The 72089-nt window shown below is 42.1% G+C and overlaps 1 protein-coding gene across 2 annotated transcripts; it reads right to left on the bottom strand.

Moving 5' to 3' along the window:
• Window positions 1-36050: 36050 nt before the first annotated feature.
• Zbtb10 (zinc finger and BTB domain containing 10) lies at window positions 36051-69512 on the bottom strand. Of its 2 annotated transcripts, none has more exons than XM_041667639.1 (6): window positions 68483-69512; window positions 54731-55613; window positions 44165-44263; window positions 39817-40020; window positions 39484-39656; window positions 36051-39242 (listed from the first exon to the last, which is right to left on the bottom strand). In XM_041667639.1, the coding sequence occupies exons 1-6, from the start codon at window positions 69437-69439 to the stop codon at window positions 38937-38939; spliced, it is 2622 nt and encodes an 873-aa protein (XP_041523573.1). In that variant the 5' UTR covers window positions 69440-69512; the 3' UTR covers window positions 36051-38936. The 2 variants fall into 2 exon arrangements, with proteins under 2 accessions (XP_041523573.1, XP_041523574.1); XM_041667640.1 differs by having other exon boundaries at window positions 39844-40020.
• Window positions 69513-72089: the final 2577 nt, after the last annotated feature.

The following is a 72089-nucleotide window of genomic DNA, read 5'->3' as shown; positions in this document are numbered from 1 at the left end:
TCATTTTGCAGTAATACACAATTTGTTTTATGACTAGGTATCAATGCATCAGATACATAAGCTTGCCAGAGAAAAGCTCACTTATATAACCGGCCCACATTTGGCTTGAATTCAGAACGTTTGTTTCTAAGGGAGTCTTCCAGAAAAGCCTTCTGATTATCCCGTTCTTCACTCCCCTTTGACTCCAGCTAGGCAAACAATAAAGGAGTAAAGGAAACATTTGGGGTAAACAGTTGAGAACATGTTGGAATTAATCTTTCTTAGTTGGAACTCAAACAATGTATCATCTTGCATGTAGATTTATCTACCAGAAAGTCTAGATTATTTTGTCATTTAAAGACAAACATCTGCCTGGTATAGTGGCGCATGCAGGAAAAATCCCAGCGGGAGACAGAGAGGCAGGGGGATCTCTGTGAGTTTGAGGCTAGCTTGATCAACATAGCAGTTCCAAGCTAACCAGAGCTGCATAGTAAGACTGTCTTAAAGGAAAGGGAGGGAAGAAAAAAGGAAGGGAGGAAGATAGGAAGGAAAAAGGGAGGGAATGAAGGAAGGGAGGGAGGAAAGAAAGGAGGGAAGGGAGGAAGGAAGGGAAAGGAGGGAAGGGAGGAAGATAGGAAGGAAGATAGGAAGGAAGTAAGATAGGAAAGAAGGAAGAAAAATAGGAAGAAAGGAAGGAAGGGAGGGAGGGAGGGAGGAAGGAAGGAAAGAAGGGAAAGAAAGAGGTGCCAGTTGTTATCATGCCTACAACCCTTGCCCTCAGGAGGCTGAGGCAGAAGGATGATGATCATCCTGAACCACACAGGGAGTTCCTGGTCAGCCTGAACTACAGAATAATATTCTGTCCCCAAATAACAAGGGACAACAAAAAGAAATAGAAGGAACAAGATTGTTAAGGAACAGGCTAGAATGAAGTGGGAACAGGAAGGAAGTACCCCTGTGTTGCAGGTTGAAAATAAAGTCCACAGCAACGGGGACATTCTCTTAGTTTTATGTCCACATACACGCAGGTGTTCCAGACTTCTCTATAAAGTAGTTCTATGTCTATCAGTGTGGAGAATGCCACAGAGCTCTTGCCCGCGAAGCATAGAGTTAATGAGCTTCAAAAGGCAAGTGCCAGACAGTCATGGTTATCATGAGCATCGGTGAAGCATGGGCCACTTCTTTATTATTGGTGTTGTCTCCTGGCAATTTTGGCAGCACAAAGTCTCCTAAACAAGTTAATCTTCAACTCTTTGGCACAGTTCGCTTTGAAATTTCAAGAAATATTTCTTGAAATAAAAAATGACGCAACTACTGGTAGAGATTCTTTTTAAGTTTCAGTCTTGCAGAGACACACTAGACAGCTCGGTGCAGAAACCGCACGCACTGCTCTTTTCTCTGACAAAATGAAAGTCTTGGGCCAGCAGGTAGAGGTTCAGCTGGTAGAGGTTCAAGTCACTGGCCCCTACATGGGTGGAAGAAGAGACCGACTTCTTCAGGTTGTCAGCCTAGATAATTTAGGAAGGCCGAGCTTCAAAATAGAGAGCAAAACAAGGTCTAGTTATGTAGTTTCAATCCTCCGTTCTGCATCAATAGCAGTATTAGTAAACAAAACAAAAAGTCTATATATTTCAGAAACACGCATACGAATCTGACATTGTTCAGGAAGACTTCCCCTTGCTTCTCAGCTCTCTAGCATGTCCCTGGCATGCTCCTGATTTAGTTTTCTAGCAGTTTCTTAACGTCGCTGTGTGTGGGGCACAGTGTGTGTATGTGCTGGTGGGTGCGTGCATGTGTGTGGGTGTGTGCATGGATATGTTGCACGTCTGTGTGCTGGTACACGTGAGGGTAAGAGCTAGATATCAAAATGAAGTGTTTGCCTTCAGCACGTCCTGTAGGGTGCCGCCCTCAGAGAGCGAAGTCCTGAATGGATGTGTGCTGTTGCCGTGGGCGTGGAGGGTTGTGTGGTACCTTACCTTGGTACCAACCCGGGGGGATATCTGTAAGGACGGGGGTGTGCTACTGTCCCCGAACCACATAAACAAAGAATCAGGACAGACAAAAGCAAAGCAATACTGAGGGGAATCAACAATCAAATGAGGGTTTCCTACCCTCACAGGTCTGAGGTACCCACATTTGGTTCCAAAGCATGCAGGCCACAGAAAGACATAGCAGGTTCGGGTGTTACATCTTCTAATTTTTATAGTAGTTCCCATTGTATTTGGCAAGAATGTGAACTCCTAGCGGAGGAAAGAAACAGCAGATGGGCTGGGAGCACCAATACTTCCAAGTACATGAGAGACCAGCTCCCTGGGGGTCGATTAACCCATCCAGAGTAGTGGCAGAGAGAAAACCAGGAAGGACATGGCTCTGCAGTCCTGAGAGACCATCACCTCTGCAGTCTGAGAGACCATAACCTCTGTAGTCCTGAGAGTCCATCACCTCTGCAGTCTGAGAGATCATCACCTCTGCAGGCCTGAGAGACCATCACCTCTACAGGAGAGACCATCACCTCTGCAGGAGAGACCATCACCTCTACAGGAGAGACCATCACCTCTGCAGGATTAAGAGACCATCACCTCTGCAGGCCGAGAGACCATCACCTCTACAGGAGAGACCATCACCTCTGCAGGCCTGAGAGACCATCACCTCTGCAGGATTGAGAGACCATCACCTCTGCAGGCCTGAGAGATCATCACCTCTGCAGTCCTGGGAGATCATCACCTCTGCAGGCCTGAGAGACCATCACCTCTGCAGGCTGAGAGACCATCACCTCTACAGGAGAGACCATCACTTCTGCAGGCCTGAGAGACCATCACCTCTGCAGGATTGAGAGACCATCACCTCTGCAGGCCTGAGAGATCATCACCTCTGCAGTCCTGGGAGATCATCACCTCTACAGGCCTGAGAGATCATCACCTCTGCAGTCCTGGGAGATCATCACCTCTGCAGTCCTGGGAGATCATCACCTCTACAGGCCTGAGAGATCATCACCTCTGCAGGCTGAGAGACCATCACCTCTACAGGAGAGACCATCACCTCTGCAGGCCTGAGAGACCATCACCTCTGCAGGATTGAGAGACCATCACCTCTGCAGGCCTGAGAGATCATCACCTCTGCAGTCCTGGGAGATCATCACCTCTGCAGTCCTGGGAGATCATCACCTCTACAGGCCTGAGAGATCATCACCTCTGCAGTCCTGGGAGATCATTACCTCTGCAGTCCTGGGAGATCATCACCTCTGCAGTCTGAGAGATCATCACCTCTGCAGTCCTGGGAGATCATCACCTCTGCAGGCCTGGGAGATCATCACCTCTGCAGTCTGAGAGATCATCACCTCTGCAGTCCTGGGAGATCATCACCTCTACAGTCCTGGGAGAACATCACCTCTACAGGCCTGAGAGAACATCACCTCTACAGTCCTGGGAGAACATCACCTCTACAGGCCTGAGAGAACATCACCAGCGGCATTGATGGTGCAACAGTGCTCCGTGCAAGCTGTGAGGGAGAAGTCTGCAACCTGCGGTCCACATCGAATGCTTTTCATCTCTTAGAGCCCATTTCTAGATGTCCTCCCCAAACAAACAAAAGGCACCTCACCTCTCTGGCAGGACTAGAAGCCAGAGTCATCTGCTTGGGACCTCAAGCCACCCAGCAAGCTTTCTGATGCCCACCATTTTGACTGGGAAACAGGGACAAGATCCCCCCTTCCTTTGCTTCTTAAAATGCTTAGGTTTTCCTCAAGAAATTGGTCATCAGGGCTGGAGAGATGGCTCAGCAGTTAGGAGCATTGCCTGCTCTTCCAAAGGTCCTGAGTTCAATTCCCAGCAACCACATGGTGGCTCACAACCATCTGTAATGAGGTCTGGTGCCCTCTTCTGGCCTGCAGACATACATGCAGACAGAATATTGTATACATAATAAACAAATATTAAAAAAAAAGAAATTGGTCATCAAAAGAACACATAATCCAATTTAAAAAAAAATGGAGCACAGACCTAAACAGAGAACTCTCAACAGAGAAATCTGAAATGGCTGAAAGACACTTAAGGAAATGATCAACATCCTTAGTCATCAGAGAAATGCAAATCAAAACAACTCTGAGATTCCATCTTACACCTGTAAGAATGACCAAGATCAAAAACACTGATGACAAATTATGCTGGAGAGGTTGTGGGGACAAGGGAACACTTCTGCATTGCTGGTGGAAATGCAAGCTGATACAGCCCCTTTGGATGTCAGTGTAGCGGTTTCTCAGAAAATTAGGAAACAACCTTCCTCAAGACCCAGTAATACCACTTTGGGGTATATATATACCAAAGGATGCTCAATTTTGCCTCAAGGACATGTGCTCCACTATGTTCATAGCATCTTTGTTTGTCATAGCCAGAACCTGGAAACAACATAAATGCCCCTCAACCAAAGAATGGATAAGGAAAATGTGATACATTTACACAATGGAGTACTACACAGCAGAAAAAAATAATGACATCTTGAATTTTGCAGGAAAATGGATGGAGCTAGAAAACATTATTTTGAGTGAGGTAACCCAGACACAGAAAGACAATTATTACATATACTCACTCATATGTGGTTTTTAAACATAAAGCAAAAAAAAAAAAAACCAGCCTACAAACCACAATCCCAGAGAACTTAGACAACAATGAGGACGCTAAGAGAGACTTACATAGATCTAATCTAAATGGGAAATAGAAAAAGACAAGATCTCCTGAGTAAATTGGGAGCATGGGGACCTTGGGGGAGGTTTGAAGTGGGGAGGGGAGAGGCAGAGAGGGGATCAGAGAAAAATGTAGAGCTCAATAAAAATCAATAAAAAAAATGTTTAGGTTTTCAGAGGCTCTGACAACAGAGACCCTCCAGGAAGGGGAGAATGGGCGTTTTCACTGGATACCAGTTTCTGATATGCAAAATGAGAAGGCCATGGAGAAGCAGCCACAGCAATGTAATCATGCAAAACACCTGAAATGGAGAGTTTAAAAAGGCATAAGATGCTAGATCATGTGTTATATGGGTTTTCTAAACATGATGAATTTTTTGTTGTTGTTGTTGTTGTTGTTGTTTCCAAAGATGCCACTTTCAAGAACAAGGGACTAATTGCAAAGCCGGAAGTCCAGAGTTCTAGAGTATGGAGCTGTCATCTTCGTGAAAACAGCTCCGAGGGCCCAGGCACAGAGCGGCTTTGAGCCTTAGCCACTTTGCTGTCTGGATGTAAAGCCCTGAGTGACTCACGTGTCCACACCCAGAGCTGTGTGCACAAACTCAGCGTGGCAGGGGCCAACTCTAACGGGCTCCGTGCATTGTCCTGCTGGTGAGAGAGCTGGAGGGATTTCCATAGGTCTTCAAGTGGCTTTAGAGCGAGAGTCTGTTAGACAGAAAGGGGCAAAGAGGAAACGGTATTGCAAAATTAATCAGAACTGATCATGTACCAGGCTTCTGTGTGTCTGTATATTCTCCATTCCCTTGTTACCCCAGCCTGATTCTCAGGACCAAACTGTGCAGGGTGTTGCAACCATGTCTACAAACAACAAAATAAACTCAACCAAAGGAACTCCCCATCACCCTACTTCAATGGCAGGTCAGTTTATGGTAAGACTGGTGAAGAGACAGGCTCCAGGGTCTCCCGGGGCAATGGTCCTCAGATGGCATGCAGCACGCACTGTGGGCTTGGTACGGGAAAGACAGCTGTGCTCACCTCCACACCAGGGGATGCAACAGGTTTGGGAGAGAGCCAAGAACTTCAGACACCCTGATCCGCCCGGGGAATCACTGGCTAAGGTAATTAGATATAGCTAACATTTCCCCAAGACTTCGTATTTATTTTTACATTTTTAATTTGGTGTTATTGTTTGTGTGCACACTTGTGCACCTGTGTGCAGACACATGTGCAATGGCACACAGGAAAGTCAGACAACAACTTCTGTGACTTAGTTCTCTCCTTCCGCTGTAGGCTCCAAGAACTGAACTCAGGTCATCAGGCTTGTGAGGCAAACACATTCATCTGCTGAGCCATCTCTCCTGCCCAGGACGACTTCTATGTTTATATAAATATTGTAACACACCAGGACAGGGTTTCTCAATCGTCCTAATGCCGAGACCCTTTAATACAGTTCTTCATGTTATGGTGACCCCCCCACCATAAAATTATTTTTGTTGCTATTACATAATTGTAATTTTGCTACTTTTAAGAGTCATAATGTAAATAGTTTGGAGATCCGGGTTTGCCAAAGGGGTCACAACTCACAGGTTGAGAATCACTTCACTAGGGTGTAATGCATGGATACAATGTTCAATACATGGATACAATGGATACTAGTTGGCATCTAATTAAAAACGAAAGATATTTGGCTTGACTTGTTCAGATACTGCAACCAACTCAGATAATGTGCAACTAAAAAAGAAATCCAACTTAGAGCTGGAAGACCAGCCTTGTGGTATTTCTGTCAGTGGAGAGAAGCATTCAACCGCTGTGCCTCCCCCGCACAGACTTGGCAGAGGCACCCCATCACTGTTAGAAAGGGTGTGTAGGGGGCCTGCAGGGGTGATGTTTGATTCCCAGTACTAGTGTTCATGAGTCAGGTTGTCTTGATGACACAGCACAGGTTAAGCTCCCCTTGAGCTCAAGACTCAGAGGGGGGCTGGAGAGATGGCTCAGAGGTTAAGAGCATTGCCTGCTCTTCCAAAGGTCCTGAGTTCAATTCCCAGCACCCACATTGTGGCTCAAAACCATCTGTAATGGGGTCTTCTGGCCTGCAGGAATACACATAGATAGAATATTGTATACGTAATAAATAAATATTTTTAAAAAAAAAAAAGACTCAGAGGTCCACCATTGTGGGTCCAATACGGACTCTCCCTGGTGCTAAGAGCTAAATCCAGCACGGCGGTGCCCATGGAGAGCCAGACATTGGGTTTGCTGTTGATCAACATGACTTGCTTTGTGTTTGCCCTCCAACAAATCTTACTTGGTGTGGGCGATGGCTAAGGTTAGCCCGCTGAGAAGTGAGTGATTAGTGCCGAGCCCTAAATGGAACATCTACATCACCCTCTCCAGTGCTCAAGGAACATCAAGGAAGGAGTGGGGGAAGAACATAACAGCTCTCTTTAGGATAAGGAGGACTGTTGAATCCATAAACCCACAGCCCAAGACCCATACGGGTCTGAGGCCATCAATACTTCACCATGACTGGGGAGGAATTCACAAGGTTCCATCCCTCCCCAAGGAGCAAGAGGCAGTTAATGGTTGCTGAGGGAAGGGAGTTACATTGTCAGTGGTGTAGCCAATGGTAAGTTGTTCTTACTCAAGTAAATAATCACCCGCCCATGGTCATTCAGGAAACCCTGATTAAATGGAAACCCACACATACACACACAAAGACACAGACACATACATAGGACAGACACAGACACACATACACAGACACACAGACACATACATATATACACACACAGACACACACATACACACACGCACATACAAAGACATGGGAGAAGGAGAGGACATGTTGGAAAGGGATTAGGTGGGAAGAGGAAGTGAATTAGGAAGATAATGGAGTAAACGATAAGATTATATTAGATATGTAATGATAAAAGAACAATCAGTTACTTAAATGCATATGGGAGCTGGCCATGGTGGCTCACGCCTTTAATCACAGTGCTCAGGTGGGCAGAGCTCTATGAGTCTGAGACCAGCTGGTCTGCAGAATGTGTTTCACGACAGCTAGAACTGTGTAGAGACTCTGTTTCAAAAGACCAAAATAAATAAATAAACAAATGTATCTAGGCATTTTGTGAGCATGTTTGTCTATGCACCACATGTGTGCCTAGTGCCCAAAGAGGCCAGAAGAGGGTGTTGGATCCCCCTGAGACTGGAGTTACAGATGGTTTCCATGTGGATGCTGGGAATTGAAACTGCGTCCTCTAAAACATGGGCTAGAGAGATGGCTCAGTGGTTAAGAGCACTGCCTGTTTTTCCAATGGTCCTGGGTTTAATTCCCAGCAACCACATGGTGGCTCACAACCACCTGCAATGAAATCCGGTGCCTTCTTGAGGAAGAGACCTGGTCAGTCATCCTCATCAACTAAGACCATGAAACCCAATATGGGCTGCCAAGCATGCTTCAGCATTGCCAGGGCATAAATTTCATTCATTTTTCCTCTAGAACATCCCTTGCTCTTAACCACTGAACCATCTCTCCAGTCCGAAGAATAAATCAATTTTAAAAAGAAACCTTAACTGGGACCTAGAGCACCAAGGCTCACCCAGGCCGGAAGGGCTGGAAGCCTTCCAGAAGAAGCACAGAACAGAAACAAAGCAAACTAGAGACTGACTCCCAGTTCTGGAACCTGAGAGACAAATGGGAAGATCTCAGGAAAGATGACAGGACCACCAATGTCAGGGTCATGAGGAGAACAGCAGGGTGAGCAGGGCTGGGGATGAAATCAGGTTGTACCTCATTCACCTTGAGTTTGGAAACTTGGCTTAACCACTCAGCCTCAACTTTCACCATTCTAGTTGTTGGACATGGGCACTGTTTCTATTTTACATTATTGTGTATCAAACTGTGATCAATATCTGTATCTATCTATGACACAATAGGAGAAATCCCTTAAAGGAAAATGTCAAGAGTTCACTCCCTGAAGAGTGAAGACGGTTGGGAGCTGGCAGTCTCTCGTGCGGTCCAGGAGAGATATGCTTTGCTTCTCAGATGTAATACACTTTATGTTTATTATTCAACAGTGAAAATGAGTCATGCAGACGAAATGCGTGAGAAGAACTCGTTGGAGAAAGCGACACAGGAGATGCAGGTTTCCAGGGACATCCACCGGCTTGAGAAGGCAATGATGTCACTGCAGAGCAAGGGCGGCCAGCAAAGGGTGTTTTCAAAGAAATAAATACACAGATCTTGTTCTGAATGCAAGAAATCACTGAAATGGACAAGAAATAATTGTCAATAAAAGCTATGTTATTTTGGTTCAAGGCCAGCCTGGTCTACAGAGCAAATTCCAGGATAACCTAGGGTACACAGAAAAACCGGTCTCCCCATCCCCCTCAAAAGCTTTGTTATTTTGGAAAAAAAAATTGTACAGTTAATTTAATAGAGAACAATGGCAATAAAAATAATAAAGACTAAAGGTCTGAATTTGATAGCCCTGGTCAACCTGCCTTCCCCAGTCTCAGCACTAAGCATTTCAGTGTGCTGATGACATAGGGAAGGACTCAATTCCTGGCATCCTCCCTTGTTGCTCTTACAGGAAAATATCAAATATTCATTCCATTGGTCTTTGTTTCTGAGATAATCAGGTCATACTATGTAGAACTCCATTTGTAGACCAGGCTAGCCTTGAACTCACAGAGACCTCCCTGCCTCTGCTCCGACTGTTGCTAGAATTAAATATGTGTGCCACCACACGTGGCTGGCCCCCACTCTTCTATTACGTGGCAATTCTGTAACTATAAAATAAACGGTAAAACAAAGTTGCCATTTCCACATCCTGAACAGATGTTTGTATTTTTTTGGTAACTTGACAGTTTATATGGCCTGCATCTATCTCTTCTATTCCTCTGTATATTTTTTTCATTGCTCAATTAAGAATCTTTATGCACCAAACATCAGTCAAAATTCTCAGGTACCATAAATTAGCAACTTTTTGTTGCTGTTGTTTTTCACGATGTCTCTTTTGTATTCAGAGGCTTAAGATGATTCACATTGTCTAAAACTATCCAGGCACACATTCTCGTAATCACAGAGACAATTCATTTAGAAGTATGTGCCCTTGCCATGCAGAGATAAAAAGACATAGAGAATATTAAATAACTCAGAAATGAAAAAGTCACCCATACATAGAATTTTTTTTCTTTTTGACACAGGGCCTCTCTATGTAGACGAGGCTGGCCTGAAACTCACAAAAATTCACCTACCTCTGCTTCTGAGTGCTGGAGCAAAGGCATGTACACTATGCTCAGCTTTAGTTAATGAACTGAGTGCTGGAGTAAAGGCGTGTACACTATGTCCAGCTTTAGTTAATGAACTGAGTGCTGGAGTAAAGGCGTGTACACTATGTCCAGCTTTAGTTAATGAACTGAATGCTGGGAGTAAAGGCGTGTACACTATGTCCAGCTTTAGTTAATGAACTGAATGCTGGGAGTAAAGGCGTGTACACTGTGCCCAGCTTTAGTTAATGAACTGAATGCTGGGAGTAAAGGCGTGTACACTATGCTCAGCTTTAGTTAATGAACTGAGTGCTGGAGCAAAGGCGTGTACACTATGCTCAGCTTTAGTTAATGAACTTAATATTTAATGTTTAAGCTTAGCAAGATCCATATGAATCTTCTCAATTCTTCATTTTTAAAACTTATTTCAAGTCAGGCAGTGGTGGCTCATGCCTTTGATCCCAGCACTTGGAAAGCAAAGGCGGGAGAATCTCTGTGAATTTCAGAACAGCTTGGTCTACAGAGTGAGTTCCAGGGCTACACAGAGAAACCCTGACTTAAAAAAAATAATAATAAAAAGTAATTGCAAACTTACTTGCAAAATTTCTTGTTTTTGATGCAGGACTGGCTTGTTTTGTAGTCCTGGCTGGCTTAAAACTCAGTATGTAGACCACGATGGCCTGGAACTCACAGAAATCCTCCTGCCTCTACCACTCCCAAGAATTGGAACTAAGGGCCCTCAAAGTGTGGATAGACTTTCACATTCTCTTGTCAGAGATCATGACATCTAAATGTTCAAACAAAATATCACAAACTGCCTTAGTTCATTCTGGCTGCTGAAAAAAAAAACAGCATAAATTGAGTAATTTAGAAACAACAGAAATTTGTTCTGGGGGCTGAGATGTCCAAAATCAAGAAAGCAGGAGTTCCTGGGGCTGTTTTTCTTGTTTGCTGGGATGAGGACAGCTTTTTTTTTTAATTAATTTATTTTTTATTGAAAATTTCCACCTCCTTCCCTCCTCCCACTTCCCTCCCCTCCCCCCACCCCTCCTCCCTCTCCCTCTCCAGTCCAAGGATCCGTCAGGGTTTCCTACCCTATAGGAAGTCCAAGGTCCTCCCTGTTCCCCCCAGGTCCAGGAAGATGAGCATCCAAACAGACTAGACTCCCACAGAGTCCATCCATGCAGTAGAATCAAAACCCAGCACCATTGTCCTTGGCTTCTCTGTCAGCCTCCACTGTCAGCCACGGTCCAGTTTGATCACATGCTTCATCAGATCCAGTCCAACTGGCCTTGGTGATCTCCCATTAGATCAGTCCCGCTGTCTCTCGCAGTCCTGACTTCCTTGCTCGTGTTCTCCCTCCTTCTGCTCCTCATTTGGACCTTGGGAGCTCAGTCCAGTGCTCCAATGTGGGTCTCTATCTCCATCCATTGCCAGATGAAGGTTCTATGGTGATATGCAAGATGTGGCTATAGGATAAAGCCAGTTCAGGCACCCTCTCCTCTGCTGCCCAAGGAACAAGCTGGGGACATCTCCTTGGACACCTGGGAACTCCTCCAGAGTCACGTCTCTTGCCAACATTAAAATGGCTCCCCTAATTAAGATATCTACTTCCCTGCTCCCTCATCCACCCCTCCTCCATCCCAACCATCCCATTCCCTCAAGTTCTCCCCACCCTCCCCTTCTCCCTTTTCTCTCCCCATCTTCCCATCTTCCCTTACCCCCACCCCACCCTCACCCCCGTGCTCCCTACCCCTGTCCGGCAATCTTGTCCACTTCCAATATCCAGGAGGCTAGCTATATGTTATTCTTTATTTAGCTTCTCTAGAATCACAAATTATAGGCTCAATGTCGTTTATTTATGGCTAGAATCCACTTATGAGTGAGTACATACCATATTCATCTTTTTTGGTCTGGGTTACCTCACTCAGGATAGTGTTTTCTATTTCCATCCATTTGCATGCAAAATTCAAGATGTCATTGCTTTTACCGCTGAGTAGAACTCTAAAGCGTATATATGCCACACCTTCTTTATCCATTCTTCTATTGAGGGGCACCTAGGTTGTTTCCAGGTTCTGGCTATTACAAATAGTGCTGCTATGAACATAGTTGAACAAACGTTTTTGTAGCATGATTGGACATCTCTTGGGTATATTCCCAAGAGTGGAATTGCTGGGTCCTGAGGTAGGTTGACTCCCAGTTTCCTGAGAAACAGCCACACTGATTTCCAAAGTGGTTGCACAAGTTTGCATTCCCACCAGCAATGGATGAGTGTACCCCTTACTCCACATCCTCTCCAGCAAAGGCTATCACTGGTGCTTTTGATTTTAGCCATTCTGACAGGTGTAAGATGGTATCTCAAAGTTGTTTTGATTTGCATTTCCCTGATCACTAAGGAGGTTGAGCATGACCTTAAATGTCTTTTGGCCATTTGAACTTCTTCTGTTGAGAATTCTCTGTTCAGTTCAGTACCCCATTTTTTAATTGGATTAATTAGAGTTTTAATGTCTAGTTTCTTGAGTTCTTTATATATTTTGGAGATCAGACCTTTGTCTCTTGCGGGGTTGGTGAAGATCTTCTCCCAGTCAGTGGGTTGCCTCTTTGTCTTAGTGACAGTGTCCTTAGCTTTACAGAAGCTTCTCAGTCTCAGGAGGTCCCATTTATTCAATGTTGCCCTTAATGTCTGTGATACTGGGGTTCTACGTAGGAAGTGTTTTCCTGTGCCCATGTGTTGTAGACTACTTGCAAATTTCTCTTCTATCAGATTTAGTGTGGTCAGTGTAATGGCGTAAACGAATGCAGACAGATTGTAAAAATATATATATAGCTTTAATGGCGAAATAGACTTACAGAACCACCGTTCCTGCGGAGACCAGGAAAGCAGAAGGACAGCTGGGAGCACGCTCGCCAAATTTATATGCAAACATTAGCCTGAGGCGAACACGCCCCCTTAGGGGCAGAACTTATCCCTACATCTCTCCTTTTTGTCTAAATAAGACAGAACTTAAACAAATACAACTCTATACAATAATAACAAATATTAAATATAACAAACAATATTGAGAACAAAAGTTTTGCTAAACATTCTATCTCAAGGAGTCTAAATAATGTAGAGAGTAACTATAATTATATAATCTTCAGCTCCGTCAAAGATCTGAGAAGGGAATAAATATTACTTAACAAACGAGATATATCCAAAATGTGCAACAATTGACAGAGACAACTGACTACCTGGGCAATCACCCAAAGTCTCGTTTGCAATGTTGAGTCAACCAACTTTGGCTAAGGCCTAACATAACTGACATACCATTATTAAAGGCAAGGAACTTTTCAAAACTATCTTACCCTGTCTTGGCAGGATATGACAGTCCTGTTTTATCCATTGATGCACGCTCTGTATTTCTGTCAGTGGTTGAGGTATGGGCATTTCTTTGCCCAAAGGCCAGTTCTGCCAAAAGAAAGGCTCCAGGTGGAGTGTCTTTGGTGCTCAACATTCTCTCGGGAATAGAGCCGTGTTGCCAGGAGCAATTGTGTCTCACTATCACGAAACTCTGAGTTAGATTAAACACAATCACGAAACTCTGAGTTAGATTAAAGGCCATTTTCTACAGCTCTTTGAAGAGGTCGAAGATTATCTATCTATACTGAGTATAATCTCTAGGTATCTAGAGAACCTGATTAGTCTAATTATAAATGACAAACTTAGATGACTATTTATCTATATAATTCTCAATATCTATCTAACTTAAAGACTAAGACAATAAACAACTGTGTAACAAATGAGGATAATGACCTCCAAATATAAACACTGTACAAATATACATTGCAAGATAAATATATATCAATACACAAACATTATAGAAGTATCTTAATCAGAGGTAGAAATGTACACTGCAATATGGTAAATATATAAAAATATATTTATCAATACAATATATGTCAATACATAAAAAATGTTTTAAACAGAGATAGAAACATGCATGCATACAATAGTCAATATAATTTAACTTTGTATCAATATACAAGAATGGATACCAATGTATTTGTCTAAAAGCAGTAACTTACAATTATAAATCTATTATCCCATCATTCCCTCTTTTTTTTTTTCAAAATGATCCCTGAGCTTATAAAATTCCTCCCCCAACCTCCCAACCCCTAAATGATGTCCCTAAACCCAGGGGTAAATTTTACTGGGAGAGGGGACGTCGTCCTCTAGAATTACTTCCAGCTGTCATGGGGGCGACGTTCTTTCTGGGGGATCCTGTGAAAGTAAAATGATGGTTAAATTTCAAGATCAATGTCTTTTAAAATTGCAAATAGTCTCTGAGTATTTTGTGGAGGTCTGGCCAGAATGTTGTACAAGATGTGCACCATTTCAGCTAACCAAGTTGGGATCGTCTTGTGCAGCTGGTATCCAAAACAGGTCTTGTAGTAGCGCTATCAGTATCATGACGTCATATCAACCAGGTGGAATTGTTGTTGTGGGGCCCCATCTTCTTCCTGGAAACTTCAAATGTCACTTCAGGAAAAACTCATTGTTCATTGTGAAAAACTTAAACATTAGTCATATAGACATATATAGACATATATAGACATACATACATATATATATATATTCAATGAAAGGCATGATAGATATATTCAATGAAAAGTATGATAGATATGAAGAAAAGCAAAGATGTTTTCTAAACTCATATTTCTGTCCCATATCATGGCTCTTGATATGAGACAGAAACTCCAGAAACTCTGGGTTTTTGTCTTATTAACAGGCTTGGAATTGGAGAGGGACTGAGCCAGAGTCCAACTTCAAAACCAGCTCTACGTATTTATAAAGAAATGTCTAATAAGACATATATATATAAAAATTAATACTTACAAAAATGTGTCCATCCATCAGTAATTAAATATTCAGGGTCCCTTAATTTCTTTGAAGATGAGTATTTTCCTATGGAGATAAGAAAAGAACCCTGCCCCCAACCTATCTGTATTTCTTACCATCAGTATGCTCACCATCCTTGTGAATGAATTGCTATTTATCTTTTCCAAGTGGCTTCTCTTCTACAAACTGAACCTTTATTAATTTTGACGGTATCCACAATTTTTCCTCACCTGTAGAGATAAGAGCAAAACCCCTTCCCCAATGCAGCACATCTCCTGGCTTCCATTGTGAGGTCAGCACATCCTTGAAATAAACTGGTTGATTTAGTTCAGTAGACTTTTCCATTATCCAATGTCTTTCTGGAGCCGATGTTCCCTTCTCATTAGCGTTGAGAAAATTCAAGGTTAACAAAGCATTATGTAACCTATTTCTGGGGGTGTTTTCCACCCCTTTCTGTTTGTTCAACATATCCTTTATAGTTTGATTTGATCTTTCTATGACTGCTTGACCTGTAGGATTGTATGGTATACCTGTAACATGCTTGATATTGTAATAATCAAAAAACCATTTCATTTTCCTAGAGACATAAGCAGGACCATTATCCGTCTGTATTTGTGTAGGTATACCCATGATAGCCATGACTTCTAATAAACGGGTGATTACTGAATCAGCTTTTTCTCAACTTAAAGCAGTTGCCCACTGAAAGCCTGAATAAGTGTCAATGGTGTGATGAACATATTTTAATTTGCCAAATTCTGCAAAGTGGAACACATCCATCTGCCAGATTTCATTCCTTTGGGTGCCCTTTGGATTAGCCCCTGCAGTCAGTGGCGTTTGGTTATAGAAAGAGCAAGTAGGGCATTTCTTTACAATCTCCTTAGCTTGTTGCCATGTAATTGAAAACTTTCTTCAAACCTTTGCTATTAACATGATGTTTTTTATGAAATTCAGAGGCTTGTAGCACACTACCAATCAATAATTGATCAATTTCTGCATTACCTTGTGCTAGAGGACCTGGCAGACCCGTATGGGAACGGATGTGTGTTTTGTACATAGGGAAAAGCCTGTTCCTGATCAAATCTTAAACCTGGAGAAACAATGAGGTTAGTTCTGTATCATCAGGTATAAATTCAGCAGTTTCAATATGTAAAATAACTCTTTCTGCGTATTGTGAATCAGTGACTATATTAATAGGTTCTTTAAAATCCCTTAGCACCATAAGAATGGCATATAATTCCGCCTACTGGACAGAATTAAAAGGACTTCGTTCCACCTTACCCAAGTCTTCTGATTTGTAACCTGCCTTCCCTGATTTATTGGCATCAGTATAGAATGTACGGGCTTCAGTTATTGGAGCATCATGGACGATTCGAGGAAGAATCCAAGAAGTTCTCTTTATGAAGTTAAGCCTCTTGCTTTTTGGATAGTTGTTATTAATGTCTCCAAAAAAATTAGCACAAGCTCTTTGCCATGGTTCATTATCTTCCCATAATTTCTTTAGTTCATCAGCAGTGAAAGGCACTATAATTTCTGCTGGGTCTATGCCTGCTAGTTGACAAAGTCTCAGCTTGCCTTTTATAATTAACTCAGAGACTTTTTCCACATAAGTTTTCAGTTTCTTACTTGGTTTATGTGGTAAAAAGATCCATTCCAAAATAATATCATCTCTCTGCATTAAAATTCCTGTAGGAGAAATTTTTGATGGTAGTATGATGAGAATACAATCGAGCTCTGGATTCACCCTGTCCACATGTGCCTGTTGTAATTTTTCCTCAATCATTGTCAGTTCCTTTTCTGCTTCAGCTGTTAATTCTCTGGGACTGTTTAAATCTTTATCACCATCCAAGGTTTTGTTCAAATGAATTATTAGATCAGGTGTTATTCCAATAGCTGGCCGTAGACTGGAAATGTCTCCTAACAGTCTTTGAAAATCATTAAGAGTCCGTAGGCGATCTCTCCTAATTTGTGCTTTTTGTATCTTAATTTTTTGCAAACCTATTTTATAACCTAAATAATTAACAGAATCTCCCTTCTGAATCTTTTCAGGAGCGATTTGCAATCCCCATTTAGGTAAAAGTATCTTTATTTCTTCAAACAGTCTGTTCAAGGTATCCATGTTTGAATCAGATAACAAAATGTCGTCCATGTAATGGTATACTATAGATTTGGGAAATTTCTTGTGTATTATTTGCAATGGTTGGTTCACAAAATATTGGCACAGGGAGGGGCTATTTAACATACCCTGGGGGAGGACGGTCCAGTGGTACCTCCTCGAAGGTTGAGAATTGTTATAAGTAGGCACTGTGAAGGCAAATTTTTCTCTATCTTCTTTTTGCAAAGGTATAGTGAAAAAACAATCCTTTAAATCAATAACTATGAGAGGCCATCCTTTTGGTAATAAAGAGGGCAAAGGAATTCCAGATTGCAGAGGGCCCATAGGTTGAATAACCTTGTTGATGGCCCTGAGATCTGTCACCATTCTCCATTTATCTGATTTTTTCTTAACCACAAATACAGGAGAATTCCAAGGGCTGGTAGATTCTTCTATATGTCCAGCATCTAATTGTTCTTGTACCAGCTATTCTAAAGCCTGTAACTTTTCCTCAGCTAAAGGCCATTGCTTTGTCCATATTGGTTTCTCAGTCAACCATTTTAGAGGCAAGGCTGTTGGTATCTCTGAAGGGACATCAATTGCTTGTTCTTGTACAGCCCGAATGGCCGGTTTTCTCCATCTGTAATATCTTTTAATATTATTCTCAGAAATATAGGCTCTAGAAGTAGCAGGAATGTTAATTTGGGTATTCCATTGTTGTAATAGGTCACGACCCCATAAATTCATTGCGATATTGGCTACATATGGCCTTAATTTTCCTATTTGTCCCTCTGGCCCTATACATTCAACCCATCTCATGCTCTGCCTTACTCGAGATAGGGTTCCAATTCCCAGGAGCTGAACATTTACATTCTGAAGAGGCCAATACAGATGCCAAGATTCTGGGGTAATGATACTTACATCAGCACCTGTGTCCAGCAGGCCAGTAATAAAAATGCCATTTACACACACTCTCAGTTTAGGTCTTTGATCATTTATAGAAGTTTGCCAAAACACACCTAACTTATCTTTCTGATCATTATTGCTTGTAACAGTAGGCATGGGGCTTCCTAATTGTCCTGATGAGGCACGTTCTCTGCAGAAACTGGAAATGACTGAACCATGTTTGCCATGGGGGCCTGTGAGGCCCCCCCCCTCTCACATTTGTATCAGGTTGCCTTGTCTATCTCTTGTAGACCCGCATTCATTCGTCCAATGTTTGCCTTTTCCACATCTTCTACATAAACCTGAAGGCTGAGTCCTCCTATTCCTGTTATTTCTAGAAGATGCATTATTATTATTATTTCTGAAAGATGCATTATTATTATTATTATTAATCTGAAAATCCATTGTCTACAATTTCTTTTCATATGACCCATTTTGCCACAATTAAAACATTTGTTATTCTGGTGTCTCCTTTTACCATTGGAAATTGCTTCTTCAACCCATGCTTCAGTGCCATAATCAAATGTATCAACATTGAGTGTATGCAAGACCCATTCTTCCAAGGGCGCTGATCTGAGCTTTAAAGGGCCCAAAATCCTTTTGCATTCCACATTTGCATTTTCATAAGCCAAAGACTCAATCGTTATACATCTTGCTTCTGGGTCAGATATCCCTATTTGTACAGCCTTAGTTAATCTTTGTAAAAAGTCACTAAAGGGTTCTCTCTGACCCTGTTTAACTCTGACAAATGATTCCATTCTCTGTCCTGGGTCTTGTACCCTGTCCAAGCCCTTAAGGCTGCTGTAGTACACATGGAGAGTGTGTTTTCATCGAAATTAGCTTGTTCCTGAGGGTCGGAAAAGAGCCCTTCACCTAGAATTTGATCTAGGGAAATGTCAATTCCCTTCGCTTTTTCCTGCTGTTCTAAAAGTCTAGCCTCTTGCCTGAATAAGCATTTCCATTTCAATTGCGGTCCACTCTCAAGTACTGCAGAGCTCAGCTGGAGCCAGTCCGAGGGGGTTGCTCTGCTTGTCATGGCCCAAATTCTTAGCATCTCTTTAACAAAAGAGGCTTGCATCCCAAAAGTCATGACAGCCTGTTTTATTTCCTTGAGATCATTCATACGGACAGGCTCCCATGTATACTCCTTGATGACCCTAGGGTTTTTGGAACCAATCACCTTCTCTGTTGTTATTACTGAAAAGGCAGGTAGAGCTGTAGGTAGAGCTTTGTGGAAATTGTCCCGGAGAGATTTACCCACAGATGTAGTTAAAATTTGCCTTTCTACCCTTTGCTCTTCTTCATCAGAATTTAGAAATTCCTCAATCTTTTCAATTCTATTCACCATTGCCTTCTGCAATGTCTGAATCTCCTGTCCAGAATTATGTTCCAAAGCCTTCATTGAGGATTCTAAAGTATGAAGTTTGTCCGTTAGAGATAACATCTCATCTTTGGACATAATTTTTATGGCATAAACCGTGCCTTCTTGTATTGACAATCTTTCTGTCAATCTGTCATAAGCTTTAGACAAAATTCGATTGTCACATTCAGCAGTTTTGATTCTCTCAGTTAATGTTTCATTTCTTACAGAAAGGGACTGAAGCTTATGATCCAAATCAGCTGTTCCCTCTTCCATAGTAATGAATTTCTCCTTAACATCAGCCTGGAGAACTTCAAACTGATTCTTGAGAAGATTGTTGTCATTCTCAATTGTTTTTAAGCGTTCAATCTCTGCCTTAAGAATCCTGGATTCGTCTCGTAAAGACTTTATCATATTTCTATTATCAAACCATTTAGTGCCAATGAAAACTATGAATCCCAGAAGGATCCATAGATGTGGGGTGATAGACACCTCTTGTAAAATCTCCCACATGGTACAATTAAAAAAACTGTTAAATTCTTGAACAGTAATGTGTTCAGACATTTTATTTATAAAAGAAAAATTTTTTACCTGCAATGATCGGTTCCTGCCAGTGGTGGTCTCTGTGTTTTTGGAGCCTGTCCTAGAACTAGCTCTTGTAGACCAGGCTGGCCTCGAACTCACAGAGATCCGCCTGTCACTGCCTCCCAAGTGCTGGTATCAAAGGCGTGTGCCACCACCGCCCGGCCAAGTCACTTTGTATCAGACCAAATCTGCCGCTGTGGAAGCTTTTGTTGCAAAACCCCGCAGGTACTTGAGTTTCTGCTAATTCAGGCAGTGGGGTTTTGCTCCAAACTTAGCCAAGGCAGGCAGGGAGGGGTTAATTGCTCTGGCGAGCAGGCGGGGCAGAATGGGCCTGTGTGGCCCGAGTCACGAACTAAAAAACAGCACCCGGGAGGGTGCTGTGTTAGCTAGAAGGCTACCCACTTGAGTCGGGGGCAAAATAGCCTGACGTTAGACGCCAAAATGTAACGGCGTAAACGAATGCAGACAGATTGTAAAAATATATATATAGCTTTAATGGCGAAATAGACTTACAGAACCACCGTTCCCACGGAGACCAGGAAAGCAGAAGCAGTGGCTGGGTGCACACTCACCAAATTTATAGGCAAACATTAGCCCGAGGCGAACACGCCCCCTTAGGGGAGGGACTTATCCCTACAGGTCAGATTAATATTGAGGTCTTTAATCCATTTGGACTTGAGTTTTGTGCATGGTGATAGATATGGATCTATTTTCATTCTTCTATAGGTTGACATCCAGTTATGTCAACATCATTTGTTAAAAATGTTTTCTTTCTTCCATTGTATAATTTTAGCTCCTTTGTCGAAAATCAGGTGATCATAGGTTTGTGGATTAATATCTGGGTCTTCTATTCAATTCCATTGGTCAATATCTCTGTTTTTGTGCTAATACCAAGCTATTTTCATTACTGTAGCTCTGTAATAGAGTTTGAAGTCAGGGATGGTAATGCATCTGGAGGTACTTTTATTGTATAGGATTGTTTTGGCTATCCTGGGTTTTTTGTTTTTCCACATAAAGTTGATTATTGTTCTCTCAAGGTCTGTGAAGAATTTTGTTGGGATTTTGATGGGGATTGCATTGAATCTATAGATTGCCTTTGGTAGAATTGCCATTTTTATTATGTTGATCCTCCCAATCTCAGAGCATGGGAGATTCTTCCATTTTCTGGTATGATCTTCAATTTCTTTCTTCAAAGACTTAAAGTTCTTGTCAAATAGATCTTTCACTTCCTTGATTAGAGTTACCCCAAGATATTTTATGCTATTTGTGGCTATCATGAAAGGTGATGTTTCTCTGATTTCCCTCTCTGCTTCTTTGTTCTTTGTGTATAGGAGGGCAACTGATTTTTTGGAGTTGATCTTATATCCTGCCACATCACTAAAGGTGTTTATCAGCTGTAGGAGTTCTTTGGTAGAGTTTTTGGGGTCGCTTATGAACACTATCATATCATCAGGAGAGCTGTTTTGAGACACACCCACAGTCACTGAACTCTGGGCATGGACTGCTATGATTGGCCAGACCAGAGGGAGAAGAAATTATTCTGAGGAATCCAAAGTGGTGGTGGAGTGCTCCATTAAGACAGAAGCAGGTCTGTGGAAGGATGGTTTGGTTTGGCCTTTTCAAGTTTACTTTTTTAAAAATTGAAGTATAATACCCACAGACAAACACATACACTTTAAATATATAATTTGTTGAACGATTACATAATGGCTTCACCCGTGTAACTACCGCCAAGATTCTGGAGTCAAAAGTCATGCTTGGAGGTTTGTGAAGCCCATGTCCACCCATGGCTCCACTCGGGGTGCTGTCTACATGTGCCAACTCATTTCCCCAACCATGCGCAACCTAACTGTCATGCTACCTCCTACAGCACTGGCTAAAAGCAGGGACCACTTGGTGTTTATATTTCCTTCTGGCTGTCGGATATGGCCCTTTTGAAAGTGGAGATGGATGTGAGCCGTCCTCAGGACACATCTTCCCACCACTTCTCAGTCACCTGTCAGCTTCTGGTCCAGCTCCCTATCCTACCGCGGTAGGGAACAAGCAAATGGTTTGATGATTCTTTGGAATATTTGGCTGCTATTTCATTATTATGATTTTACTCAGAAATAAAACCACGATACACACCTCAAACAATGTCCCCTCTCCTAAAGTGTCAGGAATGGGGCATAAGTGAATGTCTGCTCCCCATGTTTATTTTGTAATATGAAAGTAATGTGTGTTACTGCGTAAGCTGTAACCACCATAGCTCCACCACACAGAAGTGATTGGTGCAGACATTATCTGCCCTGGGTTTACCCCTTCAATATTGGTGCAGACATTATCTGCCCTGGGTTTACCCCTTCAGTATTGGTGCAGACATTATCTGCCCAGGGTTTACCACTTCAGTATTGGTGCAGACATTATCTGCCCAGGGTTTACCCCTTCAGTATTGGTGCAGACATTATCTGCCCAGGGTTTACCACTTCAGTATTGGTGCAGACATTATCTGCCCAGGGTTTACCCCTTCAGTATTGATGCAGACATTATCTGCCCTGGGTTTAGCACTTCAGTATTGGTGCAGACATTATCTGCCCTGGGTTTACCCCTTCAATATTTGCTTTGCTTCTTTTTCACAAACTCACAACAGCTGCCATTTGAACACACATCTTGGCTTCCTTATCAGCCTATAAAAGCATGTGAGTCTGCATTTCCCACAGGAAGTGTGGGTGGAATTAAATTTTTTTTACTGGTTACTTAGGAGCACTTCGCCTTGTGCCCAAAGGGAAAGCTGTAGACCAAAGTACCTTTGGATCACATAGAAAAAACATTTTTGAAGAAAGATATTACGAAGTTTTCATGGCCAATATGCTGCTGTAAAGCCAGAGCACTCATTTGGTGGAGCACAAACCATAAATCTCAATCACATGAACATATAACCAACTTAGTGGGCCGTCAGAGACTGAAGTCTCAGCCTGAGGGTCATCCATTAGTGGGTCACCACACAGAGAGGCCACGTAACAGGCCATTTCTGTATTACATTACATCTCTCATGGGCTGCTCATAAGAGAGTGGTTAAGACACTCTGCAGGTTAGCTGGTTGTTTAGATAGTGATTTAAGATCAATGTGTAGTGGTGGGAACTCCCTTCCCTGCCCATGACTGCTCTGCAGGTAATAAACCCGAAACAGCTTCCCAGGCAACAGAATCCATTGAAAAGCAGAATTAAAGTTGAACACAGTCAATTCAGATGTCAAGACTCATAATGGAGTAGAGACTGCCATGACCAAATTGTCGTCTTCTTGTACTCACATGAAGGCAGAAACATGCTGAGCCTGGAGCCCTGACGTGGACTGCCTCCAGATAAACTCCTAAAGCATCCCACAATGGGCTCCTGGTGCAATGAAAGGGAAACGCTGAGAAACAAAACAAACAAACAAACAAACAAACCGAATGGCTATTCCAATAACTTTGGATTGAAGAATATACTTTATGTGAGGCATAAACCAAACCAAAACAAAATGGTTTCAATATGTAAAAATATTCACACCTTAAAAGACCACAAGACAATGCTGAAGGTTTGTTTATGTTTACAGTACAGGGAAAGACAGCCCTATCTACCTGAGGGCTGAGTGTTCGCTGGTGGAGCCTCGTTCATTTTGAGTCAATGGTCCATGGGGCATGGACAAAGACAAGGCTTTGCAGCGGCATGAGAATGACCTCTAAGGCGGTTCGCACTGAGTGCCCGAAACTGCTTCATCCAAAAGCCTCTGTTGTGAAGGGTCCACCGCTTCAGAGCAGAGGCCAGGAGGACTTCAACCTGGGTCTAAATCCAGGTCCTGCAGCTGCTGGCTGAGTGACCTCAGGCTGGCCCTGAGCTCACCACACAGCTCAGGTGTGCTGGGAGCTCCTCCCAATCTTCCTATCTCTGACTCCCAAGTGCTGGGAGCATGGGTGAGCCTCGGCAGGCCTAGACAGACTCACAAGTTTACTATCATAAAAAGAAGTAAAGAAGTGACTGGGCTCGACGAGGCAGAGGTAGGAAAGTCGAATTCAAGGTTATCACCAGCTACTTAGTGAATCAGAGACGCTCTAATGCCAACTCACAACTCTCTGTAACTCCTGTTTCATGGGATCTGACATGTCTCTGGTCTTTCCTCAGGCACCATGCACATCATGCCAACAAAACATACATACTGGGGCTGGAGAGATGGCCCAGTGGTTGAGAGCATTGCCTGTTCTTCCAAAGGTCCTGAGTTCAATTCCCAGCAACCACATGGTGGCTCACAACCATCTGTAAAAAAAGGTCTGGCGCCCTCTTCTGGCCGTCAGGCATACACACAGACAGAATATTGTATACATAATAAATAAATAAATATTTTAAAAAAACATACATACCCATGAAATTAAAAACATTTTCTCTCATAGACAATACTCTGAAGAATGTTTTCATGCAGAGCCATCTCCCCTGGGAAAGGTCCTGTTTACATTCGAAGGACTTGAGTGATAGTACGTACCAATGTTCTCCCAGGGCTCTGCCACCTATCTCTACTTTCTCTTCACTTCACATTTGCAAGCTTAGAGCAGAGCTGGCTGGCCTCGAACTCACAGAGATCCGCCTGCCTCTGCCTCCGAGTACTGGGATTAATGGCATGCGCCAAACCGCCCGGCTAAGGTTATTAATGTTTAAAGTTGACCGGCATTTTTGTTCCCGTGTGTTCCACTTGGCTCCAAGTCACCATTTTGTTATCACGTTAGCTTGCCAGATCTCGTCTTCCCCCAGACAGTCTGTTGCCTCTTCTGCTTTTACACCCCTTGTGCCCTAATACCCGACCTTTGATGGTGGTGTTTCAACCTCGGTTGGCGAGCGTGGAAGGTTTTCATGTTCATCTTGCGTATGTTAGCACCATATACTGAATCATTAAGAGAAAAAGGGGGCTATGTTCCATACTACACAGACTATGGCATTTGCCTCTGCTAAACAGTTCTAAGTTTATTTTCAAAAGGATATTTTTGTTTCTAGGAAGTTTCTTTTTTCACATAGTTACTACCGGGTGGAATCAGGGAACCACACAACACAGGTTTACATCATTTTTTGTTTTTTAAAATTTAGGACTTTTTGGCTGGTGTGCAGTGCATTCAACCCCTGCACACTGGAGGCTGTGCAGATGGGTCTCTGTGAGTTCGAGGCCGGCCTGTTCTACATAGTGAGTTCTAAGGCAGTCAGGGCTACACAATAAGAACTTCTCTCAAATCAAAACCACTAGCAGAACTTTTAATATTTAGGTTTGGCTACTACAAGGAACAGTAACTTAGCAATATCAAGAGTAAAGCCAGTAGGGTGGTAGTGACACACACCTTAAATCCCAGCACTTGGGAGGCAGAGGCAAGAGAATCTCTGAGTTCGAGGTCAACTTGGTCTACAAAATGAGTTCCAGGATAGAGCCAGGTCTACACATAGAAACCTTGTCTCATAAAACCAGACACACACACACACACACACACACAGAGAGAGAGAGAGAGAGAGAGAGAGAGAGAGAGAGAGAGAGAGAGAGAGAAGCCAACTCTAGTGATCCAGGCCAATCTAAACTCTGGAGACTAAGTAAGCAGGATCTCAAGTTCAAAACCTCCCTGGATGACAGAGTGAGTTTCAAGTTAGACGGGGTAATCTAGCAAGACAGCGTCTCAAAATGGACAACTGGATGCCGCTCAGTGGCAGAGCATCTGTCTACACACCAGAGGCCATGGTTTAATCACCAATACCTCAACAAATAGATACATAAATGAGATGCATGATGGTCCACGCCTTTTTAAAAAGAGATTTGTTTATTTTATGTGTATGAGTATTTTTTGTTTTTTTCAAGACAAGGTTTCTCTGTGTAGCCCTGGCTGTCCTGGACTTGCTCTTTAGATCAGGCTGGCCTCGAACTCACAGAGATCCATCTGCCTCTGCCTCCCGAGTGCTGGGATTAAAGGTGTGTGTCGGAGTATTTTGTTCCTATATATATATGTGTAGTGTGTGTGTGTGTAGTGTGTGTGTGTGTGTGTGTTTGTGTGTGTGTGTGTGCGTGTGTCTATCACATGCATCCTGGAACTGCAGTTGAGGATGGTGGTGAGTCACCATGTGGGAGCTGGGAGTCCTCTCAAGAACAAACGTCCTCACTGAGTTGTCTGCCTCAGTGCTGGAGCACACCTCTGATCTGAGGCCTTGGGAGGTGGAGCCAGGCCTGCTAAGGTAGCTGCAGTGTCAATCTGGAATCAGCCTGCTAACACAGTGAGTTCCAGGCTAGACCTACAATAAAGAGTCACTGTCTCAACAGGGAAAATGAAATAGAATCTAGGTTTGTTTCTAAAAGAAGCAGATGCATTCGCATTTTTCGCACCAACCTTTAACTGCTACCAGCGAGCACTATTGCAACCCTGGCCTCATCTTTACTGTTTGTTGTCTACCTTCATGGAAACCGTACCCTAGGATCTCTCCATGGACCCTTCTGTCTACTTAATGTGAGTCCCAGTTACCCCTCTGTGTAGCTCAGCGAATGCCTCTGGTCATCTTCCACAGTAAGCTAAAAACAAGACAGTCCTGTTTTCTCCCGTGATGGAAGTAAAACCACGCAGAAAAACAGCCAGGCTCTTCCGTTACCACAGTGCCTGCCCGTGGTCAGCAGGAGGGTCTCCTTACGCTATCCTAAGAACAGCACAGCTTGGAGCACTGCCCAAGGGTCACTGCCTTCATCACTCTGATTCATTCCTGTTGGTGCTGCCCAGCCATTCCTAATTTTACCAAAAAAAAAAAAAAAAAAGAATTCATCAGAAATAGCTTTTAGGAAGAAGCTCTTTATTCACGGAGAACACTTTAAGACACATCTCAACGTTTTTATGAGGAATCTGAAGAGTTCCATGGCAACGGTCACATGAGGTAACGTGCACACCGGTGACGGCTTCTGAAGAGAGGGCGGCCCTCCATTTAAGGAAGCCAGACTTTAACGCCCGTCCTCAACAGTAACAAAAATGACACAGTTTTAAAAAATGTTTGAAATGATTTCAAAATAAATGATAATGCTTCTTGCTAGCATTCCATATATATTAGATTGGAAAAACTGGGTGGAACTGACAGGTGATTCCATAGCAAGTTCCTAAATACAGCCTTGGGCCTCTTGGCGTCCGCAGCAGTAGCTGCCATGAGTCACGCAGTCTTGCACCTAACAGGAAAAACTTTAATTGGACCCGACTTTCCCTGCTAAGAATGGGCACGGCCCAGTACCTGCTGGCAAGAGCACTGAAAATCAGCTGGGGACTGGGTGTGTTCCTTCTCAAAATGTGTGGGCATTTACCCAACCCTAGGGCTCTGCCAGTCTTGGGTGCGGAATCCTGGTAGTGGAGATCTGGACGATGGAAAATGGCGGATGTAGCCAGGAAGAAGTTCTCTGCCCTTGCCCTTCTAGAAATATAAAAATTAAACTCCTGGACCGAAGGGTTATCAGAATGAGGAAGAGAAGTTAGAGTTTGATTTGGTGGAGTCCTCCATGGAGGAGTCGAGGGTGGGCTCAGTGGTTTCCACAGTCAACAGCAAACCCAGCACACGGCGATGCTTTGGAATCAGACGCCTCACCTTGGAGTGGGAGATGACCACACACACTGCACCCTCGCTGCACCGCACCCCATTCGGGTTCTCAGGCTGCGCTGGTGGGGGCAGCCCTGCTCCGCGGTTTCTGCTCACTAGCCTAGCCTGCCTCAGATGAGGGCTGAGCCTGGTCTGCCTGGTTTCTCTTCAGTGTTGATTGACACTCACAGACTCAAATCTCAAACTTCTTGTGCAAGTTATTGACTTGATTTCAAGTCTTAACTCTGTAACATTTGTAAAACGGGCTTAGAACAGAATAATCTTGAGTCCTTTAAGAATTAATGTTCAGCCGGGCGGTGGTGGCGCACGCCTTTAATCCCAGCACTAGGGAGGCAGAGGCAGGCGGATCTTTGTGAGTTCGAGACCAGCCTGGTCTACAAGAGCTAGTTCCAGGACAGGCTCCAAAACCACAGAGAAACCCTGTCTCGAAAAACCAAAAAAAAAAAAAAAAAAAAAAGAATTAATGTTCAAAAATATGGAAGTAGAAGTGGAAGCAGGGATGCCGACAAGACATATAATAGCACTTCTGTTTATAATGACACACCGGTGCTCTTAAATTAGTGACTTTTGTTGTTTGAGCGGTGGAGCTCAGCATGGCCCGAATTTACGGTACGGCAACCTTCCTACCAAAAACTGCGATTATAGGCATGAGTCACCATGCCTAGCTTTAAAGAAAAAAAGATAAAAGAAACAACACACACACACACACACACACACACACACACACACACACACGGATCTGAAGGCCGAACAAGCCCGGCTGTAGTCACCGAGGCTTGGCTGAAGGCCCAGGCCCCACCTGCTCTGCCTACCCCCACACCCAGCTAGCTAGACCAGAGGCATCTTCAAAGAACCACTTGGACACCACAGTAGCCTGAAAAATCTCTGTGGAAGGCTATTTAGAGTAGAATCAACGCTACTCTTCTTAGGCTTGGTCTGCGTTTCTTAGCCAGTTTTCGCTTAGACAGAAGGTCGGGGGCAGGGCAAGACCGCCGAGGGTAAGGCTGAGAAAGTGTGCCACAGAGGCTGTTCTGGAAGATCTGGCAATTCATGGCAAACACTAGAATAAAATGTAAACATCGAGGTAAGTTTTGTCCAGTAAGTGTGAATTAAAGCTCACCTTAGGGTCCTTAACTGTGCCTTTCCCCCCAAGTCTGCCTGGATACACTGAAGCAACTGGGCTGGAAGGGAGGCAGAGACCCATGGGTCTCTGAGAGTCTAAAGATAGCCTGGTGTACAAAGTAAACGTAAACCAGGGCTACACAGTGAGACCCCCATCTCTCTCAAGTAATTATGTAAACAAAGGAGTAAATAAATAATCACCAGCAATGAATTCCAAGAGTTAGTTAGAGAGCTAAAATAGAAATTCTAAGGTGAAGACAGAAAATGTATGGGAGACACACTGTGCTCTAATACAAAGGAGATGCTGAAACAATTACTTCATAACTTAAAATTCATACACATAAACTTCAAAAATTCAGGCTTGCAATCCTTGCACTTGGGAGGTGCAAGCAAGGTCAGGAGTTCAAGGTCATCTTTGACTAGTTTGAGGCCTAAGATATATAAGACTCTGTCTTCAAAACAAAAATAAGACCAATAAAACAAAACAAACAAAAAACAACCTCCTCCCCTAAACTAAAACCTTCAAACTTCCAGACTTGATATCTATTCTTTCTGGGAACGCCAGCACTACTAAGACAGTGGGACTGCCCATGGTTCCATGCCAGTCACAGCTGTACAGTGAGACCCTATTCAAACAAAAGTCACATTATAAGTAACTTATGTAGATTATTTACAAAAATTATTCGTACAGACACAATGTACATACATATAAATTTAGATCAATATTTACTGATGAAAAATAACTTGTCTCTACAAGGCTAAAGAAATACAATTGTTAGCAATAGTATTCTCATAGCAAATTGTCTGGAGAGTGAAAGAATTGGGCTTCAACTAGTCACTAAATTTACCAGCTCAATGGAAGTAAAGCCGGTTCATATCTAACTGTGGCTTAATTCTGAAACCTTCCTGATCACATTTGCGAGTCAGAAACTTTGACTTTCAATTTTCTTTTCATAGTGTGCCTTAATAGATCTCACGTATCTCACCCAGAGAATGAGAGAGCCACACTCATGAAACTGTTCCTTCTTAGAGATTTTTGCTAACCTTCATCCCTGAAACAGAAAGGCCCTAAACATATGCTACCTCCTAATCATTAATCCCAGGGGAAAAATATCTTAAAATTACTATGATAAGGCTCAGTTGCATGGAAAGTTAGTTTTTAGTTTCAATTGCTTAAAACGTTTCTTTATACACAGTTAAGCTTTGGTTCCCTTGAGGGCTTGTGGTTAAAAATAAAACTGATGATCTTGTTAGGACATCTAAAATGCCAGCTGCTGGCGCTGGAGAGACATTCAGCAGGTAAGAGCACTGGCCACTCTCTCAAAGACCTGGATTGCTTTCCAGCACCCACGCAACAGCTCACAATGGTCTGTAACTCCAGTTCCAGGGCACCGGTGCCCTCTGTTGGCCTCTGTGGGCACTGAATGCACACACATACATAACACAGGCAAATCCCATAAAATAAAATAAATAAATCCCTCCCCAAAATGTTTTTGAATGTCAGATGCTCTCTAAATGAATTGTGCCAATAAAGACAGTAAGAAATGTATTTTTTTAAATGGTGTATCAAGACTGAGCGTTGGCCAGCAAAAGCCCCGGAAACCCTTGAAAAGCTCTCTCAAACCTCGTCGCCAGTTCACCCACTCTGCACACTGAACATTTCGAACAACTACATCCCTTCACACTCCTTTATTTGGCCCCACAGAATTGGCAGTGCCTGCTTGGTTCGGTGCTGTATACCTGTAATCCCAGCTATTCTGGAGACCGAGGCAGGAGGATCTAGGTTGAGGAGTTTGAGGCCACCCTGAGACCCACTACAAAGCAGAACAGAAGACCCCTGCTATTCCTTTCTGTGGTATTCGTTTTCAGTTCCACAGTGGTTAATCTCTGATTAATCCCTAACCTCTCTCCAGAGCTTAGAAAGATGTAGATGACACCATGTATTGCCATTTGGTCCGCACAGGATCCTGAGGCATCACCCTCATTTAGGCAATAGTTGCTGAGTTTCTGCTGGCTGTTGTTAAAGGTCTTACGATTTATATTTTACTCCATGGTGATGACAATGAACTGATAATTGCATGGCAAAGTCACTTTTAGAAAAACTAACCACCTTTGGCTAGGGAATGTGGCTTCGTTGCCAGATTGCTTGCTTAGTATGCACGGAGCCCCAGATTTGATTTCTAACACCCCATAAAGCCAGGCGTGTTTGTGCACAGCTGTATCCAGCACTAAAAGTGGAGGCAGGAGGGCCAACGTGCTCAAGGGGCAGTGTAGCAGATTCGAACCCCCCGGTGTGCCTAGCTGAGTTCACCACGAGTCTCTAACTATAATGGAAAGGACGCTGGGAAGCTCCCGTGGACCAGCAGGCGCTGTTCAGCCTCCTAAGCGCTTGCATCTTCAAGTGCCTCACCGCTTTGTCTTCAGTAATTCTTCCTCGAACCAAGTCAAGTAGAAATCTGCCTTCTTAGAGCTCACCCAGTAATTCTTCCTCCCATTTCCAGAAGTCTTTATTGGAGGCCATGTTTTCTCATGCATGTAACTAGACTCAGAAAGGAGGAAGAAGGTACCATGTATTTAAGGTATGCTTGGGGCCTTAGCAGTTCATGGCACCTAGGAAATAATTCTGTTGTGTGAGAAACCCATGCTCGACTGTTCTTGTTCAGTAATAATTCAGACTTCACTTTGAGCCTGAGATTTGAATAGTTAATATGAAAAACTAGAAGTTGGGTGGTGGTAGCACATACCTTTAATCCCAGCACCTGGGAGGCAGAGGCAGGCAGATCTCTGTGAGTTCAAGAACAGCCTGGTTTACAGATTGAGTTCTGGGACAGCCAAGGCTACACAAAGAACCTGTTTCAATAAATAACAAGGAATTTTGTCGGGCAGTGGCGCACGCCTTTAATCCCAGCACTAGGGAGGCAGAGGCAGGCGGATCTCTGTGAGTTCAAGGCCAGCCTGGTCTACAAGAGACAGTTCCAGAATAGGCTCCAAAGCTACAGAGAAACCCTGTCTCGAAAAACCAAAAAATAATAATTGGTTTAATACAAATTTAATAAATTCCTTCTAGAATATATATTACAAATGATGAGAAGTTTTTTGGTTTTTTTTTTGTTTGTTTTTTTTACTTTAGTTGCATTTCAGGTCATAATTCTAGAAGAAATGAGACCTGTAATTCTAGCACTCAGGAGGCCGAGGCAGGATTGCCACCGGTCCTGGGACAGCCTGAGTTAACAGAGAATTCCAAGTCAGATGTGCTATGGTGAGATCCTGTCCTAGAGATCGATCCGATAGAATGTGACAACCATGTGAATTAGAAAGGTCCCTGTTTTCCTAAGTAAAATTCTCACCAAGCTCTGAATGAGTTTCTGAATTTGAAATATTTGTGATTTCTCTCTGGGAACCAGGCTGTCAAGACAGGGAAACACTCTGGACATCAAGCTACAGAACCATTGGATTCCTACTGAGGTCTCACTACTGAATCAATGCTGAAATAGTGTCACTCTCTTCCCACTGCAGACTTCCAACTCCAGAAAGACTTAACAATGGTGTTAGTTAAGAAGGCATGGCATTCTTCAATGTACCAAAGGGAGAAGACATACTGATCTGGAGAAAACTGGCTCTCTGCTCACAGCTATGGCTGGGTCTAGGTTGCTGGTTGGAGTGATCTCATGGCCTGAGATTCATTACCTGTTTCTTTAAAACAAGCTTGTTAGTACCTACACTAATCAGAATCCTGACTTAAAAGCAAAATATGTACGTCTGTGCACGCACACACAGATGACTGGAATTAAATACGGTATTAAAGGATGCTACACACAAAAACAGTAAAAAAAAAAAAGGGGGGGGGACAAACATCACAAAGTGAGTGTGGTGGGCACACCTGCAATCCTAGCACTATGGAGGATCACGATGAATCCCAAATAGCTTGAACTTGCAGACTAGCGACGGCTGCATAGCAAGACCTGGTCTCACAAAGTTTTTAAGTGCTGGGAGTTGACTGCAGAAAGAGATGACTCCACTAAGTTGTCTCTTTCGTATGGACCACAGCATTCGTGGTCATCAAAAACACTGGCATAGAGAGGGACGCTAAGCTTCATCGTAACTTTCCCTTGTTATGTCTCTCATAGGATTAACTAAGAACGACAGGCTCCAATATTCCTGTTCACAAATACAGAACACTGGCAACTAGAGTATCTGGTCAAATGGTCTTGCAGCAAATGGCTAATCTTTTCAGCACTCTTAAGTGTTGAAGATAGTGTATCATGAATGTTGTCTGCTGTAGGTTAGGTTTGGTCCCTTCCTATTGGAGCATGGTCGTCTGCTTGTAGGAAAAGGGGCCTGAAGGCTCAAACTGTCGCCGTATTTCACAACTGGCAACACATCCAAGGGAACAGTTTGACAGATACTGAAATGAGGTTTCAGGAGTTCTGGGCCCCCAAACTCTACAATGTCACTGGAATACTCTCTGAACCCGTTCCTGTTGTCTTGAAACTGTTTCATATTGTTCTAGTAACTGTTGTGGTGTGCCAGAATATCAGTCCTGTCCCTCACTGAGACCTAACAGCTAAATTAGACTTGAAAGGTCAGTTTCATTGCTCATTAAGACTGACCATATTGTGAAGAAACTGGATTACACCTGTTGGCAGAAAAGATCTAGACATGCTGTTAGGAGCAGCGTGACAGTGAGACAGTCTTTGCCTCCATCACCCCAGGGCTGGGGTTAGACGCGTGCTTGGAGCCTAGTTTCTTGCTTTAGATACCTTCCTGTTGATTCTAGTACCTCCAGCGTATACTAACTTTAGAATGATAATTACGCCCAAGACTAAGCTCTAACACTGAAGACTTGTGTTTCAGCTGCCCTGAAGTCTGGTACTTAGATCAGGCTGGCCTCGACCTCACAGACCTTCAGGATACTGGGAATAAAGTCATGGAGCCACCATGCTAAGCTCAGTTCTAAAACCAATTAGTTATATATAAATACACTAATTTTCTTTGCCAGTTCTCAAACGTTGGGCTACCACGATTTATAGCGAAAAGCTTACACAGCATTTTTTCATAAAGCAAGGCTAATTTGTAAGTCCTCTTACAAATTATGTTAGTGTCAAAACAAGCTTCTTTAAATATCTGCATACATACAGTTTTTCATCAATTCTACTTCATGTACTAAGCAAGGAGATGAACTGTTGGCAACTACGATGCCCCAAACCTTTAAAAAGTAACAAGACAGGAATGTTTGCTAATACTGATTTAGCCAAGATGACCGTCAACTAATCTTTTATCCATCTAGAACATTCAGTGGTGGAGTCCCAACCTCCAAGCAGCCCCACTTGGAAAAGTCAAAACTGTTCATAATTTGTTCTTGGTACCACGTGGAACACACCTGACAGCTCACTGTGACATATGCTACATGCCCCCTCCTTCAAAGGAGGCAACTTGAACTCCCTTCTCTAGTAAAGTGGAGTGAAGTGGATACTCTGAGGCCCTCTTCTTCTCCTCACTCAGGAAGTTAGGTGCAGTGGACGACAGCAGCAATTCTGGCATTCCGAGGCGGGGGTTAGCCCAAACTACAGCGAGGTCCATCCAGTAAGGAGGGACGGAGGCAACTTAAACTGTGTATGCATTCTCTATATAAAAAAATTTCAAAGACTTGAAACTTGTAATCTTATATATTTACTTGCAATCAATTTGTCTAATATACAGTATATATGTGGTAGTGCTTCAGCTTTGACTCCACCCACTTCCAAGAGCATTCACAATGTGAACCACAGGGAACTTTCCATGTTCTCTAAGTCCTGAAGTCTTCTGAAAGGCAAGTATAACAATACAAATCACTGCTGTGGTAAGAGTGCCCAGCAAGGAGGACTGGAGGTAGTCTTATTTATGCACCTTCATATGAAAAACAGAAAAACCTCATCAGATTCTATAATTCGAACCTGTAAAGTCCACGTACAGAGATATTTGAATGTCCCAAGTTTACAAAGGTGTTTCCCTTACCCAATTACTCTAAATTAGCACACCTGCAAGTAAATCAGAATTAAATACCAATAAAATTCACAAAGCCAGAAGCAGTTTAGTGCTCACAAGTTTATATTTTAAGTTGATAAAGATTCTTGTGTATTTCCTAAATACACAGACAGACAGATTTTGGAGGTTTACATACATGTCTCAGGACACTTATATTAGGTAGGTAAATTACATTAAAAAAAAAAAGTTGGTCTTTGTAAAAGATCTTCCCAGAGAGCTTTCACAAACAGCAGGCAGAAGAAAGCGTTCTGTTTACAGTGTTTAAGATGCTGATTCTCCCACATCATAATGGCCTCAATCATCCCTTTCATAAGCCCCAAATTTCATTCTTAATAGTGTATTCCAAATTTAGTACCCCAATATTCTAAACTCCAGGGCTAGAAATAGAAAACATCTTTGAAAGTGTGCTTATCCCTAAAATGTTTTAAATGACCTTGTTCAAGTTCACTTGAAGCCTGGGATACAGCAGGGAAGGGACAAAATAAATAATCCTATTTCAAACCCTAAATTGATTAAGAAAACATCTGTTAGTTCAAACTGTGTAGATTAGGTACCATAGTTAAGCTTAAGGATCTGGGTGACTGAACGGCACAAAAACTGAGGCTTACATCTAGTTCTTCGGACTAAAAACCATCCTTTTCTAAAGTGAAAAGGTCAGGGCTCACTAATGACGCCAACCACAGTGAGGTGTTTAGGTCAAAGTGACGAGAGCTCCCAGAGGACCGTGTGGTAGGAAGCTTACTGGGGGCAGATAGGGTACAAAATTCCTAACGCAGCCATTTTACAGGGAGAATATAAATTTACAAAAGAGCTGTTTTATGGGGCAAATAGAGCCCCCTAAAAGAGCCAGGGCTTCCAAAGCAGACCTGATCAAACCCAGATCTGGTAAGCTGTAGTAGTTAGGCAAGTGTCTGGTATCTCTGAGCCTTTATCTGTAAAATAGAATAGCACCTACTTTAGAGTCTAGAAAAAAATAAGGCAGACAACACAAAAGTATAGGCATACGGAAAAGGCGTGGGAGCTCGAGTCAGGAATCCTCTTCTGCTATCTGCTCAGAGAAGGGTAAGGTCTCAGGCTTGTCACTGCCTTCCATGTTTACACTAGAGCCAGCCTTGGGCCCTTTCAAAGTCCCAATCCTTTAACTTCCTTTCTACTAGCTTTCATTAATTTTGTTCTTGGCTCACGTCTAAACTACTTAGTGTGCTTGAGTAATCTGTGAACGGCAATAATTAGCTCGCTTTTCATCAGGATGACTCAACCTAAGCCAGATAGTGTTTTTTGCCCCCAAAGTAAAAACTACTGGTTACTGTCCTGTTTCCCCTTCCAATACTGCACACCCTCAAGATCCTGATCACTAGGGCACTAAAATTTAGCAGCTTGTATAGGAAATAATAACCATGACAAATGAAGGACCATATGGGAAGTGTGTCTGGGAGAAATAACACATGATCTGAATTTATGACATGGTATTGCCACTGTGGAATATGAAAGTGTATGCTCTTCCCCTTCATTAAAATTAAAAACTCTAAAAATATTTTATTTAAAATATAAATTACAAGAAAAACTTCACCAAATGTACAACATAACTGTCAGACTTCCAGACAAAATCATGAGTATCCAATCCATTACCTTTCTGAGACCAATCAAAAGTTCTTAAGCAATTTATCAACTTCCTGAAGTTGTATTGTCAGAAAAGGAATATACTTAAAAAAATAGAAACGTCCAGTAGTATACCTTAGTACTAAAACTATTTTTTAAAAAAGATCTCAAAGGGAAAAAGGCGATCCCTCAAGACCATGAAACAAAATAACTTAGGCAGTCAGCAAGTAGAAAAATCTGTCAATTCTGTTCTGGTAAAGTGTTTACTTCAAAGAAACTTATATAGGCTGAGGCAAATATATATTCAAGAGTATAAACATTTTTTCCTTTGGATTACCTAAAAACAAACTTTTTAAAGTATATTTCAGATGACTAAAAATATAGCCAAATCTGTCACAACACGACATAAAAGGCAATGGACAATTATAGAATATTTTAAATTAACAGTAATAAGTCATCTACATCAAACCTGTTTCCAACTAAAATCAAAACAAAAGCACAACAACCCCGTAGTGTACCAAATGTGTATTTCAATTTACTGTATGCAATCTAACAAAAATTTGGTCATAATTTACCAGATATACATAAATGATTTAAGTAATAAAAGAAATTCTGTTTCAAGATAAGGTCATATCTCGAGTAAAATAAAGTACATTAAGGATGTAAAACCAAGTCCAGTTTCTATGCAATAAGTGAACTACTGTCTAATAAAGCAGATTTAGGTGATTTTTTAAATATATATATTTGCTCTTTAATATATATTTATAATATAGACAGATCTACCAATTGTAAACTATGGTTTATTTTAAAGGAAGGGGATAAATGGGATGAAAGAAATCTTTATACTATACTTACATATTCACAAAGCAGAACATTTTACGTTTAAAATACTTTTTCATTCATAATATTTCTGCCCAACTATGTCTACTTTGGACTTTACTAGAGTTACATTTTACTCATTTGTTTCAAACACTGAGAATAAGGTGTACTCTTCATTTTAAACAAAACTCAAACCTGAACTAGTCTTCTGCCAGGCTCTCAGGTGTGCAGAGACTACCATACAGTTGAGGGCCATGGGGGCATCTCACAATGGAACACTAACATTTCATCTCTCATCTAGCCACACAGAAAGTCACTGACCAGTATCAAACCATCATTCTACTGAAATCAGAGGCAATGATCAAGTTTGTCTCTTTAAATGGAAATCAACTTTTCAACTTTGACCAGACGGAGCACCAAAAAGATTGTGTCTGTCAAAGAGGCTCTGTGGTTTCTTCCACACAACTGGCCCACTTTAGTTACTTGATATAAAATAGGAAAATATACTCAATTTGTATTCAAAAGAAAGTTGAAAATATGCTGTCTCTCACTCTTCTCTAGTATACAATATGCTCTTGATCCATGTCGTCATGTTAGCACGTAGAAGGCTGCTCAAGTTCCACTGTCAGCCAGTTCATGTCACCAGACAAAATAAATCTAACAATTTCAACTCAATGAATCACTCTCTGACTCCTAAAGAATTTAGATAATGGAACAATAAAGGCTCTCAACATTTTATTTGTAAGATTTCTGCAGTTTGTTGAATCATGGTGACTATAAAGATTTCATCAAGGTATGGTGACTTTAAGGAATGGAAAAACAAATTAACAGCCACAATTTATATCACTCAATATCCCGGTAAGCATGAAACAAAAGAGAATGCACATTTTGGGTTAATTTTAATGATTTTAAAAAAAGGGCACAGGGGGAGAAAACCCTGATATTTCACTTATTTTGCATAACAAGCTAACCAAACTGGACATGGATGATAAATTATAAAACAAATAATTTTATGTGTTTTTCTATGACTTTTCTTCAATTAGACTTCTGTATTTCAAATAAGGCTGAGGTATAGTACACTGGCAAAATTTAAGAGGCAAACAAGAATAGTGCCAAAGTAACAGATACCCAAAACCAAAAACTATGTCAGAAAACATTATATAGTAACCATTTATCGAATTAGAGCAGCAGGAGAAAGTCACTTCTAAGTCATCATCATTTTAGTGGTTTGTCAGCTTCACCATGGCAACGTCGTAACATCATTCTTCATTTGTGCAGTGGGAAAATTCATGTCAAAGTGGAAGGAAGGAAGGGGAGTCAGTTCATTCCAATAAATTACCTCTCCAGTTCTTATAAACATGCCTATCAGCACAGAATTCAGAAATAATATCTAAGACTAGAAGAGACTTGGTTTAAGTTATAAAGCAAATAAAATGAAAAAAATACAAGAAAATAGAACCAATGGGGTTGAAAAAGCCCCTCACTGAAAATCTCTATTAAAAAAAATAAAATTAATAAAATAAAAATAGAAACAAAACTCTACTAGTACAAACTAGCCTGAGTGGTTTGATTGACAGAGTGATTGGGTCAACTGTCACTGTACTTCCACAAATGGATTTTCTTCATTCATGTTACAGTAGTACATGAATGTAACCTCTAGAAAGGACAAGTACTATATTTTCATAGAACCCAAATAGTTAACTGTATATCCTATAAATAAAAAATATTTTACTTTGATAACTGACTGAATGTGGGGACTCCATGTATCCAACCACATGGTTGTTTGCTGTACAGTCCTGTGCAAATATAAAAAAAAATTTTTTTTTTTGCTATAAGGCTTTAACCCTACAGTTTTTCACAGCAACGTAACTACCATCCAGCATGTACCATATTTTGCAAGCCTTCAAGTTCAACAATCCAAATTGTCGATTCATAGTATGTCCAAATGCAGCATTCTTGAGGAATATAGTAAGGTCAGTTAAGCATCCAGAGACATACAGACATCTCCCGATTCATCCCATCGAGACGCATCATTCTGGTCTTCTCCATTCTCAGCCAGCTCTTCATCAGGCTCTCCTCCTTCATTCTCCTCGTACTCTTCATCCCGAGGGAACTCTGCATCCTGTCCCTGATCTACACCTTCTTGCCCTCCTGGCTGTGACTTATCTGCACAGTCCATACAGACTCCATAGCGTCGAGATCCATGTCTTATTCCAACACTGGCTGCTAACATGAAGATCTTCTTACACACCATGCATTTGTATTTCTTATCCTTTTTATGCACCTAATTGGGAGAAAAACCCAAAATAAGGATAGTACAGATAAAGACCACATTTGAGCCATTCAAATTAAGCCATACATTTAATAATAAAAGGATAGCTAATGGATAAATACTTTCTAGAGGAAGGACAGTATCAGCTCAAAAATAAATGTTTAAAGCAACTTAGCCATTCTTCCTTAAACTTGCGAATAAAATGCTAGAAACATCCGTTGCCATAAAAGCCCTCATCTTCATGATCACTCACCAGGGAATGTCTTTTTACATGTTCTCTTCTAGTAAACAGCTTCCCACAAATGTCACAGCTAAACGATCTCACTCCAGTATGAATGAGCAAGTGTCTTTTTAGTGTTCGTCTGTATTTGGCTACATAGGTACAGTGAGGGCATTTTAACTTGTTCATGATTAGAGATGAGTCACCTTAAAGGAAGAAAAACAGTACTGTTTAATATATATACCTTTAAACAGAAACCTTATATCAATACTTCTATGCTTAGCCATAAAAACAGCAACTGTTAACACAGCTACTATTTATTTTTTAAAGCTCAGAATGTGGAAGCTTTTAAATATTAAAAATTACCATTTTGTATTTGTTGATAATACTTGCCATTTTCCCACGTTTCTTGTTTGGGCCAAGATTCTGGCAATAATCCATACTTGAAATCATTTGAAGCACCTGGTAACAATCCATATTTGAAATCATTTGAAGTACTTGGTAGCAATCCATACTTGAAATCATTTGAAGTGCTAGGCATCACACCATACTTGAAGTCATGGGATGCTCCTAGAGCAATTGGAAAGGGATATTGAGGAAATGGTTAGGGGAAGTCTGTTATCCCTTAATTAGAGCCCAAGAAAATAAAACACAATTATAAGAACATGATAAGCTTTCTAATAGACACTAAAACTCCATGTGCTGACTCATTCACACCTGTGAGACAGGCCAGGAGTTCAGGGCCAAACTTGGATACACTGTGAATTTGGAGTTAGATATGGTCACATAGAAGATCCTGTCCTAAAACCTATCCGATTCCCTCACCCCGTCTTCACTCCAAAACCTAAATAAAAACAGGTCTTGGATTCAATTCCCATTCTAAAACAATATAAATAAAATTCTTGAACCTCCAAAAATGCGAGCTTACTAACAACAAAAGCCTAGTCCTATAAAAACCCGACAAACACAGAGTCAAGAATTATCTCTTTTTGGATTCAATTACATTTTAAATATATACATACAATTTATTGGGTCAAAGAATTTCTTCTGTATACAGAATCATCAGTTTGAGACTCGATCCAACCAACCATCAATTCTAACATGCAGATTCTTTTTCAGTGGTTGCCAACTTGCTACCCAGTTCCCACTCAGTCACAGCATTTCCCCTCTGAGGCGTGGTATTATGCAGTCCAGGCTGGCCAGCCTTGAACTAAGCAACCTCCTGCCTTCACTTCCCAAATGCACCACCATACCTGTCAGCAATTGTTTATAAGACAATAAAACCACAATGCTTGGGGGGCTGAGGCAAAGCCAGACTAATAAGAGAAAGACCCTGTTTCAAAAATAAGATCAAACCCAACACACTAATTTAGAGCCTGTCAGGCCGCGAGAATCAAGGGCTACCCATCTAACTCACTTTCAATGCCAGATCAAAGACTAATACGATGGAGCCTTTCCTTCCAAACACCTCTCTGGGCTGCTCCATTCCAACATAAGGACCTCTGGGAGGTTTCTCCATGTGTGGTAAATAGACACTTTTAATTCTGACTTCCCTGAAACATTCCTTTTTAATATAGATAGACAGGCACAGAACATGTAGTAATAACACAGGCAGAACATCTCTAACCTAAAAACCCACACAACCTCAAATGCTCACAAATCTAGAATGCTTTTAGAACATCGTATGCTCAGAAAACTTTCAGACAGGATGCTGGAGAGATGGCTCAGTGGTTAAGTGCACTGACTGTTCTTCCAGAGGACCCAGGTTCAATTCCCAGTACTCACATGGCAGCTCATAACTGTCTGTAACTCCAGGTCTTAGGGATCTGACACCTTCACACCAACAAACCAATGCACGTAAAATAAAGTTAAAATTAAAAAAAAAAAACAACAAAAAAAAACAACTTTCAGACCTTGGACATTGTCAAGCTTTTAGATGAGAGATGTCAACCTATCCGTAAAGGCCATGTATCAAAATATTTCAAAATTCAAAAGACTCCAACATTTTAAAAACATCTGGTCCCAAGCACTTTGCTAATAAAATTTCCCATTTACATATTGTACTGTTAAAAATTAGAGTAAAAATTTCAGGCAGTGGTGGTGCACGCCTTTAACCCCAGCACTCAGGAGGCAGAGGCGGGTGGATCTCTGTGAGTTTAAGGCCAGGCTAGTCTACAAAGCGAGTTCCAGGACCGGGACCAAAGTTACAAAAAACTAGAGCAAATTTATTTTCTTTGGTAAAAGAATATAGAAGGAAGTTAAAAAAAAAACCTTCGTGGGATGATTTTTTAAAATGTACTACATTACCATTATATAGCTTTATACACACACACAGGGAGAGAGAGGGAGGGGAGAGAGGGAGGGAGAAAAAGAAAGAGAGAGAGAGAGAGAGAGAGAGAGAGAGTGTGTGAGTGAGTTCCTGGACAGCCAAGGCCATATAGAGAAACCCTGTCTTGAAAATCACCAACCAACAAACAAACAAAACAAAGAATACCCCTCTGGGGCTATAAATACAATGCTGTTGATCTCCCAAGTGGGACGTGGGACAGGGAGGGGAATGGAATGGCAGCCTGAGGCAGTCAACTTTTCAATTTCTACTTTCCCATTTCTAAACTGAGCTGGGGCTTTATGATTCCTATTTCTTACCCATGTACAAAACAAATTACAGTTGCTCTCTAGGACAGCAAGACCTGTCTTACTTTTGTGCTTCTAGTGTTTAACATAAATGACCTTTACCTATTTGTTGAATAAATATTTTAGAAAGAGAACATGAACTTGATATTTTTAACGTGTTCAATATACTTCAAAAGTTGACCTCAGAAATCATATTAGATCTGCTAAAATTCAAATAAATAACGCTGACTATATATAGACAAAAAATATTTAACAAACTGACAATGCAAGATTAGAATTAAATTTAAAAAAACCACACACTTCCAGTTCCATGCTTCTCTGTATATACCATTCATTACTAACAGTCAGAAATACACACTTAGGGAGACTACGCAGTGGACTAAGGCCCTTGCCTCCAAGCACTATCAATTGACCGGTTCCCTGGGACCCACATGGTAGACAAAGTCAGTTCCCAGTTGTCTTCTGACTTTAGTGTCACATCGTGTACACACAAATAAATCAAAGTATTTTTAAAAACATTAAAAAATATTTACAATTCAAATTAAGAAACCCACACTCCAAATTTCAGAGAAGTCTTCTAATTCTTAATATTAGGAAAGATAACTTGTAGAAATTATGAGAAGCTGTAATTCAACATACCTAAGAGTTAATAAGGTCTATTTCAAACAAATACTTAATGTTAACTAATATCTTTGGTATATCATTCCATAGATTAAGGAGAAAACAGTTGAGATCAAACTCATCAAAAGAGCAACCTATGACAAACAACTCTGGAATCCAAAAGAGCCAGCTTGATTAGCATCTGCCAGACCAAAATCCCAATATTTAGGGAAATAACCCTAAATCAAAGACTTACTCTTAAAAATTAAAACAAAATGGCTCATTTTCCACAGAAAGCTGTTTGTGTGTTGTTTTACAGTTTTACATTCTTGAACCCAATTTCTAAACCAAAAAATTGGGTTCTATTAAATACTCTTAAGACAATAGTAATTCTCCATACAATCAATAAATAAGTAATTTATTTAAAAGATCTTCAAAATTCTCTATTGCTCAAAAAAAAAAAAAAAAATCCAAAGGCATGCTGGGCACTTGGGGATAGGGTCAGGAAGATCTGAGTTCCAGGCCAGCCAGGGCTACAGAGTGTGACCTGACTCAAGCAAACGAAAACAAAAAGGTGTCCCTCAAAAGTACAGGGCGTGGCCGGCATATTCAAGGCCCTGTGTTTGATCTCCAGCACCTGAAAGGGAGTGGCAGGAGCCAATAACTTTTGCAAGCAGTGCCATCTGGTCTTCCACCATTAATTTTAAAAAGTTCAAATATGAAGTTGAATTTACATCTATATTTCACCTTTAGATGTTAGTATTTTGCCCACATTTTATCCGCTATTGTAACAGGTACTTTTTGCTTTATGCCTAAATACAATATATATATACTATACACAAATAAAAATGTGTGTGTACATATATATGTACACACACATATACATTCTTCTACAAAACCAGATGTATACAAATTTTAAACTGAATACTGCTAACAAATACATAGCCACATTTCCAACTTCTTCCTAAAAGGGCAAAAGCCCTTGATCCGATCAAGACCGTACTGTATTGAGTTCAGTCTCCTTTCAGCTAGTGGTTCCTCTGTATGTCTTTCTTTCCAGCCATTAGGGATTGAACTGCTTGCTGTGTTTTTAAATTTTCTCCTCACAGATAAGATTCAGGTTAAACATTGTTCAAAAATACTTCCTAGGTTGCTGTGTACCCAAAAGTGTATCACATCAATAGGTTCATACCATTTCATTAAGTTGTTTTCAATGACAGTCATTCTAAACAGTCGGTTATATTAATGCTCCTCAGATCTCGTTAGTGTATCCATACCTCTTCCTTCTTGGTATCAATTTGTATTTACCAAGTTCCTAAAGTCATCACAACCGTAACTAATCTCAGACTGGTCTCTAAGTGGAAGCAACTACACACAAGCAGCAAAGAACCTACGGTAGACTTCAGTAACCATGTACACTAGCACTCCACAGCCTTCAGGTCCTTAGATATGTTCTTGCTAAAAATCTTACTGTACCTACCAGCATCACCTGCATCTTGACCACTGCAGGCTTCTGCCAATAAATTTGAATTCACGGTCCTATCGCCATCAGACCCTGAGAGTAGTGCACCGTCCAAATCTGAAAATGATACAAGAAGTTTATTTACAACCATGGCATAACAATTCACCCAAGAACAGTAGTTTCTTTCTAGACCTCTTTTGTTTATGATGCAGGCCAGTTAAGAGGCCTTCCAGTATTGTTTATCCACTACATGAGCAATCCTAAGCCAGAGAGGCATAGCTACAGCAGTACAAACAAATGTAAACTCCAGGTGAAACAAAGACCCGAACTTTCCTACTGTTGAAAATGAACACCCTCCAAATACTTGTTAAATAGACGTAACACTCTATGTACCTAATGTGTGCCAAGAGTATGAACTTGCAGAGTCTCTCCTTTTACCATGAGTTCCAGGACTTAAATTCAGGATGCCAGACCTGCGTAGCAATCTCTTACAAGTCTTCTCACCAGTCCTGTTATTTCTGACTTTCCGTTAATTGTGAAAACTGTACTAATAATGTGAAAATACTTTTAATTAAATGTTTTTTGTGATGCTGAATGTTCAACCAGGGCTCTGTAGGTCCTAAACATCCTAGGTAATACTACCTTCTTTACAATGTCATCATGTAAGATGAGACAGAACATACTAAAAACAATGACAACATCATTTTACTTTTTGTATGAATATAATGCCTGAACGCATGTATGTGCACTATGTTTGTGCCCATTTGAGCTCCTGGAACTGGATTTACAGATAGTTGTATGCCATGATGTGGGTGTCAGATAATGAGAAACAAAGACCATGAGAAAAGGCCAAGTATATGAAAGGGCCCCTGAATTATTTTTATCCCATTCACAAAGTATTTATAACACTATTAGGATAATACTTGGATTAACAGGGCAAGTGGAAAGAAGGAAGGCTTGTGTTGGGAATCAAAGAATGAGGGAATGTTTTATGAAATGTGACTATAACATGGAAGAGTGAGAAACTGAGTAAGAATTATTTTAGGGGGTAAAAGTAACATCTTTAAACGCTGCCAGAAGTCACTGAAAGATGTCAAGGATACTCAACATATATCAACAATGAGAAGAATATTTTTAAGAATCCAGAACTTGCGGGTGGAAAGAAGGCTCAGCAGTTAAGAGTACTGGCTGCTCTTTCAGGAGTCCTGAGTTTAATACCCAGAAAACACCTGGTGGCTCACAACCACCTATAATGGGATCCCATGCCCTCTTCTGTCATGCAAATGGAGCATCATGCACATAATACATAAAATAAAATCTCTAAAAAGAAGACTCTAGAACTCCAGGTAGGAGTATTCAAGAGAACAGTGCTGAGTGTGCTAGGCTTGAACCAGTAATTCCAAATCCTTGAGAGATGAAGACAGGAAAACTGACCTGAGTTTGTGAAAACTGATAACACAATTTCAAAATCCCAGGACCTACATGAAATGTGCAGTGAGTGTGTCTGCAACGCAGTAACCCAGCACTGTTTTGGCACCGAGAAGATTGTTGGGCATTGCTAGCCAGGTTCAATGACAGATCCTGTCTCTCAGGGGACAAATGAGCAGGACACAGCACCCTCAATACCAACTCTCGAAAAGAACAGGGTATAAACTGACAGCATAAAAAAATTTAAAAATAGTAAAATTCCATTGTACAAAACCTCTTAAGAGACTATGATCTATACAAGTTTCATTTTCATATAAACATATCCATAATTTATTACCATGGCATATAAAAAAGTATGCAGTTACTTAAAAGTCCTTTATTTATCATAACGAAAACGGGTATTTTTCTTTCTCTTTCCTATTCAGTAATTTCATTTACAACACAAACGTTGTAAATGCTAATTTCTTAGCATCCTACAAACTTGTTTTCCTTCACCCAAACTCACTGATTCAAGAGACTGACTGCCCTGTCTTGTTTATACTGGGCTCCACATAGTTTCTTCTTCTCACTATTCAAAGACATGTTTCTGTCAACAAATAGTCCTCAATACACTCTAGTTTCCTCAATACACTCTAATTCTAATTAAAAAGATCAAACCTCTACCTGAGAAACCTCCGCTGCCCAAGTCATAAAACAAATTTCACAACTCACTATCTGGCATACAAATATATAATATAGCCCTAAGCCTAACTCACCTCTCGTCCACTCACTTTGTCTTCTATCCTCTTGTCCTTGCACACTCCAGCTTCTTGCTACCCTGCCATGAATATCTTTGTTCCTCTCCTGACAAATTCCCCTACAACACCACACCAACTCTCACTGCATTCTCTCCCAAATCTTTTCTGGTCTGTCAGCCCACCTCCCATACTGGAACCTTTCTCAGGATTCCTAAGCACCCAATAGATCATGAATTACTACTTACAAATTAGTTTTAGGTAAGATATTCTTAGTCTTAACCTCTAAAATGTGCTTGGTATCTTGAGATGTAAATTTTGTTTCCAGACTCTTTATGATGTGGAAAGGAATTTCCCAGAAGTATCATTTGTTATACTGTAACCTTTTTCAAAGAGTACGGCATTGAGAACAAAAATTTTCAAATACTCTGGCTGGAGTGTGATAGCTCAGTTACTTATAAACCAGTGCTGATAAAATGGAGACAGGCAGATCCCTGATATTACCTTACCAGCCAATCCAGCCCACCTGGCAAAGCAGGTTCAAGGCAAGTGAGACTCACTTTAAAAACAGAAAAGGGGGTGGAAATAAGGTGGATGTGCACACCTGTCTACATGCAGACATAGATATTCAAAACAGAAAACAGCCAGGCAGTGGTGATGCATGCCTTTAACCCCAGCACTCGGGAGGCGGAGGCAGGCAGATCTCTATTGAGTTCGAGGCCAGTCTGGTCTATAGGGCAAGTTCTGGACAGCTTGGGCTGTTACACAGAGAAACTGTCTTGAAAAAAACAAAGCAGGAGAGATGCCTCAGTGGTTAAGAACAACTGGCTGCTCTACTAGAGGACCTGGATTCAATTCATCCACTTAAAGGATCATGATCATCTTCAATTTTCAGTTCTTGTCTAGCTTCCATGGGCACCAACCATGCACATAAAAAACTGACATACAGGGCTGGAGAGATGGCTCAGAGGTTAAGAGCATTGCCTGCTCTTCCAAAGGTCCTTAGTTCAATTCCCAGCAACCACATGGTGGCTCACAACCATCTGTAATGAGGTCTGGTGCCGTCTTCTGGCAAGCAGGCATACACACAGACAGAATATTGTATACATAATAAATAAATAAATATTAAAAAAAACCTGACATACATGCAAACAAAACACTCAATGCAAAAATTAAAAAGGAGATAAATTCAACAGTCTGGTCAACTTACTATATTGCTGTCAGAAGCAAATAGTATTATATAAACTTGAGTGGTAGGATGATATGATAGGTACACAAAGCCCCCAGTTTGCCTTGCATTACCAAAACACAACTACTTCTCCAAACTTAGAGGTCCACATTAATAGTATTCAAACAACTTATCGCCTGCAGCAAACAAATCACAAAAAAGCTCTCTTACGGATTAGTTCACATAAGGCTTCTTTCTTCAGCTACTAAGTTCCTATAGCTTCACCTCTGTTGCCTGGGGTTTCTTACTTGCAGGCTGTAACCACCAATACACCCAAATGAAACCGGAAAGGAAGGAAACCAGAATTGAGAGTCTATATAACTCTTGCACCCGAGAGGCAGGGAGTCTCAATAGCCAGAGATCATTTCCAAAATGAAAAATAAAAAATATCAAGAGCCAAATTCATGAGGGGGGGAGGGGAGATGGCAGACACTTTCACAGTTCCATCTCTTAAGTATTTAAAAATTCTTATTTAGTAAGATTTCATGGCCCAATAACTACTAAGTGAGCAGTAAACCTTCCTTTTGGGGGGTTGGAAGAGGCTCATTCTTCACAACATAATCCTTAACAATTGAAGCCCTTAAGTGTTGCCTGAACATCTAGACATATGGAGTCCAAGTCCATAAACGGAGAGGAGAATGCACATTAGTCCAACCACCCACTGGAGTACATAGGCAGTACCCTTCAACCACAACATACAGACTGCAAAGTGGTGGTCTAGGCTGAACTACATAACCAGACCTTGCCACAACAGAATCATATCTATGATAAAATTTAAGACAAAACATTAAAATATACAAAACATTTGGTTAACAAAATTAATTTTCTTTAAAAATTTGGGATCTTGGACACTTTTACATAATTTCTAAATTCTGAGCTGTTTGCTTTCCTCCTTTCCCATTAGAGAAGTTGTTCGAGCTATACTAGGGGATTCTTAAGAAACAGAACCATACCTAAAACCCACATTTCAATCAAAGCAAACTCCACAGTTCTAGACTACTCTGAACAGTTCATACAAGAGGTTCTATTACAAGGTCAAAACAGTACGAGGGCTCAGAAATGCCCAACAGAAAACTATTTTAATGGCATGTGAACTATCTCAGTGGGTAAAGGCATGACCTGCATTCAGGCTCTGTGAGTTACATAGTAGAATAGATTCTCCATAAACTGACCTTTGACTTCCACACACAAGAAAGTATATAAATACACGTGCGCATGCACACAAACGTGTTAATTTTTAAAGAATATGTATGATTTTTTAGCATTTCAGAATTTTGCAATACCCAAAGTAATAATGAACAATAATTATTACCACAAATATAGGACAGAAATGCTGACTAGCATATAATCCTAACTAAAAGTTTCCTGCAATTAGAATTACTAGTTATTTTGGATACATGCTTTATTAAGATTCCCTAAAGGTATGTACTTTGAGCACTGCTTCCTCAAAACTGTTTTCTCAGCTGGGTGATGGTGGCGCACGCCTTTAATCCCAGCAGAGGCAGGTGGATCTCTGTGAGTTCGAGACTAGCCTGGTCTACAGAGCTAGTTCCAGGACAGGCTCCAAAGCCACAGAGAAACCCTGTCTCGAAAAAGCAAAAGAACAAAACAAAAACCTGTTTTCTAAATGTCAAATTATACTCTATTTCACTAAAAGGCAATTATGTGAGGCTAGGGTCAGTGAGATGGCCCAGTGGGTAAAGATGCCAAGTCTGTTGCCCTGAGTTGGTTCCCTGGAACCCATGGGGTGGAAGGTAAGGACTAGTTCCTGCAAACTGTCCTATTTCCAAATGCATACTGTGGAAACCTTACATATGCAACATGCAAAATAAATGTAATAGAAGACACAGGTTGGGGTAGCACATGCCATTTACCAAAATGCTCCAGAAGCTGAGGCAAGGGGATCACAAGTTCAAGGTCTTCATGAACTATACACAAAGTTCAATGAAGGCCAGGACATTACTATTAGCCTGTGCCAGATATTACAAATAAAAATTTAAGGCCTAAATGCGTATTTCATTAAGTAAAGCTCTTCAAAGAAAACCAGCCCACAAATCACAATCCCAGAGAATCTAGACAACATTGAGGACCCTAAGAGAGACATACATAGATCCAATCTACATAGAAGTAGAAAAAGACAAATCTCTTGAGTAAATTGGGAGCATGGGGACCTTGGGAAAGGGTTGAGGGGGAGGGGAGAGAGGCAGGGAGGGGAGCAGAGAAAATGTAGAGCTCAATAAAAAAATCAATAAAAAAATAAGTAAAGCTCTTGCCTTGCATTCACAGCGCCCTGTGTTTAAAACACAATATTGAAAAATAAACTAGTAACTAAATTTTAAATCTTATAATTTACCCAATTTGGTTAGAATTTAATTTCCCAGTAACAAATCAGTTAAAAAAATTAAAAATCATTAGAACTCTTTTGATTGGCAAGTTTTCAGTTTAGTCTATAAATCCAATACGAAAGGACAAAATTTTAAAATCCTTGATTCTCCTTCATGAATTTCTGTGTTTAGATATGTCTTTTGATTAGGACAATTCAGTTAAGTCAAACAAGATATGCTACTTTAAAGAATCAAAATGTAAGACTCAATATAACCTCCAGAAAATGTTCGGAGATGCAATACCAGCTTCAACATTACAACGGGACAAGAAGACACATTCTTAGAGCTGCAGTTACAAACTGTAGACTTACGACCTGGGCGAAGTCACGTTCCCTTTACAGGTTTCACAAGTCTAAATGTGCCAAGCATTGATTTTTAGATTTCAAAATATTCACTAGCACTTTTCAGATATTTGTAATAGGAGATTTAAATTCATGCAAAAACATTTCACTATTTTTTCATTATTTATTATATAGAAGTTTATGAACAAATTTTCAGGTTCAGAATGAATTTTTTTAAAGATCTTAGCATGAGACATGAACCTGAAGAATCCTTTTACTACGGAATAATCTTAGGAAAGACCTTCACCTTAATAAACACACAGATTTGTTTTGTTGGTAAGAACTTCCTTACAAATTCCAATTCTCTATATTCAAAACAGGAGAAGGAATGGCACTTAAATTAAACATGAGTTCAGAAGTATTTAAATTTCTAATCCAATTAAAGGGTTTAAAACTATGTCCAAATTACACTAAAAAAACAGAATAAGGGTATTCCAGAAGTTAATTTTGGCTCAATATAATGGCAACTTCCATTAACACTTATCATATACACAGGCTGCTTAAGGTCATGTTTGTCAGCATTCAAGCAGGCCACGCTATGTAAACCAATTATCTAACGTTTGGCAAAAAAGCACACAGCACTGGAAAACTGTTATAAATAACTTCATGACCATGGTAGATAACTGTGCATGTATGCTTGTTGTTTAATTTCCATGTGCTCTTGTAAGAAAATAGAATGCATTTTTAAATAATAAAGATACTCACAACCAAACCACAGAGAAACCCTGTCTCGAAAAACAAAAACAAAACAAAAAAAGATACTCACAATCTTAACCAAGTCAATCATACCAATCCCACTCATGAAATGGGGAGTCAGTTTTAATGACTAACTGAATCTGGGCTCTTACTCCATCATCAGTTGACATGCAGCTCATCACCATGAAACCAAATTTGTGACTGAAGCCAAGTTCAGGCACCAAAGCGCTATAAATGATGCAAAAGCATGACATTTATCATTTTTAGGATGAGATAAACTGACACATTAAACTGCCAGCAGTTTTTGGTGCTTGCTAAAATAATTGCTAACAGTGTTGAGACTTTACAAAGTATTTTCATCATGGGTCAATACTGTTGTTTTTGTTTTCTTTTTTCTGTTCTTTTAAAGTCATTCCAATTTTATGTGATAGTTTCTCTGTTTTTTTTGTTTGTTTGTTTCTTTGTTTTTGTTTTTTGAGACAGGTTTCTCTGTAGCTAAAGCCTGTCCTGGAACTGAACTCAAAAGATCAGCCTGCCTTTGACTCCTGAGTGCTGGGACTAAAGGCATACGCCACCATTGCTAGGCTTTATAAGACCAAGATTTGCTCTAATTAGTTCTGCCATCACCCAAAATACCTGCTTGTTTCCCAAAAAATTTTTTATTATATTCATGTTTCAGTGGTTTAGGGTGTGTGTGTGTGTGTGTGTGAATATACACTTTTTAAAAACACTCTAGCTACTACCACGTAGGAATACATTACCATTTTTGAACTGTCAGGACTTCTGTATTAAGTCAATACTCAAAGTGCCAGCTGAGGCATTAGATAAAAACTACCTCAGAGGGAGGTATGTTGGCACACCCTTATAATTTCAGGACTTGGGAGGTGGAACCAAGAGGATCAGGATGGATATAAAGGTGATACTCAACTATAGTCAGAGGTCAGCTTGTGCTACATAAGGCTGTCTCAAAAAAGTCTCATCAGGGATTTGCTGATAAAACTGATATAAAATACAAGGAAAAAGAACAGCAGCAGGGCAGGGTGATACACACCTTTAATACCAGCACTTGGGAGGCAGAGGCAGGCATCTCTATGAGTTTGAGGATAACCTGGTCTACACAGCAAGTTCCAGGACAGAGTTACATGGGGAGACCCTGCAGTATGCATGCACATTCCCACACGTTAATTTAATTATAAACTGTTTGGCCTATTAGCTCATGCTTATTATTAACTAGTTCTTACATCTTAAATTAGCCACTAATTCTTGTCTATGTTTAGTCACATGGCTTGGTACCTTCTCTTAGTAAGGTATTCTCATCTTGCTTCCTCTGCATCTGGCTTACGACTGCATCTCTGTCTTTCCTCTTCCCAGAATTCTACTCTGGTTGCCCCGCCTATACTTACAGCCTGGCTACTGGCCAATCAGTGGTTACGAATACTGGCTGTTCTTCTAGAGGACCTGGGTTCAATTCCCAGCACCCACAAGGCAACTCACAACTCCAGTCCCAGGCAGGATATCTAAGGACCTCTTCTGGCCTTCACAGACATCACGCACAACCATGATACATAGATACAGATGCAGGTGGAACATTCATGCACATAAAAAAAAAATAATGAATTTTTAAAAAATGTACAAGAGCCTTATCCAACAGCATTTCTCTTTTTTTTCTTTTCAAAGCAAGAACACTGAATCTAATTTCCTTTGTTTAGCTTTTTTTCTGATCATTATCTATAACAACTTGTTACCAACACTCTGTTAAACAAAAACAAATATTAATAATCCATTTTTTGCTAATATAGACAGTTCTAGGCTATTTCCTGATAATTGGGGGCACTAATAATCTTGTGGGGACCCAAAGAAAATTTAGTATTATTCATTTCCACATCATTATTTCTACTAGAGAAAACTAACTCAAATCCAAAAGGTCAAAACCCATTTCCCAGGCTTGCCTTCTGGAAAGGAAACAGTGTGTGACGACGAGCAGGATGGCTCAGTGGGGAAAGATGTTTGACTTGCCAGCTTACAACCCAAGTTTGATCCATGGAACTTTCATAAAAGTGAGAACACCACAGAGCAGTCCTTTGACTTTCACATGTGTGTGCTACGCTTTTACACACATACACATACACACATACACACACACACACACACACAGAATAAAAATAGTAGCTTTTAAAAGTACTCCATCAAGATGGGCGGTGGTGGCGCACACCTTTAATCCTAGCACTAGGGAGGTGGATCTGAGGCCAACCTGGTCTACAAGAGCTAGTTCCAGGACAGCTAGGACTGCAACAGAGAAACCCTGTCTGGGGGAGAGAAAAAACAAAACAACAACAACAATCAAAAAACCCCACTCCATCCTCATTATACAAATCACACACCAACAGGTATGGTTTTTGTGGGGGGTGGAGGGTGTCTTTTTTTGAAAGTGCCTGTGAGGGAACTTGCTATGTGGACCAGGCTGGCCTTGAACTCAAGAGATCTGCCTGCTTATGCCTCCAAAATGCCAGAGTATACACGCAACCCTATCAGTTCAAGCAGGTTTTGAGGTAAAACAGGCATTTTCACACAATAGTGCACAAACTTAAAATATGGAAAATCTCAACCCCCAACCCCAAGATGCTTCAAAATTAGGAACAGCCAATTTAAGTCCATGCTATCTGTATTCTTTAGCAGTCTTTTACTCCAGTTTTAAAAAGGTCTTTACCACCAATATGGCATGTATATACTCACTTAAGAATATAGTGAAAAAAAAGTCCTCTTTGCCATGTTTGAATAGGAAAATAAAATTCTTCAAAAACAAGCCCCACCTCCTAAACTATACAAATTATATATAACGAGACTCAGGTGACAACTCAGGATCTCCTGCTTCTGAGGCCCTGTGCTAAACAGAGCAGCTCTAAACAAATTAGAGTTCTCTGAATTGGCAAAATTCTATAGCAATAAATATGCTAATGTTAACTAGCTCCTACAAATATTTCAAAAAGACAAAGTGATTAACTCTACACACGACAACTAAACACTCCCTTATAGTCATGCTAAAAACAGGGCAGAGGCTGCCCTGCAGGAGCCATACTCTGAAGGGTCCAATTTAAGAGTTTAATCCAAAAATTTTCCAAATTGTTATAAAACAAAAGCAAGCTCTCTACAACCACTTTACTTTACTTTCAGTTAACTGATTTATTAACTGAAAGTTACTAAGACATTTACTACTTATATAAGATAGAGCTCTTGTTGAATGAGCTGCCAAACAGTGATGTTCAAATGGCTAAGTTTATTAAATGCATTTCTGACTTAGAGACAGCTTCATCTTTTTTTTTTTTTTTTTTTTGGTTTTTCGAGACAGGGTTTCTCTGTGGCTTTGGAGCCTGTCCTGGAACTAGCTCTGTAGACCAGGCTGGTCTCGAACTCACAGAGATCTGCCTGCCTCTGCCTCCCGAGTGCTGGGATTAAAGGCGTGCGCCACCATCGCCCGGCTGAGACAGCTTCATCTTATGATGTGTTTACAGATATAACCTTATCCTAAGTCAAAAAGTATCTGTATATGCAATATTTAGTTATTAATAAGGCAGACAGTACTTTAGTTACTACCCAATCTAAAACTTTTAAACTCACACACACACACACCAACAAAAAAAAAAAACAAATTTGAGTACCCCTGTTCTTACTACTATTCATGATTAAACATTTTCCAACTAAAAAATAAATCTCAAAATGATTTCTGAAGTACGATCAGAATGAAAACTAGGTACCTTTGCACACATGATAGTTACCTGGTTCTTCCTTGATGAGTAGGGAGTTATTTTCTTCTGGATAGGCAACAGGTGGCTGCATCACTGAGCAATCTTCTACATTTGTTTCATTATTAGGTGGTATATTATAAACAAATCTCTTGGTAGTTTGGTTTTTCCTCCTTGCTTTGCCAGTCTCTTGAGAGCTTACATTATTCCAAATAAACACTTTTGTTTTAACTTGAGATTCATTTTCAGCCAATTCAGGAGAAGCATCCTGGACCCAATTACTGTCATTCATCTGGTAGTTTTCTATTTGGCCCTCGTCGACATTACAAGCATCATTTTCAATTTTTATACTACTTGCCAAACTGGTAAGATTCCGTGTCGCCCAGAAGCTGGCGATTTTTTGATCCCTTGATGAAGTTAGGCCATCTCTATTAACTGGTTTCCTATTATTATAGTCCACAACCACAGACTCTGGAGCTTCTGACTTAATGCTTATATTTAAGGCATCTTTAATGAAATTTCGGCAAGTTTGGACAACTTCGCTCATTTGAAGGTAGCTGGCCACTGTCATCACTTCAATGGCATTTTGGCTTGTGAGCACCAGGTTCCCAGAATACAGGAAGTCCAAGATGACTGAAAAACCTTGAACTGCAGCAATATCTAAGTGGGTAGTATTGTTTTGGTTAGGGCTTTCTTTGTTTGAAACACAATATAAAGTCTTAAAGAAACGGCTGCCTGCAACCAGGATGTTCTTATGAGCTTTAAAGATTTTCCCGCTCACCACAATGCTGACATCACAAAGAATATCTTTCTTTCTCTGCTCATCTAGTTGACGAAGAAGTTGATAGCAATAAGAGTTCTCATTTGGCCTACTATTAAAGTCACAGTACCCCTCCTCTGACGGTATTTCTGACTCCTGTAATTAGAGGGAAAACATTAACATTAAATTTTATTTACATTTTAAAGCCCCCAAACCAAGGAAAACAAATGTAACTGTCAAAATAAATAGTTAAACACTCAAGTATATCAACTCATGGATAACTATATATTTTGAGACAGAAGTGTCCGCCATACTCAACACTGGGAGGAATGCAATTCACTAAATGAACAACTCTTACTGAGGATCAGCAGGACGTCATTGGTTCCTCTTTTCAAATATAAACTAAGGATATGAATTAAGAAACTTTAAAATGAAAAGAACAATTATTTTCTTAAAATTTTCATTTATGAGAGAATCAAATTAGTCTGTTTTATCTCTGATAGGAAAGCAGAAGCCTTCCTCTTAAACTCATTAAACTTAAAATACTCAAGTTATAACACAGTAGGCATATCACCTTCCCTAACACTATTAGGTAGTTAAAGTCTGGGCAGACACTGGCATAAACAGTTTGGGCCAATGAAGTTAATTAAATCTAAACTGGTAATGTTAAGACTGGCAGGAGAAAACCTGCTTCCACTATGAGTATATTCGGTTATAATTCTAGTCAACTTTCAAAATGCTTTCTCTTTAGGGTCCCAAAATACTATCTCATCTATAAGGTGATTAAAAGTTCCTGAATTCAAGAGGGTTCAATGTATATAAATTTTACTTCCCATGATGCAAACAGGTATTCATTATAGTTCTATTTAGCATGATTCCCAGAGAACAATTAAGCTAGACATAGTGGCCCGAGCCTATAGTCCCATCACTGGTGAAGCTGAGGCAGGAGGATGAGGCATTCAAGAACATCTGACGACACCATGTGTTTGAGGTCAGCTTAAAAAGGAGAGGGACTGGGTCTGGGAGCTGAGTTCAATGCCCAGCACTGCAAGAAAAACAAAACATCATATGACACAGGGCTGGAAAGGTGGCTCAGTGGTTAAGAGCCCTAAATGCTCCTGGCATAGGACCTTGGTTATAAATTCCCAGCATACACAGGTGAGCTCACTACCATCTGTTAACTCCAGTTTCAAGGGATATAGCACCCATCTTCTGGGTGCAGTGCAACTGTATCTTCCCAACACATACACAAACACAATCTTAAAAAAAAAACCTACATGATATAAGAGTATGATCTAATTTCACAATGTGTGTCCTCTGGCAATTCACTCTCCCTGAGGCCTTAAATGATAGTGATATTAACAACATTAAACATTAGTTCTAATTAATAACTGTGGCTTCATTCAGGGAATAGGTAGGCAAATGCTCCAGGCAGAGCTCTATATTCCCCATCAACTTCATATTGCTTTGCACTATTTCTGCACGCTTTCCAATTGTTAACAGTCAATAAATAAATATAAATAAATAAAACCCACAAATGCGCAACAAAGCATTAGCATTCTAGCACACGAAGTGCTCCCAGGCCTGTGGACTAGTATGGACTTGGAAACCTGCGGTACAAATAGCTGCTGGAGTGGTGAGTGGACAACACATAGAGACTCAACTGCAGTCTACCCTTGGTTTCTTGAGGTTATTCTACTACAGCACACCTCCTAACCCATCCTTTTACACCACAATCTTCTAGACTGTACATTAGCTATTTCTCTTCTACTAAAACTCTGTAACAGTCAGGAATAACAACAAATCTATTTATTCAGTAGAGTAAGTCTAACTTTTTGCTTTGAAAGAGAGTGAGGTTTCAAAACTGAGAGGATAGCTGAAGAATGTGTGGCACAATGAACTTCTAATCCAGCACTAAGGCAGAGGCGAGTGATAAGGTGAGATGCTCAGTGATGGGTGCTTCCCCTCTTCCTGCACAATATGCATGCATGAGGTTATTTTTAAAATATGAATCTTGTATATAAACCACATTACAAAATTTCCAAATATTTAACATAAGTGAGTAAAAATATTTGACTTATGTAAATAAATGCAAAAGACAATTCTAAAAATGTCTATAATAAGCGTTGTTACAACGTAACTTCGAATAAAAGAACCAATCACACTGACCTGATAAAAAACCTGGATCCTTTTAAAAACAGACTACCTGAATAAAATTCATTAACTTACCAAAGCTCTCCACAGACAGTAGGAAACACGAAAGAGAAAGTTTCTGGTTGCTGTTGTTGTTTGTTTGTTTGTTTGTTTGTTTTGGTACAAACCTAGCTTTAAACTGTCAATGGTGTATATCTGGCTAATATAAATGGACTCATTTGATTGGTTCCAAGTTCTACCTAGCAGGTATTACAGTAAAGGTTTGAATCCTTGGAAGAAGTAGAAGTGTTCACCATTTGACAAATGAGGCAGCACTTCTACGAAGGCTCTGTGGAAGCAGTGAATTGCCATTTAAAAGCAAACAACTGCCAAAAGTTTAAATAACAAGCAGTGTGACGCACAGACCTGTAATAACAGAATTGGGGAAGCCAGGGCGGGAAGTTTAGTTGAGGCCAGTCTGAGATATATAGTTCAGTTAATGTGTGGGTGCTGGGAAGGTGAACCCAGATTCCTCTGCAAGAGCAACAAATGCTCCTAACCAATGAACCATCTCTCCAGATCCGCAAAGGGCTTTCTCAATACTGTTAGACATAGCATAATCCTCCAGTGTAAAAGGAAGTATTTGTAAAAGCAGACATTGGTGTTATTCTATAGTTATAATGAGAAAACAGGTGGTTACAGGGTGTTTGATTTGTACAGTATGGCTATGTTGTAGGTATGCTTTTGACTGGGGAATTTTTTCAAAAAATAAGGACATTTTGTGTGACAAATGCAACAAACCTTACATAAATAGGTTACAGGACCCAGTGACATAGCTTAGGACAGCTGCAATAATTAGATAGAACTACTGCCAATTATGGTTTTTACTTTCTCCTTTTGGATGGGATCTTATTCTAGTTCCAGGGTATTCAACTCAGGGGTTAAGAGTACTGGCTGCTCTTTCAGAGGACCTGGGCTCGGGTTCAATTCCCAGAACCCACATGGCAGTTCAAAACTATCTGTAACTCCAGTTCCAGAGGACACTGACACCCTCACACAGACATACATGTAAGCAAAACACTAATGCATGGATCTTTATATAAAGAATATAGGGTAAAACAGGGCGATGGTGGCCTACGCCTTTAATCCTAGCACTAGGAAAGGCAGAGGCAGGTGGATCTCTGTGAGTTTAAGGCCAGCCTAGTCTACAGAGCAAGTAAGTTCCAGGACAAGTTTCAGAAAAACCTTGTCTCAAAAAAAAAAAAAAGAAAAGAAAAGAAAAAAGAAAAAGAAAAGAGGGTAGGAGGATGAACATTCTAAACAAATGAGATATTTTAAAAAGATAACCAAGATGGTCTGCAGCATCCTTAAAATTCTAGATTTATTTATACGAGAACTACAAGGTGTCCAGTGTCCATAAAGCACAAATAAGCACTTATCAAATTTCTCACACATAAATGTGTCTCACTTCCATCAGATTTATAAACAAGCAGCACACGCCTGTAGGGAAGGAGAATTACAAGGTCAAGGCCACCCTGGACTATATATAGGGCTGCAATAAATTAAATAACAGAGCTGAGCCTGATGACAAAGGCCTATAATGGTGGCAGTGACTGGGGGTAGCTAAGGCAGGAGGATCTCAAATTCAAGACCTGTGTGGGTTTTGGTTTTCTGAGACAAGGTTTCTTTGTGTCAATCTGGCTATCCCGGAACTTGCTATGTAGACCAGGCTAACCTCCAACTCACCACATAGACATGCCTATTTCTGCCTCCCAAGTACTGGGACTAAAAAGCATTAACACACCCGGTCAAACTAAAAAGTATTTAAGAAAACTGTAACGCCTGCCTACCATAGCCCTAGACTCAATCCCTGACACCACAGAAATAAATGAAAGTATATCTTTCAAAGGGGCAAGCACCACTGCTACGGATGCATTACAGAATTTACGAGATAGGGTTTCTTTGTGTAGCCCTGGCTGTTCTGGAATTTGGCATCGAACTCAGAGCAAGCCATCCACCCGCTTCTGTCTCCCAAAAAGTAGGATGTGTGTTTTGTGTGTCTGTATGTGTCTGTGTGTTGTGTGGTGGAACCCAGATCCAGGCTTAAAAAATTAGGTACAGTATTGGATTGGCAGACAGACTCAAGAGATGACTATGGTGAAGAGGGATCAATACTACAGAATTAAACAAGAATTACTGTGACCAGTTGGGAACCTACTATTAGCAGTGTTAACACAGTAGCTCAATTGGCAGAGAGATTATCTGGCATGCATAAAGTCCTGTGTTTGATCCACAGCATTGTATAAAACTAGGCACAGTGGCAAACATCTACAACCCCATATGGGACAGGAAGATCATTAGTTCAAAATCATCCTCAATGACAAAGAACGAGTTCAGGGGCTGGAGAGAGATAGCTCAGTAGTTAAGAAAGAGCGTTTGCTGTTCTTGCAGAAGTGGGCTGGCTCAGTTCCCAGCACCCATACCATGTCTCACAGTCTGTAACTCCAGTTCCAGGGGATGGATCCTCCACCCTCTTCTAGCCTCAGCATATGCACTAGGTATGCATGTGGTTCCCATCTATCCATACATCCATACATGCATGTAGGCAAATATTTACATCATAAAATAAATACTTTTACATTGAAAGAAAAAAGCATGAGTCCAGCCTTTACTACATGAGAACTTTTCGACAAAAAAGGGTGTGTGTGTGTGTGTGTGTGTGTGTGTGTGTAATGTAAGGTAGAGGGAAAAAGACATGTTAATGGAAAATAAGACAGCCTAAATGATGAGACATGGGAGAAAGAACAAAGAACTCGTACTTTCACCATTCTTCCTTGAAGAACTAACTATATTCCAACTTGCAGACCACTTAATAGAGCACTAGCCAAGTCACCTTTTACGGTGAAGGAGAAAAAGCTTATCATAAATAAGCAATAAAACCTCATCATAGCTTATCAAATCATTAACAATAAAAATTAGCAAGTATTTTCTTTCTCACTCAGAATTTAGTCCTTTTATGATAATCAGATAGCAGAAAAAACATTATTTTCAGCGATCATCAATATATAAACTTAAAGTACTAAAAATTCACTATTATTTGTTTCAAGAACTCACTAGGAACAATATAGAGAGAAAATTTCTGCTTCTAAGTTTAAAAATAAAATCCAGTTTCTAGGATGTGAGAACAAACAAGGCCATAGCAAACATGACCCCAATCTTCTTCTGGTGTTAGCAAATTCAAGAGCTGATGGGAAAGACACAGCTCTCCTCTGTAGTCTGTCCTCTCCATGGTAGCCTTGTGGGATGATGCTATAGTCTTAAACACCATCCCCACAAATTCTACTTCTGTTTTGTTTATTTTGCTTAAGGCAGGGCTTCATTATGTAGAGCCGTGGCCTGGAATTCACTATGTAGACCAATTCAAAGATCTGGCTGGGAGTAGTGGAATGCCACACCCACTATAAATTCTAATTCTGTGTTTGGGGAATGAGAAGGTGCGTGTCAGGTGGTTAAACCCTGGCATCTTTGGTAATCAATTATATATGCATTATCCCAGCTTCCTTCTCAAATTCTAAACCTACATATGCATTATGCTGGTGTCTCCAGAAGCACATACACATCTGATTCGTCCCTACTTAAAATGGTGTTGTTGCTCATTTGCTAACAGAATACAATGCAATTCTTTTGTTGTTTTCAATTGGTTTGACTGAGACAGGGTCTCACTCTGAACTCCCACAAACTTCCTGCTCGAAACAATGTTTAGGATGGTAGGTATGTTCTACTGTACCTTACAACGCCACCTTTATTGCATGAAAAAGATCCTTCAAGATCTGGTGATCTACCTGTTAAAACCTAATTTGTCACCTGCTCAGGAATTAAACAATCCATCTCTCAGGCATATCAGCTCTATTTTCACTCTCCTGCTGCTGCTTTCTTCCTCATGCACAGCCTAACACCCTTTCCTCCTTGGTCAAAACCTAAGTTAGCAGGAAGGACTCATCAGCCTAAACGGTAGTGTCCTCATTTTTTTAAGTTTTTATTTTTATTTTATGTACACGTGTCTGTGTGAGGGTGGTAGTTATTGGAGTTACAGACAGTTGCCATGTGGGTGCTGGGATTTGAACCTGGGTCCTCTGGAAGAGCAGCCAGTGCTTTTAATTGCTGAGCCTTCTGTCCAATCCCCAATGTTCTCTATTTCTACATGGTTACATTTCACTGTGGCCGCTCCTTGAGGGCAGGGAAGTCTTTCAGGTTTACCTCATGTCTTGTGTACCCACCTAGTATAGGAGGAAGATGTCCCTTCTAGATATGTAATAATTATATTTCCACACAAAAGAAATAAACCAGGTTTTATGAATCAATTACAAATTATACAATGGTAATTTGATGGATCATAGCCTCATCTTTCATACTAACTTTCCCTCTCAGAAGACTTTCAAGGGCTGAGGAGGCATGGATCATTTGCTCAACATATATCAGGCCCAGTGTTCAAGTCCCAATGCAGAATACACCAGTTGTGGTGTTAGAAGTCTCGCACCTCAGTGTTCAGGAGTGGAGTCAGGAGTTCATCCTCAGCTATACAGAATATGAAAGTAGATTTGGGATACATGAGAGCCTGACTTAAAGACTTTCAGGACCCACAAGATGTCTCGGCAGCTAAAAGCACAGTTTGACACTAGAGCCCACTGTAGGAAGAACCAACTTCTGAAAGCTGTCTTCTTCATACACACTCCCACACACACCATGTATGTACACACGGAACACAATAAAAAAGACTTTCAGAATTCTTCCTAAGTTGTTAAAAACTAGCCAACCAAGTAAGAGTAAACACCAAGCAACCTTTGGGACTTCCCGTTTCCAAAGCCCTACCTCACCTTCCTCTTCTCCACCTGACAGCATGCGCTCCAACCAGTAATTTCAATCACAGCACTAGGCTGAATCCACTGTTTAATTTCTGGAAAGGTTAACTAAACTTACAATAATAATAATTTGGGTGCATGTTGTAGGCTTAGCAGACTGCAGAGAGTTGACTGAACGAGTGATTTGGGCTCTGAGAATTTCACAATCGGGTAGAAAGTGCTCTGAACCAAGCTACAGTGGTCATAACTGTAATTAAAGCAATTTTAAAATCTTTCTGGGCCAAATGGCCAAATTCTGAATGAGATAGTTCTTGAAATTGACTCTGACACACTTCAGCACCAAACCAGTAAGTTTGTCTTACGGACACTTTCCAATGGAGGGTCTCCTCTTACTAAGAAAGCCTCAATACAGATTCACAGAGGATCTTAAGGAACCCTCCCCAGGGGCTGTGGATGTAGACCAGTGGCACTTGACTAGCTAGTATCCATGAGGCCCTAGGATCAAAAGACTCCCCCAAATAACCTCTCCCCAAACCAGGCATAGTATTCCCATCTGTAGTTCCAGCAACAGTGACGGAGGTGGCAGTACAAGAATTTGAAGCCATGCCGGGCGGTGGTGGCGCACGCCTTTAATCCCAGCACTCGGGAGGCAGAGGCAGGCGGATCTCTGGGAGTTCGAGGCCAGCCTGGTCTACAAGAGCTAGTTCCAGGACAGGAATCAAAAGCTACGGAGAAACTCTGTCTCGAAAAATCAAAAAAAAAAAAAAAAAAGAATTTGAAGCCAGAGTTCCAGATTGCCAAGCTGGTAAGAGTGCTTATCACACAGCCTGACAGCTAGTAGTGCAACCCTTAGAAGGTCACAGCTGAGAGACTAACATCTACAAAGCTGTCCTCCAAACCTCCACACACATATACACAAACGTTTTAAAAATAAGAGTTTGAGGCCAGCCAAGAAATCCTGCCTCAAAAACAACAACAAAACCACATACTACTGCCACCACCAAAACAATTCTCCTTAGCAGTCCTTAATAACTAAAAAGACAAATATGAACTCCAAGTGCAGTAATACTCTCCAAGAGTTCTGATCAGATCAGAGGCAGATCACTGGAGGCTTGGAGTTCAACCAGCCCGACCACCACCAAAAAAACTAAAAGAACTTTTCTTATTTATATAAAGCATGAGAAACTGGTCCTAGCAAGGAACATGTCTGTAATTCCAACAGCTCAGGAGGCTGAAGCAGAAAGATCACAGGTGCAAGGTCTTGTAGGGTAAGAGTTGCAGGCCAGCCTAGGGGATACCTGGTGAGGGGCGAGAGGATGGCTAAAGATACAGTTCAGTGGTAACGCTCTGTTCTAGCTTGTGAGAGCCCCTAGCTTCAATTCCAGTACCTGACCTCCAAGGAATGAGAAAGAGAATAATAGAAATAAACTTTAGTAATGTACTAATACCTGCCTGAATTCTCAAAACTCCAGCAGCAAAGAGTGATGGCACATTCCTTTAACCCCAGCAACTCATGGGAGTTCAAGGCCAGTCTAGTTTGTTTCAGACCACCCATGACTATGTCTCAAAACACTAACGAACAAAAACTCCAGCATGGTACAAGCAGGGAATCCTGGCACTTAGACCGGAGTACTGGGATCTTCTGTAGGATACTAGCCTGCGCTACAAAGCACAGTAAAATCCTGTCCTTAAAAACACAAGGGGCTGGAGAGATGGCTCAGCACTTGCTCCTCTTTCCCAAAGGGCTGGAATTTCATTATGACCACCCACATCAAGTGATTCACAAAAGCCCCTGGACTCAGCCCAGGGGGTTCTCATGTCTCTGACTTCCTCAAGCACCTGCACTTATGTGTACACAGCCACCTCACACCCCATACACACGTCTACAGATAATAAAAATGAAAATTAAAAACTTACAACATACAGTCTTTTAATAGAAAAGGGAGACTTTCAGGTGCAGCTCAGTGGTAGAGTGCTTGCCCAGCATAAATGAGGCCTTGGATTCGATCCTCAGTTGTCAAAGAAAGGAGAGTTGGGTGTGTTGACACACGCCTTTAATCCCAGCACTCAGGTGGCAGTTAGGCAGATATGTGTTAGTTAGAAGCCAACCCGATGTACCAAGTTCCAGACTGCTGGGGCTACAGTGAAACCTCGTGGGGGTAGGGGAAAGGAAGGAGAGAGGGAATAAGGAAGCAGGGGGGTGTGGCTGTTCTTCACGCCCACAACTGAAGAACACTACAAAAGGCAGGGTGAATTCAAGGTCATTCTGAGCTAGAAAGTGAATCCCTGTCTCAAAAAAAGAAAAACCGCCGGGCGGTGGTGGCACACGCCTTTAAGCCCAGCACTTGGGAGGCAGAGGCAGGCGGATCTCTGCGAGTTCGAGACCAGCCTGGTTTACAAGAGCTAGTTCCAGGACAGGCTCCTGTCGAAACCCTGTCTCGAAAAAAAAAAAAAAAAAAAGAAAGAAAGAAAAAACCTCCATAGGGAGGAAGTAAATCTAGCTTACAGGGTCTAACTATGTAGCCGAGAGATCCTGCTGCCTCTAGTTCTAGGGAGTATGCCATCATGCCCAAGTCAAACTCAGTTTTTGCCTAAATTCTATTTTTTTTTTTTCGAGACAGGGTTTCTCTGTGGTTTTGGAGCCTGTCCTGGAACTAGCTCTTGTAGACCAGGCTGGTCTCGAACTCACAGAGATCCGCCTGCCTCTGCCTCCCAAGTGCTGGGATTAAAGGCGTGCGCCACCACCGCCCGGCTTTGCCTAAATTCTAGAACTCCCATACAGTGTTTGTTAAAATTGTGTCTTGACTAGCCAGGTGGTGGTGAGCACGCCTTTAATCCCAGTACACCTTTAATCCCAGCTCTCCGGGAGGCAGAGGCGGGCGGATCTGTTGAGTTTGAGGTTAGCCTGGTCTACAAAGTGAGTTCCAACAGGCTCCAAAGCTACACGGTCAAACTCTGTCTCGCAAATACAAAATAAAAGACTGTGTCTTGGGCAGCCCAGGCAAACACACACACATATATCCAAGAGCTGGGATTACAGGCATAAGGTAAAATTTGTACATAAGAACATTTTTGTATGCATACAAAATTCATCTTTCATGCCTGTTGGAGCCCCTGGACTGGAGTTAGGGATGGCTGTGAGGCATCGAGTAGGTGATGTCAATCAAACCCCATCTCTGAAGAGCAACAAGTGAGTAATAACCACCTAACCACTGAGCCATCTCTTCAGGCGCCATTTCATTTTTTAAATAAGGAAGCTAATACAAGATACTCTGTGAAATTTTGGAATGCCCAGGCTGATGATGGGCCTTGGTCTTAGGAAGTATGAATCAAGGGCAACACCATGACAAAGTGGCTTCAAAACTGATGACACTGAGAGACTCTGGGGCCAACCTGTGCTAAAAGAGACCCTGCTGAAATAAAATAAGGGTAAGAGGACACTGATGAGCAAGAGATCAGAAAATAAAGAAACCTTGGGCCTGGGGTGTGAAGCTTAGCAGGAAGAGCCTAGCAAGTGTAAGGTCCCAGATTAGATACCCAGCACTGCTTAAATCAATTTAAAGTTTCAGCGGGGTGTGGTGGAAATGCCTGTAGTACTAACATCTGAGAAACAAGTAGAGGACCAAAGAAGGGTGAGGCCAACCAGGTCAGCCAGGACTACAACAAGGCACTATCTTAGTTTAGTAAAATAAGCATGACAATAAATAGGGCTAGTGTTTACTAATTATGTACAGATGTTTAAGAATTTTCCTACTGAGAAAGTGGAGGATTAGGACTCAAGACCGACCCTAGGCCCTTACAGACTGTGTTACACTGCCTCCTAAAGGTAAGGAAAGGTGACAGGGCAATGACCACAACAAAACAGCAAATTCTCCTCAAAGTACTAGGAAACTGTCACTAATATTAGCAAGGGAAAGAGTTTCAGGTGGCTTTTTTTTTTGAAGAGCAAGCTATCCCTCAAACTAAGGTTAGCTACAAATTAAGAAAAATGATCAATTCAAAGTGGTAACACCTAAAATTCAATCAAGGAGACTAATATATAACCCCTAAGGATTTAACAAAATGCCCTAAAAAAGTGGATGTCTCCTAGATCACATTAAAAGGCACTGTCATTAAGGGGATGGGAAGGGGTAGGTCAGATCAAGTTGAATAAATTTTTAAAAAAAAAAAAAACAAAAAACCTAGGAATGAGCTGAGATCCAGGCAAATAAATGCCTGCAGGATACACCCATAGTAGTTCTACCATAAGGTTATCCAACTAACTCCCTCTCCCGGAGATGCGGATCACTGAGCAGCTAATTATAATTTTCAGTCCCATTCATGTTTGCCTACAGAACAGAATATTCTTGGTCCACTGTAGAGTAAGAAAACACAATCCATTTTTTAAAGTTTAAAATTTCAAAATTGTTAAGTTTTTTTTTAAAGTTGTAAATACTAACCTACCAATATATGAAAAACACAGCTTTCCATTTCTACAAGCCACGACATCTACCATCTTACTAAAAACCTTCAGGTATCTATCACTTAACTCTTTAACGCCTGAAATGCATCTTCTGTAAAACAGAAACAAAATTACTGCCCAGAGTAATGAGAATGAGCCTGGCACACCTACAACAAGACAAATGTTAGTGCCTCTTCTCATTACATAGGCCCTAGTCTCAGCTGTCATCCAGGGTTTAAGGCAATTTACTAAAAATTTCTAGGCTTTACATTCTTGAAAAAACAAGCGACCTTCAGCCAGGCGTGGTGGCACACACCTTTAATCCCAGTAATCCCAGGCAAAGGCAAGGTGGGCCTGAGTTTGAGATCAACCTGGTCAACAGAGTGAGTTCCAGGGCAGTCAAAGTTACATAGCGAGACCCTCATCTCAAAAAACAGTGATCTTCCTTGTAAGATTTAGGAAAAGTGATTTCTGAAAATATCAAAATCAATCCAAACAAACCCCATTTCCCTGCCTTCTGGGGAAAACAAACAAACATGCTTTTAAACCTAAAGCCTCTGCTAGATGAGCTGATTAGCTGTGAGCCTAATAAACTACATAGTGTACTATGATGAGCAACAGGTTGGCTCCCATCAACGCCACAGTGAGGTACTAATACCTGAATGCCGACTTCCTAAAAATCAATGACTAGCTAGCAATACAAAAGGCTGACACCACAGGTCGTCTGAGTCATAGGAGTTCAAAGGAGAACTGATCAGTATCTGTTTGACTTTAAAAGGGCTATCAAAATGGTTAGGTTATTATAAGACTGTTTTAAGAAAGAATTGCTTTGTAACTCTGGACTGCCGGTTTTCCAGGGAGTAAATGATCCAATCACTTCACACTAAATACTTCCAAAGCCGAGCTTAACTCTTCATGTATGCTACCCTGAACAAAGTTTGTGAAAAGGGCAATGATAGAGTCTTAGAGGAGAAATACGGACAAAAGCAAGCAACTAAAACTAAAGTTAGTACTTTACCAAGAGCGTTCACCAGAGATGGACACCTCCACATTTACATATGCCTCTCATATTTCACATTATCTCGACCTGACCTGAGAATTTAAGAGGGAACTGCCAGTAGCACCAAAGCTGAAGGAAACTGCTTAAATCCATTCCTCGGGCTACTTCTAGCACTTTCGTGTGTACCAACACAAGGCTGTTCTAAAATCTGCTCTGATAAAAAAAAAACAAAAAAAACTTTTTGACCGAAAGTCAATCCTAAAGTTAAAATCTCTTTCGGATTCAATCTCCTAGACAAACGCTTAGTCATAAAAAAAAAAAAAGATAAATCCAGCGCTATCATTAGAGAGCTGTCGTTCCACCCCTCCCCCAATACATCCACAACTTTGGAAAACTTTGTTCCCAGGCTTTCTAAACCCCTACGCAGAAGCTCCCCCGAACCTCTCTCGATGGGAACGACGCCTTCACCCGGAGGATCTTTATTTTTTCTTTATCCGCTGTAGTTTTAGTCTTTCTCACTGATAAAACCTTTCCCGAAAGATCTCCAAAATTAAAAGTAAAAAAAAAAAAGCAAGAGCAGGATCTACTGTACCTGGGCGTTGGCTTCGTGGAGTTTGTGCTCGGTGGAGACGTGGTGCCTGAGGAGCAGGGTCTTCTTGTAGTTGCGGGTCCCTCGCGAAAGCTCGTCGTGCCCCACCGGGGACAGGTCCGCGCCGCCGCCATCCTCGGGGGGCTTGTGGCACCAGCCGCAGAACATGAGGCCGGTATCCCTGGAGTAGCGCAGCCACGGGAAGTCCTTGAGCCAAGAGGTCTGGAAGGAGCACTGGAGCTTCTGCAGGAGGGACTTGGGCCTCGCGAGCGGGAAGTGCTGGACAGCCTCTCCGTCGCCAGCTCCCACACCGCTGCCCTCCGCGTCGTCCCCGCCATCGCCTCCCGACCGCCTGCTGCTACTGCAGCTGCCGCCTTCCGCCCCACTGCCGTCGCCCGGGCTCGCCCCCTCCTCCTCGTCCTCGGTGCTGTCGCTCAGGGACGCGCCGTCCTGCATCAACTCCTTCCCCTCCAGCGCGTCCAGCTCCAGCTCCACGGCCGCCGGCCCGCGCCCATTGAAATGCCTGAGGGGCCACGCCGAGGTCTCCGGGCGGCCGCGGCTGCTGCCATTGTTGCCGAGACCCCCGGCGCCTCCCCCGCGGAAGGCCAGAGTCCGACGGTTCCTTTCCGCTAGCAGGGGGCCCCCCGCGCCGCCGCCCAGCGAGGCGGGGCCGCCCGCGTCCTGAGGGAGCAGCAACTCCTTGGCGTCCTCGGCGGCGGCCGCCCCGGCGGAGGCCTCCGAGTCCTGGGGCTCCAGGCCCTCCGAGTCCATTTCCTCGTCGGCCCCGCGCCCATTGGGCTGCTGCGGCGCGGGCGGCGCGGGCTGTCGTGGCTGCGGCTGCGGAGGCCAAGCCGAGGCCTCCCCGCCGGCGTTATTGTTCGTGGGGCCGCCGCCGCCGCCGGTGATCAACCCGCCTCCTCGGAACGCCAGCGTCCTGCGGTTCATCTCACTGAACGACATGGCGCGCGCCGCCGCCGCCCGGTGCCTCGGCTCGCACCCGGCCTCGGGCCCCGTCCCGCGCGCTCGCCGCGGCTCCCCCAACGTCTCGCCCCCGCCCCCGCCCCCGCCCCCGGCGCTGCGCCGCTCCGCGCTGCGCTCCCGCCGGCCCGGCCTCACCCTCCCGCCGGCTGGCGCTCGCTCCCGGGCCGCCGCACGCGTCCGCCGCCGCCGCTGTCCCGGCCGCGTCCTCTCCGCCCCGCCCCGCCCCGCCGCGCTCCGGGCTGCGTCCCCCCGCGGGAGAGGTGGGCGGGCGGCGGAGCGGCGAGCCGGGGCGCGTGCGGCCTTCGAAGTTGAGGAGGAGTGCGGGCGGGCGGGCGCCCCTCCGCTGCCCCGCTTCAGCGCCGCGCGCGCACACCGGCCCGCCAACAGCTCTCCGTCCTCGGGGGAGCCGCGCCGCCGACGCCGGCTGCCGAGGCGCGGACGCGAGAGGCGCGCTAAGCCGCCGGGCTCGGCCACATAGCGAGCCGACAATAAAGCCGGCGGAGCGTTTCCGTCCGACCAGGCCCTGGCGGAGGTCGAATGGCAAATGAACAACGGACCGTGCGCCCACAATGCACCGGGGTAGCAGTAACCGCTGGAGGGGGAGAGGGTGGGGGCCGGCCGGGGGAGGGGGCGGGCTGGGCCGGGCTGGGCTGGGCCGGGGGCGCCCGGGGACCGGGAAAGGGGCCGGCCGCTCGGGCCTGCGGGCGGGGGTGCGGCCGCGGGAAGGAAGCGGGCGGCGGGCGGCGGGCGGGGCTCGCGCGGGGCCGGGGTCTCGGGGCGGGGCCGGCTCGGCCAGGACAAACAGCTGGCGGGTGTCAGGGACCGCCTCGGCGCCGCGCGCCCCGGCGCACCGTGCCCGGCTCTCGCCACGACTTCACCTGGGACTCCAGGAGGAACTGCGCTGGCAGCGCGCGGCAGCCGTGGCATCTGCTGAGGGGTGGGTGGCCGTGCCCGAGGAAGTGAACTTATTTTGTTCCTTCACAAAAGACTGGACCAGGCGGTGCCTTCCTCGCGAGGACACCTCCTCGGGCGCCTTGTGTGCGCCGGGCAGCACCTCTGGCCCCGGGCGGTGATCGTTTCGCAGAAAATGCACCGCCCCGAGTGTCTTATTGCTGTGATGAAATGGAAATTTAAATAAAAGGTCGAACACGTGCGTTCACTGGGAAGTATTGACATGGGTGTTACATCACCAGCAGCCAATCAGATGACTCCAGTCGTGTTTATACTTCTACAACCACCTTGTGAGTATTACAGTATGTCATAGCGTTATAAATATTAGGCAGGGTTTTCCCCACGAGCGGGGAGGAGTCAGCTGCTGCGGGCGCTGCGTGCGGCTGCGAGGAGAGAGCCGCTCCGGAGACAGCCCGAGCGGATGAGAATGAATTTTCAGGACTTTGAGAAGACGCTGTTGGCATCGCGTGTGGAATTTAGAGCGATTAGGACGGTCGAAGCCGCAAATGAACCTCCCGTAGTTCTCGTAGTCCGAGTTTTTCAGGAAGAGGCTTGCCAATTAGCCCTTAAACTTACCTTCCCCCTTAATTATGCTCTATTTGGAAAACATTAACACGTTTAGACTTTTACTAATTTACACACTGTTTTCATTTATTTGGTTTTTTTTATTGTTTTTTTTTTTGAAACAGGATCTTCCAGGAGGCAGGTGGATCTCCGAGTTTCACGTCAGCCAAGGAAACACACTGAGACCTCGTCTCAAAATTAAACAGGGCCCTGCTATCTAGCCCAGCCTGATCGTGAACAGCAGTTCTCCTACCTCAGTATCCCTAGTGCTGGAATTGAAGGTGTACACCACCATGCCCCACAAGATTAATCTTAAAATTCTTTTGTTCAAGCTTATTTCAGGCTTTTATTTCCTTTTTCTTTTCCTTTTTTGATTTTTTTTTTATTTATTTAAAGACAGGGTCTCTAGACTCTGGCTGTCACTAGACCAGGGTGGCCTCCAACCCACAGAGATTCCCCTGCCTCGAGCCTCCTAAAGGTATATACTACCATGACTGACTCCCTTTTCCCTTTTGGGTGGGCTGGGCTGGGCTGGGGTGGAGAGAGGAGCCAGCAAAGATTCTCTCCACTTTACAGTTTTCAAGATGCTGGAGACTGGATGGACAGCTGTTCTTCCAAGGAGCTGGCTGGCTCCTGGAGCTCCAGCTACTGGGATGTGACAGCTCATCCTTCCCCAGGCACCAGGCAGCCCATGGTGCACAGATATACATGCAGGCGATACACAAATGCACATATTTTTTTTTAAATTTAAAGCTATGTGTTACAATTCTCCAAAGTGTTATAAATTACTGTTTGCCAATAGGGGTTTTTATTTTTGTTTTTGTTTTGTGAGCCGGCTTTCTCTGTAGCCTGGCTGGCCTTGACTTGGGTCATGGTTTTGTCACCATGCCCAGCTACCTAGGTGGAGTTTTTGGGTTATTTTGTTTAAAGGTCTCACTTCATACCTCTGGTTGCCCTAGAACTCAGTGTGTAGCTCAGGCTGCCTTCTAACTCAGGCAGTCCCACCTCACTTAAGTGCTGGATTCAAGGTGAGAGCCACTGTGCCCAGTTGCCTTAACGTTTTTAATTGAACTAAACACAAGCATGAACGTTGAGATTTGTGTTGGTGCTGACT

This window comes from Microtus oregoni, unplaced genomic scaffold (assembly GCF_018167655.1).
Source record: "Microtus oregoni isolate MIOR12 unplaced genomic scaffold, Mior012 000017F_ref0000208, whole genome shotgun sequence".
NCBI classification, from domain to species: Eukaryota; Metazoa; Chordata; class Mammalia; order Rodentia; family Cricetidae; genus Microtus; species Microtus oregoni.
Note: the sequence above shows the minus strand (reverse complement) of the source record. Positions and strands in the feature narration are given on the sequence as shown.

Coding starts and splice junctions, on each gene's coding strand:
- Zbtb10 (XM_041667639.1), bottom strand. CDS start 69,439: ATGTCGTTCAGTGAGATGAACCGCAGGACGCTGGCGTTCCGAGGAGGC. Junction 55,614..68,482: donor TCCACGAAGCCAACGCCCAG/GTACAGTAGATC, acceptor CTCTAATTACAG/GAGTCAGAAATACCGTCAGA. Junction 40,021..44,164: donor TCAAGATGCAGGTGATGCTG/GTAGGTACAGTA, acceptor CAATTGCTCTAG/GAGCATCCCATGACTTCAAG.